The sequence below is a fragment of the Eriocheir sinensis genome, chromosome 17 (genome assembly GCF_024679095.1).
Source record: "Eriocheir sinensis breed Jianghai 21 chromosome 17, ASM2467909v1, whole genome shotgun sequence".
Classification (NCBI taxonomy): Eukaryota; Metazoa; Arthropoda; class Malacostraca; order Decapoda; family Varunidae; genus Eriocheir; species Eriocheir sinensis.
In genome coordinates this window covers 16,303,309-16,367,429 of record NC_066525.1, presented here as the reverse complement: position 1 = coordinate 16,367,429, position 64,121 = coordinate 16,303,309, and the positions used below count along the sequence as shown (strand labels likewise).

The 64,121-nt window shown below is 41.6% G+C and overlaps 4 protein-coding genes across 10 annotated transcripts; 1 reads left to right on the top strand and 3 right to left on the bottom strand.

The window, feature by feature from the left end:
• Positions 1-3,582: 3,582 nt before the first annotated feature.
• LOC127000022 (beta-1,3-galactosyltransferase 6-like) lies at positions 3,583-11,157 on the bottom strand. Of its 5 annotated transcripts, XR_007753691.1 has the most exons (4): positions 11,013-11,157; positions 7,933-8,035; positions 6,447-7,694; positions 3,583-4,962 (listed from the first exon to the last, which is right to left on the bottom strand). XR_007753691.1 is itself a non-coding variant. In XM_050863411.1 (3 exons), exon 3 carries the CDS (start codon positions 7,683-7,685, stop codon positions 6,630-6,632), a length of 1,056 nt encoding a protein of 351 aa, XP_050719368.1. In that variant the 5' UTR covers positions 7,686-7,694; positions 7,933-8,035; positions 11,013-11,157; the 3' UTR covers positions 3,583-6,629. The 5 variants fall into 5 exon arrangements, 4 of the variants coding, with proteins under 4 accessions (XP_050719368.1, XP_050719369.1, XP_050719370.1 ...); XM_050863411.1 differs by having other exon boundaries at positions 3,583-7,694; XM_050863412.1 differs by having other exon boundaries at positions 3,583-7,694; positions 7,933-8,028; positions 11,013-11,150.
• Positions 11,158-15,367: 4,210 nt separating this feature from the next.
• Positions 15,368-39,005, bottom strand: LOC127000021 (centrosomal protein of 164 kDa-like). Of its 3 annotated transcripts, none has more exons than XM_050863407.1 (18): positions 38,496-39,005; positions 33,376-33,487; positions 32,829-32,944; positions 31,851-32,659; positions 31,611-31,671; positions 28,671-28,883; positions 27,724-27,932; positions 26,544-27,281; positions 26,112-26,177; positions 24,765-24,883; positions 24,194-24,467; positions 23,622-23,722; positions 21,697-21,874; positions 20,283-21,491; positions 20,074-20,194; positions 19,535-19,678; positions 17,402-17,524; positions 15,368-16,995 (listed from the first exon to the last, which is right to left on the bottom strand). In XM_050863407.1, the coding sequence occupies exons 1-18, from the start codon at positions 38,602-38,604 to the stop codon at positions 16,739-16,741; spliced, it is 4,959 nt and encodes a 1,652-aa protein (XP_050719364.1). In that variant the 5' UTR covers positions 38,605-39,005; the 3' UTR covers positions 15,368-16,738. The 3 variants fall into 3 exon arrangements, with proteins under 3 accessions (XP_050719364.1, XP_050719367.1, XP_050719365.1); XM_050863410.1 differs by having other exon boundaries at positions 17,402-17,521; XM_050863408.1 differs by having other exon boundaries at positions 31,851-32,656.
• A 112-nt stretch (positions 39,006-39,117) lies between these two features.
• LOC127000023 (NADH dehydrogenase [ubiquinone] iron-sulfur protein 3, mitochondrial-like) lies at positions 39,118-51,083 on the top strand. The gene is made up of 7 exons (XM_050863415.1): positions 39,118-39,236; positions 42,376-42,423; positions 43,100-43,191; positions 44,563-44,718; positions 49,423-49,515; positions 50,011-50,163; positions 50,785-51,083. Exons 1-7 carry the CDS (start codon positions 39,179-39,181, stop codon positions 50,938-50,940), a joined length of 756 nt encoding a protein of 251 aa, XP_050719372.1. The 5' UTR covers positions 39,118-39,178; the 3' UTR covers positions 50,941-51,083.
• Positions 51,084-51,764: 681 nt separating this feature from the next.
• LOC127000024 (CD151 antigen-like) lies at positions 51,765-59,700 on the bottom strand. The gene is made up of 7 exons (XM_050863416.1): positions 59,581-59,700; positions 58,210-58,314; positions 57,065-57,256; positions 56,620-56,796; positions 55,984-56,097; positions 55,381-55,512; positions 51,765-55,086 (listed from the first exon to the last, which is right to left on the bottom strand). The coding sequence occupies exons 2-7, from the start codon at positions 58,285-58,287 to the stop codon at positions 55,039-55,041; spliced, it is 741 nt and encodes a 246-aa protein (XP_050719373.1). The 5' UTR covers positions 58,288-58,314; positions 59,581-59,700; the 3' UTR covers positions 51,765-55,038.
• Positions 59,701-64,121: the final 4,421 nt, after the last annotated feature.

The following is a 64,121-nucleotide window of genomic DNA, read 5'->3' as shown; positions in this document are numbered from 1 at the left end:
TCGATCTATCACGTAATCTGAGTAATCATCTTTCTACATCTTCAACGTCCCACCCTCCTTCTTAAACTTCCTCCGTGCTGGGACACAATACTTACCTTTAAGGGCACTTTAGGACAAATCACTATTCCTTCTCGTTGGGTATGTAAATGTATAGTGACGCTCGCAGGTCCTTGGCTGTCGAAAATGGTATGTAGTGGCTCTCTTAGGTAGCTTTCTTAGAGAGTATGTGGTACCCAACCCCTTCCAGCTCTCTCCCATACCCTTCTTCCTTAGGCCTCTCTCTCTCTCTCTCTCTCTCTCTCTCTCTCTCTCTCTCTCTCTCTCTCTCTCTCTCTCTCTCCACAGTGACGTCAGACAAAGTTATAGCGTTTTTCACCTCGTGTTGAGCTGATCAATTCCTGCAACATGCCGCCTCTCCTCCAATCAGAACACACACACACACACACACACACACACACACACACACACACACACACACACACACACACACACACACGTGGCCTTCTTCATGACGTCAGACAAACCTGGACGGTTTTTCGTCTCGTGTTGAGCTGATCAATTTGTGCAACTCGGCTCTCCACCAATGAGCGGGTCGCGTGCTTCTGCTCCTCAGCCAACCAGCGGCCAGGGGAGGCAACAGCGACACCAGCAGCAACAATAAACATATATACCCGAGCTCTGATGCAGGGGAGGGGCGGGACAGGGGCTTGGGAAGGGGGGGGAGGGGGGACTCGTCAGTACTCATCTTGGCCTCACTTTCACACCGGCCGCGCACCAGGTAACATCCATCGAGCTACAGTAGAGGTAGAAAGTAGAAAGTAGTAGTAGAGTAGTAGTAGTAGTAGTAGTAGTAGTAGTAGTAGTAGTCACTCTTTGTTTTTGTTATTGCTACTGCACTGTTAGCAATAGAAAGTCGCGGCCAGGAATGCACTACTCTGAACTGCAACAGGTGAACATAAATAAGTGCGTGTAAAGTAAGCAGAGAGACAATTCCTTTTTGCACGATAAATTAAAGAGCCAGGGCGAGGCGGTTCGAGCCTCAGGGCCGCCGCGTGACCTCAGGAAGGGCTTCCGATCCTAAACCCCATGCCACCTGCAACACCCAAACAGCGACCTCTTGTTAATATGGGTAAAAGCAGGCACAACAAAGATGATAAACTACTAACTGCAAATGGCAACGCTGTACTCACTGTTGATGCCTAGATGCTGAGGTTGTTGTTTCTGTTACTTCTGCTGCACCAACTGCCTGAGGGGCGGGGGCCGGGGGTGCTGCTGCTGTTGATGATGATAATGATAACGATGGTGTTGTTAATAGTAATAGTAATGATAATGATAATAATGCTGATGATGAAAACGCCAACGATAGCGAAGATGGTGAGCATGATGATGATGATGATGGTAATGATGATGATGACACGAACTTGTAAATAAAGTGAAGAAATATATTATTATTAACGAGAGAGAGAGAGAGAGAGAGAGAGAGAGAGAGAGAGAGAGACCACAAATATCTTTCATTCCTTTGATACCTCCTAAAAAATCAATAATTCTCTCAAAACAATTATCTCCACGATTCACCTTACATACCAATCCCTTATTTATGTAGCTATTCATCCTTTACTGTAACCTCGATATTCGTCCCCCTCTGCATCCTCCTTTCTTTTAACCTTTCCCCTATCAGCTCTCCCTCTCTCCTTGATTGTGGTATAGGTGACCAATAGCTTTATAGACCTCTTATAGGCCTGAGCAAATCTGGCTGGGAGGTCTGGTGGGGTATAAAAAAGGGGGGGAGCTGACAGAGGGTAATTTATAGGCCTTCCGGGGGGCTGGAGGAATGGGGGAGGTATGTGAAGAATAGGACGGACATGGGGTGGGGAAGGCAGGAGCTACTATGAGAATGGGGAGGTGGGGGGTGAGAGGGGGGGGGTATATGGGTAGGTAGGCCTATTGGCAGGTATAATTTGCATTTGAAGGGTGGTGGTGGCGAAGTGGCCTCAGAAAATCACACTATTTACCGGTAATTTGTCAGTCAATTTAAGTGCTTCGTGATAACCCAGACCTTTCTTTCCCTTTTCCATGCATACCCTTTACCCAACCCCTCCTCCTCTCTCCCATACCCTTCTCCCTTAGGCCTCTCTCTCTCTCTCTCTCTCTCTCTCTCTCTCTCTCTCTCTCTCTCTCTCTCTCTCTCTCTCTCTCTCTCTCTCTCACTTAACCCGTTCCTCACCCCCTGCCCCACAACCCCAGACCTCCCTCATGTGTGGCCACTCAGATGCTAATGGTTCGCACTGACAGATAAATGATGGCTACAATTTATTACGGGCTACACACATACACACCTGGGCGGCTAAACCTTATTTCAGGATCTGCCCAAGAGAAGAAAAAAAAGCGATGGTATTCGTCCTCAGAAAAAAATGGATAATTAGTCTAATATGGAAATGCGGGGACGAAGCGTTAGTGTGATTATGAACGTAAGAGCCCGCCGCCCACCACCCGCAGAGGTATTGGGAAGGCGGCGTGATGGAATGCGAGGTGGTGTGGGGCCTTGGTGAGGGATGCGTCTCCCGAAGGTGCGACGCGACAGAGGTTTTAGTCGATATTGTCAGACGCTTCCACCCCTCACAGCAACAATTTCCAAAGACCTAAAAGGAAATCAGTCGGGTTCTAAAGTGTTTTTTTTTTTTTAAGGACCATTTACATAGGTCTCACTGAATGCATCCTTTTGAACGCGTTTCTTACGTTTCATACAAGTAGCCAGGCGAGTAGTCTGGTAATAGGGGTTATAATTGGATATCTTCAGTAAGATGGAATTATCACTAAGTCGACCTTGCCTGAGCCCGTAACCACTGGCGTGGTTATCATCACAGTAACTAGTCTGGTTATTGTGATAATAAAAGTGCGCGGGGTGGCGGCGTGTTGTGTGGTGGGCTGCGAGTAGTTTGGCTGGCAACAAAAGTGCTCCAGAAATCCTGCGAATAGCCGCGTACGGGCGTGTTGAGCCCGTGGACCTTGCTTCGAGTCCCACCGAAACATGATTTTTTAAACCATCGCCGAGTGAAGGAAAATTACCCGCATGCTGCCCAGATCTTCAGTCAAACGACATCACCGACTTCCTACAGCCTACCGGCGCTGTAGGCAGCACCTAAAAATTGTTATATCCACAACAGTGGATATTAAATCTATTGATGTAAGGTACAATTCTATGAAAATTACCTCGATTGTACTCTAAGTATAACTGAGTGGTGTATTTTTTTTTCAGATTTGCTAGTTCCAGGTGAGAGCTGGGCAGGTCACAGAGAGGCCGAATCAGCCAGCCAGCAGTCACACTATTCTTCCCCTCAGCAAGTCAGAGATCAGGAGGGCCTCCACCTACCGCACTCTCTCGTTGGTGCTCTCATGTTACTGTGCTCACTGATTTTCCAAAGAGTTTCTTTATTTTTTGTTTGACTGACTTGCCTCACTGCTTCCCACAGTGGCTCATTATTATGTGGCAAGTCATATTAATTCAAATTACATACTATTGAAGGAGAATTGATGCTAAATAAACAACCTTAAATAGATTTGTGTTAAATAAAAGTTCTACTATATCAGTTAGGCATTTAATAGGGTAAAATGGATTTCACTAATGCAGATTTTGACATTGGTCCATGGTCAGCACGCCACAACTGCATCGGTGAAAGGTCAATTGTCTATGACACCCAAAGTCAAATCCATGTGGGTCTATAATGAGCTAATGAGTTCACAGAGCCTTTGTTCCTCATATGCAAAGTGACGAGGAAGAATAAGGAAGACATGAGGGTGATTTAGATCTTTCGATGAAGATCCGACACTGGCAGATATCATTATGGAATCGTAAAGACTGAAAAAAGCTGACAGATAAAGCTTCCATGGTACGTAATGTGGAGTTTATGTACATTCTCAACAGGACTATTTTGATGGCAACAGTAGTGATTACGAATATAGATAAACAACTTTTCAGAAAATATTTTGGGGATCAGGTAGAATGTCACACTTTGGAGCCACCTGGGATACAATATAACTTAGATCGTCAGCATTGGAAGACAAATATATATAAAAAGATGTAAGAGATCTTTAGTGATGAGTCAGCTTCCAATAATACCTCAAGTAATGCAAGATCAGTTATTTGGTGAGGGTATTCTTAGTTATCACCCTTAGGTCAATATCTCAGGTTTCAGCTTCAATGGACTGTGACCTCTTTTCTTTTAAGAAGAATAAAGAAGTAAAACTCCATAACAAAATCCCTGCCTCCATAATGATAATACTGGCTGCAGGTGATGAACTGACTATGGATGACAAGTTTACAATAAAAGGAATTAGAATGAAAAGTATCTTGTGTCTGTAAAAGTGGTATGGGATCTACAGTCCCATCAGCACCTTGGTGAATTTTCAAAGGGAAATATATTCATGGCACTGATCACAGTTATAACCTCCATATCCTACTTCATAGTTTATCCATTTTTGCTAGCTTAAGAAATCAGATACTTCAATAAATAGAAATCATAATAATTATAGCATGTTATGTATCTTAATGAAAATGCTGGGGCTATAATAAAATTGAAAGAACTGATATACACAATGCTTTCCAATGACAATCATGCTTGATATACCCTCATGAAGGGAGTCATATTACATAAAGAAAACCAGTACAAAACACTAGCAATACAAAATATATACAAAATACTACAATCAATAATTTAGGCGAAAGCTACTTTATACTTTCTATGAGAAGACAACACTATGATGAGTAATATTTGCAATGAAAACTGGGTGAATGAGATAAGGGTTTTTTTCCAACTCTCTTGGCTACTAAATATATTATAATCATACACACTTAAAAAAACTGTTGCCTATACCTGTACACCTGGAGATTAAAGTTCAAGAAGAAGTAGATAACACAAAGGCTCCATCTTGTCTTACAGGCCATGACTGGGTATCTGGGGTAACCTGGGGAGGGAAGAACTGGAGAATGTAACATTTAGCTATGCATTCTGCAGCTAACATATCTTTACCTACCTATTACAAATGTGAAGGTTTAAGTAGAAAGTGGCAACACATCAAAGCCTAACTTATGTATAGCCCTTATCATGTAAATGAAATGGATTGTAATTTGCTGATTGCACAAAAATATTGTCTTCGAAGCTATCACAACTCTTACTATAAATAATATAGCACGATGATATGTGTACTATAGTCAAGTCATTTCAAATAGTCCGTTGAGGCATTGGCTTCCACCAGTTCTTTCCTCCCCTCTGCTCTGCCACACAATTCCAACACCCATATCTTTCTCTCATATGCTAGCTATAGGTAACATATAAGAGGAAAACATAGATGTTAGAACTGTGTGGCAGAACTGAGGGGAGGAAAGGACCCGCGGAAGACAACATCTCAACGAACTCTTTGAAATAGTTTGACTATACCACTACACAGTTTATGAAGTTATTACTGTATCACTGGATACTTTTAAATCAACTTATATTCTACAGTAAAAAAGAGAACACTTTGTGAAGAAATGACAACAATAATCAAGTACATAATAAATAAATAAATAAAATCATAAAGGTTATTTCACATGGCACTTTATACAGCTAATACCCAACTTTAAGGGACAATACATGACATAAAACTCACTGATTCATTCCAAGACAATTACTAGAAAAAAGTTTGTGGACCTGTGTTATAATTTCAGATAGCCAAACTTCTCCCCACACTAAAACATGACAGCAACTTCACGAAACTAATACAGTAGTATGTCAATTGTGCAAGATAGGTACCAAAGAAACTTGTGTTTAGTCAACTTCGTGCTAAATTGAATTGTAATTGTAATTGAAATAAAGTAGTACTGGAGAAATACAATGCTAAATAAATGTATACAAAAAAAACATGGAAAGGTTTGAGAGAGAACCCTCATAGCAAGAGAAAAAGATGAGAATGATGAAGCAGATTCTCTGTAGATGAGACATTCCTGCAAATTTAGATCCTGCTATAGAAAGGATCTGTGTAGAACTGATGTGCCCCTTATTCAGGGTCTCAGGTTAAGTCAATAATCTTATAGTGATTCCAACTAAATTGACATTCATCCACTGTACCTTCTATTTTTTGTTGCTACTCAAAAGCCAAAAGGTATTGTATGAGGAAAATCATCCGGTGTGACATTAAACTAGTAGTAAACACCCTACGTAAGACATATGCATTACTTAACAAGCAAGAAAATGTTTTATGAATAGAACAAACACTAGAATACTCTTTCTACAGTTATCTTGGACAAATCTTAATAATAATCTCAATTGCTAAGACATCTTAACCCTCACTGAAATCTGAACAAACACTGGTATGATAGACTAGACTGAATCTTAAATAAGATTGGATTCCTCTACAGTTACCCAAACCATATCACAGAATTTTCCATCATGTTCCTCAGTTTTACTCACCTGAACTTTCACTACACTCCAAATATACATTTCTTCTGTCTTGTTGGTGGCACATCTGATGACACCCTCAATGAGCATTAATTTGAATTACTTGAAGGACAATGCCACACATTAAGTGGGTAAATATATTATTCTGGCACACCTTCCTCCCCTAATGCTAAAAAGCTTGATTTTGTGACTAGTTTAGGGTATTGAAGAATCATTTCTCAAGCAGCACTGTGAAGGTGGGACATTCCACTTGTAGTTGTAAGACTTGCGAACCTGGAACTGCTCACGACACAGCCTTCCTAGATTCCTTAAAGAACTGAATTTTTCTTGCATGTGTAAAGTGCTCTGCTTGTGTGACACCAGGTACTTGTTGTTACACCCCCGAGACTTGTATTCAGTGTCAAATCTTGTGTCATGAACCCTGTGCAAGTCCAGAGGGGCCAACCATGTCCCAAGGGAGATATCTTCATTCTTGTACAACTTTAAGTACTTGGAACTGGATGCCACAAAATTAACCACATCAGATGAAAGAATGTAGCCACCCCCAAGAGCATACGGTAAATATCTGTCACACAGGACCCATTCATCCTCCTTCCATGGGCCAGCCTTCTTTGGGGAGGCTCTCCCATCAAAAAAGCCCCAATATAGGCGCTGCTTGTAGGGAACACTCTTAAGCTCCTTGTGCAGTTCTGTCAGCTGGACATAAGTGTCATCATCACATTTCATAAAAAATCTGAATTTAACATTATAGTGGACATACACAAAGCTTGCCAACAGCTTCTTAGTTAGGGCCTGATATGAGTCTACTACATTCCCAAGCAGCATCAAGTCTCCATATTTCTTCTGCTCAGCCAAGACTGTTGCATTGAGGTCTTCATTGAGGCTGCTGGTTCCTATCACAAAGAAGTGGAGGGTGTCTGACTTCTCCTCACTGAGCCACGTCTGCCGTATGACCTCCCTCTGGTCCCGGTTGGCTGGGGCACTCAGCATAACAATTACAAGGAATACACTCTTCTCAGGGCCTCTGCCACTCTTGCCCCACATTCCCAGCCAGCTGTTTACATCTTCGACATCAGTTCGCTTGATTTTCTCCGTGCATTGGTGAATGTCGCACCTCATGGGGTCAATAGACATGAGGGTCATCAGGCTGCCAAGCATGAAGGCCCCTACACAGGCCAGCACTTGCACAGCACTAAGTAGAGGCCTTCGACACAGCCAGACCCCACCACTGCGTCGCATTGCCTTCCACATTCACGTTACCTGAAAGGAAGAATATGTGAGCACTAAAGGATGAAGCCACTCAATGAGTCCTTAAACATTTCATTACATATTTTACATGCTGCTGGTAATGCCTACTGCAGACTTCATAGTTTCATGGGAAGAGTACAGCACAAAACTCACTGCTTATATATATTTTTATCTTGATTCCTTTATAAGTAGGAAGATGGCAAATGAACCCCTATTTCTATATTAAATTACAGTGTATTATAAAACTTACTTTGTCAACAGCTGGCTGAATTTTGGGTGACATCATCAAATGAGAGCAAAATCTCTATATTCTCATCCACTAACAGCCTCCATCGTTGTCATCAAACTATGCACTGGAAAAAAAATATATTATCACAAAACAGCACTGAGAACATGAAAAGAGATAATCACAACAGGAGCCTGAATACACTGAGCATGAAAGAAAGACATTTAATTGTGTAAATGTGAGAATAATATGTAATGAAAGATTTTTTCAATCATACAGATACAATTCCTGATTACATTGCATATAATTAATAACTTCTTATAAAACTTGCATACACACTTAAGGATATTAGTCTTTTGCAGCTAAAATAGTAGCAGATTGCCATTAAGGGGAGCATCCGCCACTTCTTTAATTATTAGTGTATGATCCTGATTATATCCATGTGAAATGTATGCTTATGGTGAAGTAATGTACGCTTACTTTCAGATCTATAAGTCGATACATAATAGCAAGAAAAAATAAAATGTAATTTTTTAACAAAACTTAACTCATTTTCTCTCACATCTAATAACCTACATTGCTGAAAAAAATACCAAAGAAACTTAAAGCAGAATCCAAAAGATTCATCTGGGAAAAATTTTCAATTCTGCTTTAGTTAAATGATGAAAAATTTTCAATTTTGTTGGTGTATCTAACAATATTTTTTTTTACCGACAATTGTCCCTTAATTGAAAAGAAAACTCTGGATGAAAAACTTGTGGTTCAGCTCCTCTTTCCAATGATGTATTGTTTATTAAAATCGGTCAAATAGTGGTGAAGTTATTGCAAAAAAAAATGAAACTAATCCTGTTTTCTAAAAAGGAGAGTTAGTCTGTGGGGACTTAAAGAGTTCGCCCTTTAAACCTAGATGCCTTCCCGGTTGGTATTCTTTACTGAATTCTAGTTTTTTTCTTCGTTTTGAAGGACTTTGTGTCTGATGGTGTCTTTTTCTTGGAAATCCTGGTCACGAGCCGATGTGCGAAACTTATCTCTGGCTCCTACGGGATGACTGATGTATGTGTCAGCTCTGCTGCCTCTATGGCCATCGCAGATGCAAGTTTGCGTCAAGATTCCACACGCATATTCTTTTAGGCCATTTTCTATGCTAAAACATGATGATGTATGCACCTGTGTATGAATATAGCTTTTTTTTATGTCCCAACCTTTAGTGCTGGTAGTTTTTTTGAGGGGCCTGGATGGTAGTTGGCCCCAGCCCATCATGGCACAGGCAAGTGTTTTAGAGTGACGTGAGTGACAAGGGGAAGAGGGTTTGGGGGGGTATTCAGCCATAACTCTGTCATTTTTGTTTATTTCTTCATAATATTTTGCACACAAGCTAGCTGAGGCATGTACTAAGACATGTGAATTTTTTCAATTTTATAATTTTTTTAAAAATCCATGGTGGATGCTCTCCTTCAGGATAGGATCCTATTGCCACTGAAGTGGAAACCTATCGATGATTAAATTAGCTCCTCAAATTTCACTGACCAGCATTTCACAGACAATTATACAATTATAAGATTATACAAAAAGCTGGATAAGTAGTAGAATAATATTAAAGAAAACAAGTACAATGGGTAAATAGATAAATACTTAAACTTAAATCCCCAAGTTAAAGCAATAGCAATTACAAATTACAGGTAAGATTCAGTATTTCAAAATTGTAGTGAGTGCATTTTTGGGTCCATTACAATAATGGTCCGTAAAATTATGTATTTGTCAAAGGTCGTCCTTGAATATGAGTAAAGTATGCAACGTAACATCCCTCCCCCCTTCCTTCTGCCTCCACCACCAGTGGGCAGCATAAGTCAGTCATAGAAGGTTAGATATATTTTAGGGTTACCACCCATTCCTTAAAATATGGATTCGATCTGCACTGGAGAGTGAGGTGTTCTATTTTGAATCAATAAGGAAAGCTATTTGTTCTGTATTTGGCTGTGAATGCACTTTTTGGTCAATCAAAAACACAGCCCATAAAATTATGAATTTGTCAAGGGTTGTCCTAAAATACTTGTAAAATATTCAATGTAATGTCTATTTCCCTTGGCCCTTTCCTCCTGCCTCCACTACCAGTGGGCAGTGGCTGTCAGTCAGGCAGGTTGCCACCTGTTCCTTAAATTACAGATTCATTTTGTGTGTAATTATTGAGAATCGCTACGCGCCTCCAAAATACGATATTACGCCTCCATATTATACTTAAGGGACAAAATACATGTCCCTTATCTATAATATGACGGTAAAGGTAGTGAAGACATATTATACATACGCGTGCCGCTTTGTTTTGGTGGCGGCCATTGGGAAGTGAGCAGTGTTGCCAACGATCCGGTTAGCGATGGTACGCTTAGTTAGCCATTAGCCCACGCATGTGAGACCATGTCCACCATGCGTGTTTATTTATTTTTTTAGAACACGCACCTATACCCAAAGGGTTTTGTGAAGGTTTGGGCCGGGTATAGAATTAGGTATAGGTGCGTGTTCCAAAAAAAAAAAAATAACCACGCGTGGTGGACCTGGTCTCACATGCGTGGTCTAATGGCTAACTAAGCGTACCATCGCTAACCGGATCGTTGGCAACACTGCTCACTTCTCAATGGCCGCCATCAAAATAAAGCGGCGCACGTGTGTATAATATATATGCCTTTTCACTACCTTTACCACTTTTCTTTACTTTTAAGTTTTTCCGCCTTCATATTATGGTTAAGGGACATGTATTTCGTCCCTTAACTATAATACGGAGGCGTAATATCGTATTTTGGAGGCGCGTAGTGATTCTCAATAATTACCATTTTGTGTTGGAGAGCGAGGTGTCGCGTTCCTTATTTTTCTGAGCTCAAGGTGGCAATCCTAGGCACTACAAGTCCCTGCGCGCAAGCCTCCACGCATTTCCTTACAATACACAAACTGAAGCCATAAGTACCCGTAACATCCTTTAACGTGCGTGACTAGTCAAATAAGAGCTGCCGCAGTACTCCCGAACCCTTCCTTGCATAGATTAATACGGTGCCTTGGGGCGCCTAACCAGGCGAGCTGAGGATACGCGGGGCAGCCACTCATGCACATTATACCTGGGCGACATCAGCACGGAGGGCGAGGCTCGTGGCTGCTGGGTGTTATAATGGGGTGTTGAAGCGCTGTGGCGGCCTGAACACCCTCCTCGCCCCGCTGTGACAGGTGCAGATGTTTGTTTGGGTGCCTCGGCCAGCCCAGGGACCCTACTTATAACAGTGTGTCTTGGTGTTATTTACCTATTATTACCTTCATATCATCCACTGCATGGTGATATGAATATTTTACGCATGTTTCTAGTATTACTGCAAATCACAGTATGTATTGCCTGGGGGGTCGGGATTTACAACAGTAACCATCAATCAGTTATAGTCAATCCGCACATTTTGAAGGGAAATCAGGCATAACTCAAATTTCTCCCTTTAAACAAAAATATATATTCATCTGGGTGTCAGGAAAAAAATAAATACCGCGATCAAGAAAGATTTCAAGAGAACGTGGGAAAGGAGTAGCATACCTAATATTATGGAGAATGCCGAGAAGGATAAGGGGTAGCACCTGTATATCTTAGTTTTATTATTCAGGGGTTCTGGAAGGGAGCCATTGTATCTTTTTAATTTCATGGTGCTACCTACACATGTATTAATAGTTGTATAATCACACTCTGTCCTGCCTGGGGGTTGGGATGGCATGTTCCTCCCTTCTCCCTTGTTGTTTACCTGCAACAATAAACTATCAATCACTCAATCAATCAAAGGGCATTTCAGATTTAGCAACGGGACAGGAGACTCCCCGCCACGACCAAGGCCAAGGCTCGGACGGGAAAGTCGGGTATTGATCCACGTGGCGGCGCGGCTCACACTCACTCATACACACACCTACTGCTGCTGCCCGTGCTCTCTGGGGTCTTCACACTCAGGTACGGGTCATGCCGTTAATTTACCGCCTACTATGGAGGTGCTGAGAGTTGGAGGAGTGCTAGAAAGATTATATATTAGCTGCAAATATCATCTTTCCAACTCGGTCAGGCTGGAAGGGTTATGATGCAAGTGGGTGTTTTATGGAAATGAGCAAAGTGTAAAAGTGCATGAAGAACTGTATGTATATATTTTTGACATAGAGCCAGTATCATGTTAACCTGACCCAAATCATATCAGAAATATTTGACATCTGCATATGTTTTCCCATATTTCGGGTCCGTACTTGACCATATATATAGTTTCCATTGTTTCCAAGTAGAAGAAGCAATGCAGTGGCTGGGTTTGCTACGAATTATTTTTTTGTTTCAGACAGTCATGCACTTCTCCATATTTTTTTAATTCTCACTTTATAATTATACTCACGATCCTCCCTGCCCTCTTCTGTTAAAATCTTTCTTCATTCTCCTTTCTTCTCCTGTTTTGTGTGTTATAAGAGGAACTTTGGGTAGTATGTGAGGAGTAATATTAGATATGTATAACACACTGGTAAGACCTCACCTTGAAAAGTGCACAGCAGGTCTGGTACCCAACTACAAAGGCATTAATTATAATTGTATTACTTATGAAGAGTACAGTGACATGCCACAAAAAATATACTATTGTTAAGGGTGGTGTAGTTGTCTGAAGAACAGCTCAAATGACCCAACCTCCTCATGTTGGGAGAGATAACCGTGGTGGGATTTAATATAGATCTTCAAGTATACATGAGCAGGTTCAGTGAAGTCACTCCAATTATTCTTATTTATTTGAAGACCTGACATAGGGACCTGCATGTAACATTCTCTTTGGTATGGGAAGAATATGGATTCGAGACCTGCCCGGTGCCATGGGAGTGGAAAGGTGCACCATGGGCTCTTTCCGACACCCTCAGGCCTCAGCCCCGTTGTTGGGCCTCCTCCTTGAAATAATTGGGCATCTCTCTTGTACCAGCCGTCTCGGTGGTTGCGTGACATGCACCGCCTTCCTCCCTTGGGGTATATCCCCAACGAAAAAAAAAAAAAAAAAATTGAAGAGATAAAGACATAATATTCACACACTTACCTTCATTGCAGCTTGAAGGTGGTAAGCAAAGGAGCTAACTGAAAATGACGTTCTGTGGCTACAAGTTTTCACTGTGCCTGCTGCTGATCAGTGTCTGGGGCTTGATACAGCTGCTGGTGATGGGAGTGTTCTTCTACAGTGAGGTTCCAGCATTCCTCGAAGACCTGCCATTGGAGGATCACTATGACAACAGGGATAATTTTGTAACTGATGTCACTAAGGGCTTCAAGAACAATGCATTCAACTGCTTCATCGCTGCTTGCCTCTACATTGTCACCCTGGGCATCTCTGGCTGGCAGTTTTATCTCAATCAGAAAACTACATATCAGGTGTAGAGGGAAGCTTGCCTTAAATATACTGTTGATGTAAAATAATGTATGCATAACAATGGGATTTAGTGAACGGGTGGAAGTATTAACAATGTGCATGATCTGATTAATGTTATAAATGACATTGGTGAAATTATAGTTGTCCTGGCACAAAGATTTCTTTATTGAAGTATGCAGGAAACAAAATGTCACCATCTTTTCTTCCACCTGTTTGATGCAGTGTTATTGTCTGCTGTAAATATCTTAACCATTTACTTCATCACTTGCTGAGTGTTATTGTTGAGGTTGCCTTGGCAGCCCACAGCTCTCCATTATGTCAAACACCCTAGTATTCAACTGTTTTGGATGGCATGGCCTCCATGAGCTGTTTCCTGTGCTTCATGGTGTGTGTGAGTCTGTGAGTCCTGTGTCCTGTGTGTTAGGGTCAGGCTAGATGACCACTGTGGAGTGAAATGTAAAGTGTTTCAATATATTACTGGGTGGGCTGCAGATTATATCAGTAAATTGTGGTGTTGTATGCACTTTTACTTTCATTTCCAACAAATTGTTAATTCAAAATTTAAATCTGTGACAGATGTATAATGCAATGAATATAACCTTTCGAGCTTTATTTTTCACTAAAATACAAGTATATTAGAGGCTTGATTTTCAGAGGAATGTGAAAAAGTTTTATTTCTTATTCAGTCAATAAAAGCTACTGGCACTCACAGAAGGGTAACTAATATGCAAAGAAGGAACTGTGACATTAGTTTAGGACCTCATTCTGGATAAAGTAGCCACTGCCACTGACCAGATTTGACTGTCAGCAGAAATATGTTTTGGCCTGAGCAAGGCTCAAACCTCTACCAGCCAGAAAGCAACCTGGCAGGGCAGAGCCTTAGTCCACTACATCATGGAGCAGTCTTACCTAAGAGAAATAATGAGTGAACTAAGGAACCCAAGATCAATAATGTTTCATTAGAATTTAGGATTTGTTTGTTTTCTTTGAAATGTCTATCCTATGAAGTTTAGAGATTAATTTGATATGTATGTATATTATATGTTAACATAGCAGAAAAATAAATTTTTAGAAAAGTAAGTCCTATTTTTTGCTGTGTCACCCTAATCTAATTAGTAAATTAACAACAAAGTTGAAAGTTATAAATGAAAGTTGGTTGGGTAGTCTTTCATGACTTTTCCAGGAAAATTGAAATTTAGATAATATTGAGAATGTATCATAATTATACTTGTAAATTCTACTTTTTAAAAACATATACATAGGCTACATGGACTGAGCAGTAATTATTAGATGCCAATATTTTGTTGCATATATTGTTCTTTTTACCAATTCTAGTGGTGAACTGCAACTAAACAGGGAAAGTCTATGAGTAGGTTTGAATATAAAGAAAAAAGATTAAGCATTTTCAGTGATCATGCTCAAATTGAACAAATAATGTCCAAGGGGAAGCTCTAGAAAGAGTTAATGAATATGCACACTTAGGATCTGAAAATAAGTAGTAAATGGTTGGACTGGAGAGCTTTTGGAAAGCAAACTAGTAATTGAGAAGCTTTCTACCATTATGCTGAACGTGAAGGGTTGTTGATCAGTGCATTCTTCCTGTCATGGCATGTGGATCAGAGACATTTACACTGACTATGGAAAGGAAATTAAGTGTCAAAAAAGAAATGTAAAGATTAATACTAGGAATCACTATAATAGAGAAGAAAACAGCAAACAGATAAGGGAACAAGCAAGGGTGGAAACGTCATGAAGGCAATTGAAATCAAGAAATAGCTTTGATCAGAACATATACTAGTATATGTAGGAGAGAGGATAACAGATGGACAAAAAGTGAGACCGCGAAATAAATAATGTTGAAAAAACAGAGGAAGGCCATTCACCAGATGGTTTAGTGAAATTAATTCCCCTGGGGTCCTAAACCCCTGGAAACCTAGTATGGAGGTGCTAAGCTTGGACTTGAAGGACTAAAGCATGAACTTGGGGTTCCATGCATAGTTCTGAGTCAAATCAATTGGCTTCAGTGTTTCATTGACAACAAGGAGGGAATCAATGATACAACAACACACGCTTTGGGGACGGATTTATTCAGGATTTATATGCCAGTGGATGAGTGACCTGGTGGAAAGGGGTGAAGGTAGGCTTGAAGGGCTTGATTGAAAATATGTTAGAAAAAAAAGTTCTCAAAATGCAGACACAGCTATTACTATGTGTCCCAAGCCATGCTCATGCATATGGAATAGACTTGGGGGAATGGAATAGACTCAGGGGGAGTGGAATAGACTCAGGGGGGAATGGAATACTCATGTTGGAATGGAATAGACTCAGCAATCACATAGTGAGTGCAGGGACGATAGCTTGTTTTAAGAGTAGACTTGATAGCTAAATGGATGAGGATGACAGGTGGTAGCGGGGGGCGAATCTGGAGCTGCCTTGTGTCGGCTATTCAGCCTCTTGCTGCATCCCTATGTTCTAATGTTCTTATGTCACCTGAGGTCTCTGGTTATCATCATCCCAGATAAATATTAATATATATGGCATTACATACCTCTAGTGGACAACATATTTTTCATAAAAATAATCCTATATACACTGGGGTGCTCTGTAATATCTGCAGTACCTTATAAGCCACAAGGTATGGTACATAAATGGTGTGTGTCTGAATGTAATGGCACTTGTTCATAATGTAACCATCTTGCAGATTTGATGAAGGAACCTATGCATTAGTCCTTGAGAGTTATGACTAGAATATTATTGAGTATGGGCTAGATTTAGGCTCTTTACATCATTTTTTTAATAATAAACTGTAGGACAAAATATTGCTGTACATAATTATATATATTTACTGTTTAGAGAGTCTACCAGTACTTAAATGAAAAGTGACTTTTCAAAGGTATCATTATGAAATATATAAAAACACAATTCCCCATGACAATATGTAACATGTTAACCTTCATAATCTATTATCATTGACTCTATCATTTTGTACTTAGGTAAATATCTTAATAGAGTCTACAGTGTGAAATATTATGAGGACCTTACAGGAGATATATTTCGGTACTATATTGCTGCCTACTTGTGGTGCAGCAGTTAAATTTGCAAATTAAAAATTTTGCATGAAATTAAGTCCCTAACAAGTAGAATTCAAAATATTTTGGAAGACTAGGGCCTATGAAGTAATAATAAATAGTTGTACTGAACACCATTCATGCAGACACAAAAAAGGCATTGAACAAGACAATCACAATAATACTAAAGACCAGAGTAAGACATATATCTCTATGAATCTACATCTCCTACAGAAGGTAATGGTAACCTAAACAATAGTCATCTATGCCCTGACACATGAACTCTTTACTCATCACTGACCATAAGGTAGAGACAGAAATTTACACTTCTACCATCTGCAGTATACCATATGACCTGGAAGTTTTGTGTTACTTGTCAAAAAAGCTTACAGAGGTTGCCTGAGCTTCCTGTAACCATGCACGCAGATCATCTATCTTCTCACGGACATTTCTACTATTTTCATGAGATTTCTGTCCATCCCTGTCAGCCACAAGGAAACTGTTCCTCTCTTTCTTCTCTGGGATGTTGGCATTACTGGGAGCTGTACTTTTACTGGCTAGAAGTGTAGACTGGCCTATGACTTGAGCTGGCCATCCCACTTTGCCCCCGAGTGGTACAGAAAGCTCTGTGGAGAGAGAGAGAGAAAAAAAAAAAATATATATATATATATATATATATATATATATATATATATATATATATATATATATATATATATATATATATATATATTGAAAACATGAAAAGGACTAGAATATCTTATAACTAAAGCCTACACTTGCTTATTGCATAGGATGTCAACATTAGGTTAAACAGGTATTTACCATTTTGTAGTATTATGGGCCTGAGCTCAAGCTCAGCCAGTCCTGTCTCCCAATCTATATTCTATATAGATCATCTGTTTCCCTCTTCATACAGTCACCATTTAGTGTTCTCATAAAACACTTTGCATTTATAATGCATTCAGCAAACACAGTCCTATTTATCATACTAATATGATAACTCTTATGATTTTCACCCCTTCAGCTCACCTCCAAAGTAGCTGGTCCATCTCTGTTGTAGGTAACGGTTCACATTGGCAATTCTATCAACAGTCTCAGGTCCAAGATCAGGCACAGAGCCAGTGGTGAGGTGGTGTAAGTGGAGGGGCCCTTCTGGGGACATAAGGATTTTAGAGTAACCCTTAGAATTTAAACTCCTGGGGACACAGTGTGGTATCTTGAGAGACAGACTGTGCCTACTTTAGCTTAAGATATTACTTTAAGGGGTCCAGCCGGGCAAAAAACGAAGAAAAATTGGTCAAAAATGAGAAATTGAGAAAAAAAAAATTCCTCAGCTGTGTATGCCCTTTGAGAATCTAATGACGAAGTTTTTCATAAAAATTCGCTTTTTTTTTTTGTGGGTGTATAATGCATCAAAGCGACATGTTCGGGGGCTCACTCAGAACGCAAATGAAAGCTTCCATTCAAAGACCTGGAAGAGATGTCAAAAAGTCAAGTTTGCTAGAGCATCAAGAGTCCAATTTGTTTCCCAAATCACCATCTTTCACCATAATTTTGGATACAACAAAGTAAATTTCTTGCAACATCAACTACTCACTCAAAATTCAAGAAAAAGATACTAAAAGAAAAAGCATGAGGAAGAAGAAGAGATCCAAGAACATCAAAGAGAAGAAGAAAGAGGTGACATATGCTCCACGAGCATTCTGAAACAAACCTGGCAACAGTGAGTAGCTTGGCAGCTATGACACCCTCCTGTGTGAGCTAATAACCCTGCCACAAGCTAAGTTTGGGGGGGGGGGGGAGACCAGGAGCCTTACAGACATAATATTTTATGCCTGGACATCAAAATAAATGACTGAACATGAAGATATATATATATATATATATATATATATATATATATATATATATATATATATATATATATATATATATATATATATATATATATCTATATATATATATAATTACAAATAAATGAAGGGATAAATGCCATGATATCACTTCACTACGTTTGAATGTTACGCATTCAAAAATTTACCTGGACGTATCTCAAAATGTAAGTTATGTACCTTGGCACTGCAAATTCTCCATCATTTACAACCAATTTCAATGAAACTAACACCAAAACTATGCCTAGACTTGTAAGATTCAAACTATAGTGAGTTTTTTTTCATATATGATGTGACTGAATTATGGTGTATTTATGTCTGAATTTTTAGGGGGAAATTATGACCATGAAAGTCTGAAAATTTATATTCCACAAACTAATGGTAATTGATACAATATTTCACTGTACTTTCATTGGCCTAAACATAGTTCTTGTACAATAATAATTGTTCCTATGTAGAACAATTATTATAGTAGAAATAGTCTTTTAAAAAAAACTTCAAATTTTCCAGAAATAGTCATTGTTAAAAAATGGAAAGATGATAGACTGCTTTTTGGGGGCTAACTCTTATGTGTAGGGTGTCCTTTACGTCTGGAATATAAATCATGACAATAACCATTTGAATAGAGAAAAAAAAGGTAAAAAATGGCCGGACCCCTTAAGGAAGTAAGTAAAGAAGTAAAGAAAGTAGCAAACAAAAAAGTGAGTGAACAGTACTTTAAGAATATCAAGCTATTGTACAGGGGTTTAGAAATAGCACTACATCATTAGATTATGATTCTGTTTGATAATGTGCAGGGCACCAGCTAGGGTTGGTGCTTAACATGCATTAAGTTATAAAGTTATGGAGTGTGATAATTTCTATAAGAAGATTGGGTTATTCTTTATTTTGTTCACTACATTTAATATATGAACGATTTTTCCAGCTTATCTCAAAGATACTACATGGAAATGAATGCAGTGAGTACCCCCTTTGGTATTATAAAATTTAAAGGAAGCAAGCAGGTAATCAGACAAATGGTGACCAAGTTATAGGTTGAAAATCCTGCTTGTAACAACTCTGGATTAAGTAGTCTTAGTTGTTGCACCAGCTTTGCTACAGGGTGTGAGGATATCCATTCATAAAATGGAAAGGTTAAAAAGGAACAAGACAGCAGTGTAGACATGAACAGTTACATAGAAGAAAACATTACTAGAGGTATAGGCAGATTCATGAAAAAATGCATTATAGAATTAGCTGTCTGAAGGCAAGCCTGAACTATGCATCTTACCTGAGGAATGAGATCTGTAGGGATTTGTGATGATGTTGAAGTCAACCTCTAGGCTGCCTGTGGGACGAGGGCCACTGTATCTCTCCCTTGAGGAATGCTTTTGAGGATAACTGTGAACCTTCATATTAGCAGAGCCAATTTGTTCTACCCATGGAGAAAAATATGTTCATGAGTTAATCTCAGTTTCATGACAGAAATGAAAAATGAAATGCATTAAATTAGAATAATCAAGCCACCCATCTCTCCCTTCATCCATTTTCAACATCCTGTAGGAAACCAAAAGACCACATGCATTTGATCACATAATGAAAACTATAAAAATAATTAAGATGATAGACTTCAGCTTATCAAATTAGTTCATCAACATCAGTCACCTTATAAGTAATACTTTGAAAATGGCAAATACATAATAATCATTAGCTAATAATTATCATCGATATATGAATTTATCATTATATTAACAAGACTGGGAGCTCTGCAAATATGTAAGTGATTGGAAAACTAAAACAAAAAAAGTTTAGAAGGGTGAGTCAGCCTACCCAGCATTCTGTCCAGGCCAAAGTCAGAGGCTGGTGAGGGCACATCACGGGTCGGCTCATCACTTTCTGTGTCTGAAGACAGGGAGCCTCCAGGGGCCAGAGGAGGCTTTACCAGTCCAACCTGCCCGGGAGATTCAAATGAATAAAACTGGTGACTACGAGGAACATGCATACTGAGCAATTACACACTCACTGACATCATGTCATACCTTTGGTTTCAATCTGCTATAATCTACATTCTGTTGTAGGATTTCCCTCTGCACATCTTCTGCCGCTATATCTCTTCTTTCTTGTTGATTTTTGAGATCGCAAGATCTGAGGTGCTTTATTGCTCTGTTCAATTCTTTTCTGCCGTGGGCCAGCAGTTCATCATCTACCCAAGCCTTCTTTGGGGTGCTGGAAAATGGAGTCATGACTTGGTGCCTTAAGTGGTCATTCTGTAGCCCATGTGCATTCCTGTGACTAGCAATTCTATTGTACTTTTCCAAGACTTCTGTTGCAAATTTAATCTCCTCATCCTCACTGGCTTCACTTGTGGTGCTGTGGTAGTGGTGAGTTTTGTGCAACATGGCATGGAAGGGGCTGGATGAGGTAGTACTCAGGCTGGGGTCTGTTGAGGGCTGTCCACTGTCACAGGCACTGGCATTGCTTTCCATGCTGCACCTATCGCTGGAGAGTGACACAGTGTTCTGGGTGGCTGGTGTGGGCCTGGAGGATTTCTTTGCTTTTTGAGATTTTATGCGACTTACTAAAGTGGAGTACTTTGTTTTCATCTTATTGTATTTAGTTTCATGAATACACATACTCTTGCTGCAGTGTGAGTGAGAGTCTGCCAAATGATGACTTTTCAACTCTTTGACTTTGTTCTCCTGTTCTTTCAGTTCATCAAGATCATCTTCTAAATTCTTACGTCTGTCTTGTAGCTCCTTCAATATATCATCATACTTCTTTTCTTCACCTTGCAGTCGTTCCTTTCCTCTTGTAACACCCTCAGATGATGATGAACCATCTTCTTGTATATTGTTTTTTGTCTTCCCTTTGTACTTTTCATTATTACTTTCACTCCTTTCTTCATTTCTTTCAAGAGACCTTCTCACACTGGCTTCTCTGTCTTCTGCAGGCTCTTCTGTCTGTTCTTTTTCCTCCTCTACCTCTCTTTCTTCTTCCTCCTGTCCTAAGCTGTCCATTTTTTGTTCATATTCAATTCTAAACTCAGTTAGTTTGCTTTCCAGTTCTGTCTTTTGCCTAATCAGTTCAGCCTTAAATTCAGACTTGAGCTTGGCCACATCATGCTTGTGCTCAGCCTCCAGGTCCTGCAGCTGTCTGGCATGGCACTCTTCCAGCTCTGCCAACTCTTGCTCCTGGTCCTCTCTCAGTGCAGTCAAACTATTTGAATGATTCTTCTTTTCCATAGTTTCCTGACAGGCAAAGAAAATGTGTATATGAATATATGATGAGCAAATGTTAAAGTATTTTAATTTGAGGTACTTGTGAGGCGTATTAAAATTTGGGTTGTGGAAACAGATTAGCAAGTCCAGCACCACACATGCATAACATATAAGTGCCACTATCAATGTAAAGCATATGTAACAAAACAGCAGATCATTTACCACTCAGACTCACTTTTTCTTTAGCTAGACTTGCTGCCTTCTCCAGCTCCTCATCAAGCTTTTCTTCCAGAGTGGCCAGTTGCCTAGAGTGTTCTCGCCTGATCTGTGCCTGTCTCTGCCGCAGCACCTCCTCCATGCTCAGCTCCAGCTCTGATACTGCTGCTGGCACTGCTGCTGAGTCACTTGTGCTCCTGGAAATAAAGTAGTCCCTATGAAACAAAAGTGTTCTGCATCAGCTGTATTGTTTTTCAAGTTGAATTTATGGCGAAGTTTTATAACTACTAATTAATGTCACCCAATAGTCCATGAAAGGCTCAGTAAAAAAATGGTTTAACCCTGATTCATTTACTCATTCTGCCATCCTTTCTGCTTAACAAACCTCACTCCTGATGTCAGCTCTTGATACTCCCATTTCCTTAAAAGACTTGAAAATAGCTTTTCATTATAGCTAGTAATTTTTCAAGCTGTTCCTACCTGCTTCTGTGGCTTAGTTTAATGGCACAGATTATTTTATCATCCTTATTCAGTCCTTCAATGCAACTAATAAAGTCAGCCTCTGTTTGCTCATCTCCTGACTTCTACATTCTATGCCTCTCATTCATTCCCTCCCTCATTCTTTACCCTATTAATATTGCCCACCCCAAAACATTCCTTAATGCTGTCATTTCAATTGCTGTCACCTTTGATTCTTCTTGCCTCACACAAAGAAGATTGATTATATTAAAAAGCCAAACAACGGGTTTTGGCTATTTATCCTAGATGTGAAAGATTTACCTACATTATGATATAAGTAGTTATGTACATTCATGCTTAATCAGATGACTATGAATTGACAAGCACATATGTACAAAGCATTAAGGAGAGGGTATATAAATCTGCATCTTAAAAGCGAATTAAACTTTCTATGCTAAAACCTTAGGAATAAAATCAACTTTTCAAAATGTGTAAGCAACTGCTTTAACACTTATCATAGATAAGAAAGAAGACTGACCCATTTCTAATTTGACACTCACTGAAACAAACAGATATCAATTTTTTTTTAGTGTGCAATTGCAACACATCAGAAAACTTGCTACTATATAAGTTAATAAGTTTATATTTTAACACTTTCACTGAAACATATTTATAACCTTTGAAGAAGTGCATATGTACTACAGGTGAGGTGTATGAGTTTGAGGGCTGCTGTGTGTGCGTGCTATTCTGTGTGACAGGTGAGTGGGAGGCAAATTCAGGTACTTGCCAGACATTCACCTGTTTCTGATGAGGCACTAACTGTTTGTACCCATTGAACAAGACCTCTTAGTGTTCACTGGAGCACATGTTTTCAGCAGAAATTAAGTAAGCTTATTAGAAGGGACATATGCTTTGGTTACTGCAACCAACAAGTATAATAGCTGAACAAAATGCACTTTGCACATCAGTATATATTAATATCCCTTAACAACCACTTCCAGCATGAATGTGACACTGTATAAGTAACTGTCATCTTGACCAATGCCTATTCCAGATAGAGATGTAAGGTGAACATGAAGTTAAAATATTTATTTAATCACATGAACTAACACTACTTTTATATTGTAAACACAAGAAATTTGACACAAAAGTAACAAACAGAAAATTATTTTTCATAACCATAGTGAATTCTAAATCAATACATTCATATCTATACATAGGAACTCATATGTATTACTTCTGCCCTCTGCTTATCCTTCACTTCTCTCTCTCTTTTATCACAGTAATACTAACATTAGTATGTATGTTTTTTTTTTTGTTTTTGTTTTCTCAATACACAACAGTAAAAAAAACTTGATGGGTAAGAGAACCTCTTAACAACTATAGTTAAAATATATAAAATATGAATAAAAGAAGAGCAACTGAAAACTTAATTACCACAACCTTGATGTTTAAAACATTACACTAAAAACAAAGAGAACATACCGTGTGGCAGAGGCCGTCTGAGCAGCATCAAGCTCCTTCTGTTTTTCAGCCTTCTGCTGGGCATAGAGTTCTTTTAGGTCCTTTTCCAAGTCCTTCATCTCCTGTAACACATCATACCCATTGGAAATAATTAAAGAAGAATAGTGTATTACCATATTAACAACTAAACTAAAATGGCTATCACAGGAGTAATGAACTGTGAATGCTAAAGAAGTGACTAAAAACCATAGTTCCTGCAATACAGAAGCAGAGGTTAGGGACTGGACCTTCCTCAGCTAGCTTTCCCTAGACAGTCAGAATGGCCAAGTGGCCTCTTTTAACTTTCAATCCCACCTCTAAAAAAAATGGGCCTTTAGATGTTGATGATGATGAATGCTGGTAATAACGGTTGCCTTAGATGCTTGTCAAAAACTGTGAGTGAGAAAAGTTTAAGCTACTTATTTAACATTACAGTTAAATCTTGAATAACTACCTACTGATTTAAGGACATGAGCAGACCACAAAAGGCTAGATGGCCTACACAAGGCAGCTCCTGGACATGAGTTTTAAAAGCCAGGAAGTGGAAGTTTTACCTCCTCATGTTCCTTTAACAGCTCCTCCTTCTTCTTTTGCATTTCTCTTACAAACTCCACCTTCATCTGTTCCAGCTCTTCCTCATTATTCTTTCCCATGTCTTCAAGAAGCTTTTTCTTTCTTTCAGCGTGCTCCTTTTCAAGGCGGGCTTTTGCTTCAATTAGGTTCTTCTTGTTATCCTCCTCAGCCTTTTGCAGAATTTGATTTTGTGAGGCTTCCAGCTTCTTTTTCTCTTGTTCCTTAAGTTTGTTGAGAGCTGCATTGTGTTCAGATCTGAGTAAACACATGTACAGTTAAAAGAAACACTAAGTTAAAAACATGGTTCAATAAAAGTTGATTAATTAAAATAACAGTGGACCCATGTCTACTCTGATTAAAGATTTTTTATTATTAACATTATTGAATGGCATCGCAAATCAAAATTGTATTCTATATTCTAAATTCTAAAAGATTTTCAAAAAAATTCCATCCATCATTTCTAAATGTTGATTTTGAAGACTTTTAAATACATAGTGTGCAAAGAAAACAAATGAAACTACTATGATTTTCTTTCACAAGTAAAACACATACCTTAGTTTTTCTTCTAAGTCATGGTATTCTTTGTTTAACCGCTCCTTCAAGGACTTCAACTGAGCTTCATGACTGCGCTGCAGCTCTCTCACCTCCGCCTCCCTCTGTCTGGTCAGGGCCTGGAGGGAGCATTAAGATACACATTTAACTGGTATTATAGTGTACCTCACAGAGGAGTGATACATACATATTGAAAAAATTCTGCAGATGCATCTTCACACAGGAAACTGTTAAAATTATATGAATTATATAATATGTAACAAAATAAGACAAAAAACAGAACACAACTATAGATTTCATAACAGTTAGTATCCTCTGCAGTTAGTATGAAACTGCCTTTGCTTTCATCTTATAATTTTTTATCAAAATCTACGGTTAACATAAAAACCTACAAGAACTGCAAATTATGGCAATGTATAATGATCCTCTCAAGAGAAGAGGAAACTCATTCTGAAATACCACACAAGGTGAAAAGGATATCACATCTCAGTGCAGGAGTCTGCAATCATGAGAAAATAAAGAAAAGTGAGCAGTAATCCAGAGGAGGAAAACAATGTTGATATTACAAAGGATTAAAACCAGAATGCATAGGTCTGTGAATCAGTCATACACCAAGGAAACATGGATGCACAACTGGGCATGATAAACAATTCAGGCATCAGAGGTGATCTGTTTGAAGAGTGCATGTGGTATGCTTCAAAATAAAACAAGTATGCACACACCCGGTATCTATGCATGATGTGGCATCTCAGAAAGCAAACTGTGAATTGCATACCAGATAAATGAGACAAACATAATGACTTTATGTGCTTTCCACTTGTAGTAGGGATGAGTAGGAAGAATTAGCTATGAAAATAACTGACGGAGTGAAAATAAGGAATAAACCATCTGAAAGGTGGTTTGGACATGTACAAAAAGATGGGATACACTCAAACAGAATTTGCTGAATTGGGTCCACTCCCTAAAGAAGACCATGTGCAAAGTGGGAAGGAAGAATGAAGGCAGTATAAACAAAACAAGTTAGAAGAAAGACAAAAGTCCAAGAAGGAAAATGTGTGCATGGCAAGGCATAGCTCATTACTTTGCTGCTATGGTGCCCCTCTTGGCAGGGATTCCTGGAGGGAGCAAGTTGAAATATATATGAAAAGACAACAACCACTGTGTTTAGAACCATCATAACATGCGAATTTAAATTTTTATTGTAATAAACATTTCAAACCAGTTATGTGATTTTTTTTCTAGCTGCAGAATTTTTCCTTGTATTTTCTATCTGCATTTTTACTGAGGACCAATGAGCTGTGACTAATGACAGATTGTCACAATACATGTACAGACAAATTCACACACCTGACTTTCCTGGTTCATATGAATCTTGGCATGGGGGTCACTGCCATCATTGGCTGAGCTGTCATCCTGAAATAAAATAAATATCCAACTGAGAATAAAGGCATCCAAGTTATAATGAATATCAAAATTTCTACATATCTTCTACTTGATATGCCTTGCTTTTATCAATTAATCTGAAGTGGCACCAAAGAAGCAGTTGAGCATTATCAATCACAGGATATAAAAAAAATATCATTATTAAGTAAAGCTAAAAAAGCTCTCTTAAATTTTTTATTTATTTAGATAGAAAAGGTTACTGATGAAACAGTTATTTATCTGTCCTTGTGCTTTCCAGCTGCTTTCCCAGACAAAAAAGATCCTAAATTCCTATAATGACACAATTTACAAACAGAATGGCAAGACACATGCAAATCAAAACAACTACTGCATTACCTCAGTCTGTTCTTCTTCCATAGTCATGAGTTCAGTCAGATTAACGGTGACATTCTTGACACCACCACCACCTTCAGCACCACTCTTCTCCTCTGTCTTTCCACTCAGCTTGGCCACAACACGGTCAAGAGGGTTCACTTTCCTACTCTTTGGAGCACCCTCTAACTCTAGTTTCCTGTCCTCCTGCTGCTTATGATCAGGTGTCTTGGAATCTTGACTCTTTACTCCTGGGAGCTGAGAATTTTGAGTAGCAGGGGGAGTGTGTTGTGGACCTTTGTTTTCTGAAGAAATTCCAGAGTTTGATTTCTTCTGTTGGCTTTGTGCTGTCTGACCACTACTGCCTGATTTATGTGTGTCCCCAGTCCCTTTGGATGCCTGTGTGTCAACTGCCTTTGGTCTGTTTTGAACTACCTCAACAGGCTGAGTCTGCTGTGGCTGTTGCTTTGCTGGGGGCTTCAAAGGTTTTGTTTCAGGCTGTTTTTGAGTTTCTTTTTCACCAACATTCTTTTTCTCCTCTCTGAAGTTTCGAAGGGGATCCTGAGTCTTTTCTACTGGCTTAGGCTTTTCTGAGTGCTCAGCAGCCCAAGGGTCAGGTCCATGGGGCAGAGCAGGCTGTCGCTTCAGTGGCAGTGGAGCAGGTTTGGATGCCATCAGATGTGAGGCATCCTGTAGCATCAGTCCAGCTGCACCGCCTTCCTTATCCAAGACTCTTCCTTGTAGAAAATTCTCTTCCTCCTCCTGTCAGATATACAAGTGATCAAAATCAATGTCTGTTAGTAAAGCTGGAATAATATTACCATACATATTTCCTGGAACATTTAACATCTAGTGAATACATATAATGTTTTGCCTTTCTTCCTTAAGTTTCTCTTCCATTGGCAACTAATATTGAATGTGATCACTACTAGGGATGCTGCAGGAGAACCCATGTGTTATTTTTGGAATATTTCATAAAAAATATAACTTTAGTAAATGAGGTTACTTGAAATAGAAAACATACAGGTTCTATCTTTGTCTCTGTTTCCGTTGCTGAGTAGTAGAAGAGCCTAATATGTGCATAAACCAATTCTCAGTCAAAATGGTGTAGAGGAAACTTTTACATAGGTCTGGTGAGGAAACTACAGGTCCTATTCACTGTCGGAATGAGTCATTGCTTTCAGGTTACCAAACTAACACTCACAGGATCCTCAGCTTCACTATCATACTCCTCCTCCTCATCATATTCTTCCTCTTCCTCCTCTTCCTCCTCCTCCTCCACCTCTTCACCCAGCTCTTCATCATACTCCTCTTCTGATGTATGGAACTCCAGGTCATCTGTCATGAAGTCGAAGCGAATGTTCTTGGTTTCCTTGGGCTGCAGCAGCTGCATGCGGTCCATCCCTGTGCCGCCTCCATAATAAGAAACAGTTAAAAAAACTTCAGGGAAACATGAGGAAAAGGGGTCACAGCAAATTTTTCAGATATATAAGTAGTTGGGATAAACTTGAAACATAGAAAATGGAAGCTATTACATACATACATATTTTCTAATTTATTATGTATTAGACTATACTGTAACTTCCATGTGGTAGAGTAAACATTAGCCTACAGATGATTTGTTATTGAAACTAAATATTGAGTTACCTTACTGAATAGAAAATTAAACATAATTCATTATTCATAAGCTGTAAAGAAATGTCTTCCACATATTTCAATAACTTTCAATAAACAAAAAGCTGGAAATTAAAGTAAAATCTTGCATGATATTGCCAGAAGTTAAATAGAAAATTGATACCTTTTTAGATAACAAGCACTCCTCAGCTGGAATAGTTCAGCAAGATGCAAAACTAAATGAAGGTTCCCTGTTCGTAATTTTAAATGAGAACAAGCTTCCTACACACATTTACTGGTGTTGTACCTTGATCTACACAGCCCCTCCACTCACCACTAAAGCCCATGACTGACTAAGGTCTTGACAAACATCTCACATGAACCAACCAGTCATCAATAAATCAATACACTTACAGGACAAGCAAGGAAAAGGCACGTGAGCATCAATACTGAAATATTGATGCTGACAACACTGATATTGAAATGCTCTTTAAAAATCAAGCCCTTGGTTTTGTGCAATTACAATGTGTCATCTACCTTGGAGCTGTCCCCTGGCTGATGTGCCCCTTGCCAAGACAGGGCCTTTGAGGATAGACTTGGGGGGTGAGCCAAGGCCCCGGTCAGTGCCATCGCCTTGCCCCCGAGTCTCCCCTCCTTTTCTCTGTCCTGGTTGCTGCTCCTCATGCCGCCCACTGCTCCTCCCCTGTTGCTCTTGGGTGCCTGGTCTCCTCAAAGGCAAGGGTGCCTGCCCTGATAAAAAAAATATTTTGCCTGTAAGGTTAAGGGGTGCGCCTATGGGTCTCCTCCTGCACATATGGTACGTCCAATAGCTTTGAAATTCTAGTATGTTGTTTGTTGATGTAAAGAAATGATATTCTGCGAATTTCATCAAAATCGGGTGAAGTTTAGGAGAGACTCAAATAAAGCGTGTTTTTCATTTTTTTGTTTCACAGGCTTTATTTTTCAGTTAATCGCTTTGAAAAAAATAACATAGAAACTTTGTTTATCTATCTACATTTTGTTGGAAGTGAATTTTTTATTTTTTTGTTTTGTCTTCGAAGAAAAAAATTACAATTTTTTTGTCACTTATTTTCTCCACTCTGTGTCCCGTTTTCTTTTGACATTTTTGAAAATCCATTTCCAACAAAAAATCGCCCTTTAGTTGTAGTTTAAAATGATACCTAACAAAAGTCATTCAGACGTTTTACCGATTTTGTGAAATTATTTGAAGGTTAAAAAGATACTTTTCGAGATATCGGCTCCTAAAGATTTTTTTTACATTTCTCTCTGTCTTGCCATTTGTATTTATCTGATTGGTATGAAATTTTCTCATATGACTGTATATACCTTGTTGACTTACCTCAGAATGATAAGGCATTTGGTCCCCCTTTCTAAGAAAGTATTACTCACTCGCAGGTGAGGGTGTCAGAAGGCGCCACCTTCCTCATTGTGGCCAGATAGCGCGAGTGCCGCGGGAGTGCCTTGCTTCTACGCTACTCTCTTGCTTGTTTTCTGAGGTTTGGCCGCTCCATTAGCCCTCTTGATGTTGGTGACTTTTTCTCGTTGCCTTGCGCTTGTACATCATTTGTCAGGACGTTTTTTTGGCTGGAGAGGAGAGAAAAGTACGACATACTTTTCCCGTCTGTCTCTCGCTTGGCACTGGCGCGGTGGCACCTCTCTTCCTCCCTTGCCTCTCCGCGCGAAGAAGAGAGGATGACAGATGACAAAATTTACGAAGAAATAAAATATTCTAATGCAATTTTTACGTATATACGAATGATACCGCATATGTTGACAAGAGCGTCTTACGACGCGCATGTCCGACTATTACTCTAAAGCCCCCCCAAGGGGGAGGGGTTTTAATTTTACGAAAACAAACCTCACCACATGGTAATTTAGGGTTTCCCGGCCACGCTGAGCGAAAAACATGTACTCCTCCAATTTTAAATATATTCGTCAAAAAATACCCCATGGGCGCGCTCCTTAAACGACAAGATTGAAGAACATATACCCTGAAAATAAAGGAATATAACTTGATCCTTCGAGAAATATCCAATTTGTTCAGTCTTCTCAACAATTTACCACATCCACATCATCAACCAAGTTTCAATACATTAATCAAAATTCATGGGTTTCATAGATTTATAGAAAACATTAGACTCAATTAAAATTTTAGTAGTCAAGCAGGTGTTTGAGAGGCAGGGCATATGAATCCTACTTGAAGGTGCTGAAATATAGATAGATAGATAGTTAGATAGATAGATGAATACAGATAGATGGATACAGATATACAGATTGAGATACAAATATTGATAGATAGATACATACATACACAGAAAAGTACTATCTATCTATCTAACTAGAGAGAGAGAGAGAGAGAGAGAGAGAGAGAGAGAGAGAGAGAGAGAGAGAGAGAGAGAGAGAGAGAGAGAGAGAGTGTGTGTGTGTGTGTGTGTGTGTGTGTATTTACCTAGTTGCCTAGTTGTATTTACCCAACTTTTCCTTAAAGGTTTGCACACTCCTTGCCGATACATCCTCACTTAGTCTATTCCAAACCTCTATATTTCTTTGCGGGAAGCTATATTTCTTTATGTCTCTCAAGCATCTTCCCTTCCTCAATTTTTTACTATGTCCTCTTGTGTTCCTGGTGGTAATTCCTTCTTTTAGTAGTAACTCCTTGTTATCTACTTCTTCCATTTTGCTCAATATAGATTTGTATTAGCCCTTTCTCTTTTTTGTTCTAGTGTTGGTAAGTCCATTTCCTTTAGTCTTTCCTCGTATGTCAATCCCTCCAGCTCAGGAACCATTTTTGGTGGCATCATTTTTTTTTCTTTCTAGTTTCTTTAGGTGTGTGTGTGTGTGTGTGTGTGTGTGTGTGTGTATGGTGAGGGAACACCTGCATATAACAAGTCACAGGTGTTGAAGGGTGCTGGATAGGGAGTGCCTTGGGAAACTCTCTCTCTCTCTCTCTCTCTCTCTCTCTCTCTCTCTCTCTCTCTCTCTCTCTCTCTCTCTCTCTCTCTCTCTCTCTCTCTCTCTCTGTGTGTGTGTGTGTGTGTGTGTGTGTGTGTGTGTGTGTGTCTGTCTGCTTAGATTTATTTATCTATCTATATATGTCTACCTATCAATCAATCAATCAATCAAGAGAGAGAGAGAGAGAGAGAGAGAGAGAGAGAGAGAGAGAGAGAGAGAGAGAGAGAGAGAGAGAGAGAGAGAGAGATTGAGTTTCCCAAGACACTCGCTTTTCAGCACCCTTCTACACCTGCGAGTTGTAAAGTATATGTACAGGTGTTCCTCGCCACTCGCCTCACACTTGGGGAAAGCGTTGAAAGTTGTTGCTATGCCTTCCTCTTCCTACCAGCCTCTCTCTCTCTCTCTCTCTCTCTCTCTCTCTCTCTCTCTCTCTCTCTCTCTCCTTATCTATTCATCTACATATGATTTCCTTATAATAAACGACACACACACACACACACTTACCCTCCCTGCTGGCTGGCGAGGCGGGATGCTGGCCGCTGGACCCAATAGGCTTCAGAGGGGCCTGTGCAGAGAAATTACGAAATGATGAGGATCTGTTGCCATTTTTACTAATTCATGAAAGGAGACTAGAATCTTTAATGGAGAACTCCCACCACATGAATGTTCTTGCTGTCACATTATCTTATTAACACAACAACAACAAAAATATCAAAGTTACTCAAAACACTGAGTGGCACTCACCAGATGGGTCGGGCCGCCCCTGCTGGCCGCGGCGATGGGTGCCAGAGGGGTAAGTTGCCCACCGATGGGAGGCACTCTGGCGCCTCCCATGGGAGGAGCACCCAAGGGAGGTCTGCCGAGGGGAGGAGGCCCAGCTAGGGATGATGGCGTTCCCAGCGGCGCTCGCCCAAGACCCCGAGGAGGATCATCTCTTCCTGGGAACATAACGGGGTCCCTGGAGTGGCTGAAGGCTGTGGAGGGGCGCTGCGGGCCACTCACACTCTGCCCCTGTTCTTGATGCTCGGTCCGCTGCTTCGAGTCCTCCTCCTCTGCATTCAAGTCCGTATCCCCTGGCGGAGTCACTTCACCGTTTACGCACTTTTTGCCGCACGTTTCATCGACACTACTGACAATGCGACGTTCAGTCTCATGGCTCGGTTCACTCACATCCCCACAAATATCCTTTTCCGTCTTACCGCTAGCGTGAACATTGCTTTCAGGCCTGTCTAAAGGCTCAGACGGGGCACTGTTCTTATCCCTGATATTAACATCGTCTTTAACGCCTTCACTATTGTTTCGGGGATCTTGTCTGACCTCCTCAAAATCACTACCAGCGGAGGCAGTGCGATTGGAAGTCTTCGGTGGCTTTACCGCAGACTTGTCGGCGGCCTTGAGGCACTGGCTGGTGAGCGTGAAGGCATCGGTGGTGTGGTCGGACAGAAGGTTGGTCTCGCTGTCCACGTGGCCTGGCTTGTCGTCGCTCAGGTGGATTTTCAGGTATTCAGAGATCTGGAGTTCCTCTGCGTCAAAGTCTTCTGCTGAAGAATCTACTGATTAAACAGAAGTAAAGAAAATGTTAAGCTCTGAATATCTTAATTATCTCATTTGTAATGCAAAACACCTATATCAGTTTGCAAACGCAGCTTCTGTATTATCCTCCTTTTTCTGTATCCTTCCCAAATCCCAAATGTCAAATACAAAGTCAATCAACTCCATCACCTGCACACGGGTCTTTCCCCGCGACGAGGGCCTGCACGATTGTGTCGATCGGGTGGCTCCAGCGACTCTCCCCTGTCAGACGGTTGAAGAAGTACAGGCCCTGTTGGGGGTCCTCCCTGCCGGACGAAGAGACGAAAGTTGATCATTATGAGCTCCTTAAAAATGTCTTAAAATGGGAAATGTCAAAATGTTACTCTGTTCTTACAAGAAATAGTAAAGGAAGGGACTGTTTAAGTCACAAAAGAGGGTCCTCCTTGCCAGGCGATGTGACAATGAGTTTGGTTATCGAAGAGCAACAAAAATGCGTTACCACATAAACTATTAGGAAAAAGGAAAAAAAAAAAACAGCCTCTGGCCCTGGAAGGTTATAAGAATCTTCCTTAAAAGCATATTTATGCAAAAAGACAAGCAAACAAATTCACAAATATCCAAAGCACATCAATAATCATGTAGGCAAAACACAGGCACAAAATAATATGTAAAATAGGCATTCAGAGAGAGAGAGAGAGAGAGAGAGAGAGAGAGAGAGAGAGAGAGAGAGTCTTACACAGGTGTCCAGTGTGAGGGAAGCGGGTGGAGCAGTGCCGCTCGAGCCAAGGACACCAGTTGGGGCTCCTCCGCAGTGTCGATGCCAAGCTTCTCGCAGTATTCGGCCACTTCTGCAACACAGACACATGCACCAAACGTTGCTGGGCTGCGGGTCACGAACTCACGACACTTGCCAACCACTCAGTCAATAAGCCCATTAATTACTAGGTTACCTAACTGACTCCACTTCTATATCTTTAATGTCCTGATTGTTAGATAGTTGTGTAGATGTCTATTATATGCCGATGATAGCCAATGGGAATACATATAAACACTCATTTCCAAAATTATCCTCCATTCCCTATCTTTTGCTGCCACGTTTGCCGGCTGTTTATAATCCGATATGAATGAACTTGTTATTCGTATAGAGAACCTCATCTTGCTTCGTTGTTGTGCCGAATCATGGGAGCGCACACGGTTCTGCCTCTCAAATGACTCCGAAGTGGCCACCAGAACGCAACAACAGCATCCAACATTCGTCTCTTGAAGTCACACAAGCCAGAGAACCTTCAACACTAGTTTGTTGTTTCCCACGTGGCAACTCTGTGAAACGTCCGTCTTTGTTTCAATCCTAGACATGTGAGCAAGGCATTGCATGTGAGTATAGTTCAGCTGTTTATTGTCTCACTATCGAGTGATCACAAGGTAACTGCGATGGCGGTGTGGGACCTAAACCGACAAAAACAAGGAAACAGAGACATTATAGTTAGGGAAATAGACGATAGGGAAGTTTAGCTGAGAGGTGACAGTGGCGTAGAAGGCGTGGATACAACGAATCGAAGGGAACAAGTATATAGCGTGCGTGGTTTCGAGAGCATGGGGAGTTAAAGGGCAGCTACGAGTCACCACGTGCGCGGCTATTGTGGCTAAATATCAAGCTTAAGGTCACGTGTACTTTATGCATGACTCCTCCTCCCTCCCCTCTGCTGCTGTCTGCTACCGTGATATAAATGCGGCGGCTACACCAAGACCTCTCTGTCCCCACGCCCTTTCTCCCCGCCCATCGTGAAGAGGAGAGCGCTGTCATGTGCCCCATCCACCCTCGCCGTACCCTAATGACGTTCTTCTTTCACCGGTCTAAACCCAACTTATTCTGGTTCATTGTTTTGTTAAAGGCAAGGGTAACTGCACTAGCACAGTACTTTGTTCTAGGTGTCTTGATACTCTCCTAGAAAAAGTTAAGACGAAGGAAGGAGAAAATACAAGAGGGTACACTCACCTAGTAAACTTCCACGTCAATCTCCGGCTGATATATTTTTGTAATGATTTCAGTAGAGCGGTGAAGGCCACATGAATATAGACTATTGACTGGTGTGTGTGTGTGTGTGTGTGATGCGGGTGCATTGTGGGTGTGCGAGAGAGAGAGAGAGAGAGAGAGAGAGAGAGAGAGAGAGAGAGAGAGAGAGAGAGAGAGAGAGAGAGAGAGAGAGGAGGAAGAGGAGGAGGAGGAAGAGGAGGAGGAGGGGGGGGGGGCTTACCTACTGATCAGTGAGGTACAAACACAATTATTAAGGTAACATGCGGGCACCGGGACCTTCATTCCTTATTGCATAACCACATATATTATGTATTACTGGGCGCAGACTCCTAACGTGTCCTTATCATGCGGAGAAAGGGAAAAGGGATGACAATGAAAACTGTAACTCCCCGAAATGTGATAATGCAGGAGTGATGTAGAAACGGATATGAGTGGGAAGGAGATGATCTTGTGGTGAAGGAGGAGGAGGAGGAGGAATACAGGCAGGAGGGTGAAGAAAACTGAGTGAAGATGGTATACGAGAAGGGGGAGCAGTAGAAGGAAGAAGGAAGAGAAACAAATATCAAGCGACAGTGCATTCAACATTACTTGCACCATATCCATGCAGACGTAACTCCATTAAGCTTGAACATTTATCGTAGTACCAAAAAGATCTGTATGTCTGTATTTAATCTTCTCCTTGCCTCTTCCTGCTCCCCTGTACCCTGGATACCGCAAACAACAATAATCATTACTCGCACCCCCATTGTATAGAGGACTCACCCCAAGAACATACATGATCCGGGTAAGAAATACGCATTACTCTATTTCGTGGCAAGCTCCTCCGACGCAGTGTGTATGCAGCTGCTTAGCGACCCGACCCATGTATGATTTTATGGGTCCGAACAGGCTACACACGCTTCAAAGACATGCAACGTGTTCATATGTCTTTCGTGCAGTAGTACATTGAATTAGCTGGCTATTGTCATATGCCTGCAAGAAAGCAATACTACGTCAAGGTGTGTGTCGTATCATTGCAGAACGGTGGTGAGCTTTGTATCGTCAGCTCTTTGTTATTAGTTTAACGTTTTCACTGCACTGCCATAGAGGTTTGCATGTATATCTGGGGTTGTTTCTGTTTACTTCTGACGCAGTGACGATGAATCAAGTGACTGGCTGGCAGCGATATGTGATTTTTATTTATTTATTAGTTTATTTATCAAGGTAGCAATGACAAATGGCTCGGTAGATTAAGAAGAAGACGAAGAAGAAGAAGGAGGAGGAGGAGGAGGAGGAGTTGGGGGAGGAGGAGGAAGAGGAGGAGGAAAAAATATATATAAAGTAGAAGCTAATAAATGCGATTGTGATAAAGGTCATAAAAAAATATGAACAGAAGAATAAAATATAATGTAGACGTGGCGAAGAAATACGATGATGATATTGTTATGAAAACGATGAGATGAACGAACCCAAGATGATGACGTTGATGAAAACAAAGACCTGGCATGAAATAGAATCGTTAAGGAAGTGTGAACATAGAAACTGTCTCTTCCTAGTCCCTATCATGTCTGACAATGCATGGTACGTGGGATGAGACGTGGGGCTTCATCACAAAGACTGAACCACGTTGAGCGCAGGTGTGCAAGTTACCTGTTTCTCCGCCCCCCCCCCCCTCTCTCTCTCTCTCTCTCTCTCTCTCTCTCTCTCTCTCACGCACAAAGGAAAGAAGAGGTACCAAGCCTTATACCTACAGGAGGAAGGAGGGAAGGGAGGGAGGCATGGTGACGTGATGCCCCCTTATACTCCTAATCAGCAGCACGTGTCAGGCAGCATCCTATCATCCTCCTCGTTAAGCCATTACTGGGATCCATTATTACCCTTAGATCCTAATGTGCCCCTGCGTCCACCTTCTGATAATGGAGTATTTCTTTATTATGAATTTTTCTCCTTTTATTTTGTGTTTTTGTCATATGTTTTGATGAGGGATGATGTGTAGTTTAAATGGAACAGGGCCCCGTTATGCAGTCTCAATCAATTCTACGTATTATACTATGCTCAAATCAACTTCTTAGACTTAAACCAACCAAGTCCATGCACGTCTCCCTAGCAACCACCAATCAAATCTAACCTTTCACAGAATCCACCAGTCACGTGTCACTTGAGCTAAACAAAAGGCATGGTTTGGTTGTGAACATACCAATGATATGAACTTATTGGAGGAGGAGGATAAGGGGTCTATTTCCGATTTTAATTTGAAAGACTAAAAAACTTAACCATTATGACCGCATTACATCATAACCATTCCATCCCACATATATTTTACTTCATATCTTTTTCTATAGCCTTCAAAATCATGTAGTCAGTCAGTCATGCTGTTTAGCTCACCACTCATTACTCTTTTATATTGAGTGTTGCCCTTGTGATACGATACACGAAGAATCTAATGCAATGGAGAAAAAAGGTAGGTAACGGACATGCAGGTAGTACGTATGTAAGGACAGTACTTGAACCAAACCAGTGTGTGTCATGGATCGTGTCGTGTGTGTCCCCTCTTCCCTTCATTTCCTCCTTGATTGACTGATAGGAGGGGTGGGACTTTCTCTCATCAGAGGTAATCCTACAGCCACGTGCGGCCCCTCTACTTCCGAACATGCGAAACACATCCATACCATCCCTTGCTGCTCTCCAATCCTTCTTCCTAGCAGAGTTGGTGGGGGTGAGAGGGACTTAGTGGCCCAGTATGACCCTGATGCTGCCCTTTATACGAACTGTGGCTACTGTTACACGGATGGGCTTTCTGTATAGCAAGGAAACTTCATAGGCCAACCTTTTTCCATCTGTGCCCCTTCTCAACTTATTCCATCTTCAAGCACCTTTTTGATCAGTTATAATCGATATATCATTTGAAAGCTCAAACAAGAAAATAATAATTATTGTAAATATATTAAATTTCATCATCCAGTATTGTAATAAAAAGCTAACAAACTACAACACAGCATCCTTTTAAACACGTATTACTTTCATCTCACTGTTAATGTAACGGTTATGCAATGCAATCGCTACTATGGCCTCAGATACAATCAAGATCAATGTTGAATTTAAGACCTCGTGTTATCTCTCTCACTGACTTGATATTTGCACCAACTGGCAATTTAATGGCACAAAAGGCATAGTGAAAGACAAATCTCTCCATTGCCACCAGCTGAAATCTTTAACATCTCACAGCTTTGAGAAAATAAGCCAAACCAGACACCAATGGTTGTTTATATAGTACAGCGACTTGCCTGATGGGCGAGCCTCTCATAACTCACTCTGCGAGGGGGGTATCTTTTTGGCCGACTGGTTAAGGAGTGGCTCTCCCGTCTCGCTGGTCGCGGGTTCGATCCCCCGGCGCCTGCAAAACCTTTCCTAGTCTGGATTAATTTCTCATGTGTTTCGTTACACGCTGTGGTCGTGTGGGAGTGTAGTAAAGGGAAAATTCTGGCGTTTCATTTACAAGCCTTCCTGCGGTCAGATTCCGTGTGAATGCGCAGTAAACCTCAAAACGACTATTATGAGACAGGGAGCATTTTCCTTGGCACACCAATTTCAGTCCACCAGGGTGTCTACCGTACTACTAGTAAGGTAGGCTAGCAGTTATATAATAATAATAACACCAGTTGTTAGATGAAATAGTTGACAAACGTATCGAAATCATCTGTGGTGTCAGTGAATAAAAGGAACTGGTTAGCATGAGTCCAATGCAATACAGAGCCATGCACCACACGACCGTAGGGACAACCTTCCAGACACTTAACATGCTGTAACTTGTAATAAAGACTGCCTGCCAGGTATGGCCTCACCTTCCTCGGTAACGCTATAGTCGTGGGCGAACACCTCCTTCAAAAGTTTCTGCCGTCGGTGGCTCCCGCTGAGTACGTCGCCGGCTGCCTCCCCGCCGGGGCGGCTCATGGTGCCATCCACGCCACGCTGCCGCCTCCCGCCATGCCCTCGTCACTCCTACACCAAGTCCCTTCCCTCACTGACACTTTTCTGAGTTCTGACACACACTCAGCCTCCCCAGGCGCCCCATGCTGGTTGCCAGGGCGACGGGGAAGCGGCCACCAACAACACAGCGGCCAGCAGCGGGGGGGGGACCCAGCCCACACGTCACGTTTCCTCCGGTGCACACTGACCTGGCAGCAACTTCTTCTTTTGAGCTGTATCGCTTTGTATCGCTTCGTAGGTCCTCCTTCTCCTCTGCTTCATCACACACACTGCTTGTCAATGGCACTGTATTATTAATTTTTCCTCTCTACAATACACTATTGCACCATAATGTTCACCTCTAACCTCCTATCCCTGCTGTTGCTATAAATTATAGATGGCACCTACGCACAGAAATCAAGCATCGTATACCTACATCTAAAATAAAGATAGGCCGTTATTCAAAAAAGCGGAACAGCTCAAAAGAAGAAGAAGAAGAGGAGCTCAGGCTGGGCTCCTCTTCTTCTTCTTCCGACTGCCCCAGCTGACTCCCGTAAACATGGCGGCCACGGCTTGTCGGGGACTGCTGAGCCTCGCCAGGAATGCCTCCAAGTCAGGTTAGTTCAGCCTCAGGGGGATTAGGAGGGCTCGTCAGTACACGCCCACGAACCTGTCGCGTCCAGCAGTTGTGAGTGTGCCGTGGCTGGAGTGTCCTCAAGGGCGCAGCGGCTGGCCGGGGACGGGTGGCTGGCTGGGGCTCACGGTGCGGGGCGCGGCGTGCCTGCTGCAGGGGGGGCAGGCCGTGGCTGGGGCTTGCCGCGTCCTTCTGGTTGGGTCTTCTCGGTAGTGCAGGGTTAGGTAAGACCACAGCAGGAACACAGCCCCCCCCGGCCTTAGGGTCCGTGCGTCCCGGCTGCTCTGCCCTAGTTTAAACTTTTTGATGAAGGGTGGTGTCATCTATCTGTTACCTTATTCATAGTAGACACAATGGTGGGTTAAGATTGGGTACTTCTTCATACCAGTTATGTAACGGCAGGCCGGGTTAAAAGAGGCCACGACGGGTAAAGTGTTTCTAGCCACAGGTCAAGTTAGAGGTCACCTCAGACTCTATTTGGCATTAGTTAGGCCACACTTAGATTATGCTGTCCAGTTTTGGTGCCCACACTACAGAATGTACATCAACTTGCTAGAATCAGTTCAGAGGAGGATGACCAAGATGATTCAGGGGCTGAGGAACCTCCCATATCAAAATAGGCTGAAACATCTAAACTTACATTCACTAGAAAGACTAAGAGTGCGGGGAGATCTGATAGAAGTATTCAAATGGGTCAAGGGTTACAACAAAGGCAATATAAGTAAAGTACTGAGAATTAGCCAACAGGATATAACTCGCAGTAATGGATTTAAATTCGAAAAGTACAGATTTAGGAGAGATATAGGCAAGCATTGGTTTAGTAATAGGGTGGTGGGGGAATGGAATAGACTCGGAAATCACATAGTTAGTGCAGTGACAATAGCTTGTTTTAAGAGTAGACTGGATAGCTACATGGACGAGGATGACAGGTGGCAGTGAGGTGTGGGTGCAGTAAGGTGACGGGGTACTGGATGCGTGCCTAGTACTGCCGGTTTAACGAGGATCAAGCCTCTACCTGTAACCCCTGTAACTACACCTCACCCACCGTGAGTAGTGGGGGGATTCTGGAGCTGCCCTGTGTAGGCCACCCGGCCTCTTGCAGTTTCCCTATGTTCTTATGTCTTGGTTGGGAGTCAACATTATCGGCACTCCTATGGAATGTTGGTCCTGCCTAGCTCGCAGGCCAAAGCTGCCAGTTATGTATTTTCTGCTGCAGTGTTACCATGCTGGGCGAGCAAGCCATCCTGCCAGGGCTCCCCAGCTTCATTCACACTTTCTATTACACTCTAAATCATGCTTGAAATGAAATATGAAACTATATTACAGAGTTTTTTGATTTCTTTTGTTTGCACTAAGGCAGTATACGTACACAACCCACGAAGAACAAGAAGAATAAGTTGCAAGGGAAAAGCAGCAGGGCTCTTCTCCTCACTGCCAGGTGTATGACAACAGAACGAGGAGAGAAGGGGCTTGCAGAGTGCGGAGTGCACAGCAGCGTCAGACTCCCAAGGCGACTCAGTACTGTTCACACATGCTCCTAGTTGTCTCTACTTTTCTTGGTTTTTATACTTGGTAATATAGTTTCATATCACATTTCAAACATGATTTAGAGTGTAATAGAAAGTGTGAATGAAGCTGGGGAGCCCTGGCAGGATGGCTCGCTCGCCCAATGTGGTAACACTGCAGCAAAAATTGCATAACTGGCAGCTTTGGCCCGCGAGCCAGGCAGGACCAACATTCCGTAGGAGTGCCACATTATTTATGACAGAGTAATCTTTGACTGTGCTCCAGGTTAAGATTCGTTTTAGCAACGTGCCAATATTTCATTACCTACCTTATGAAACATCACTAGCTCTTCATATATCTTTTCTACAAATATTCAACAATCATGGAAACGCTTTCAAAATCCAATTCAAGGACCATTTTTTTATTGTAGAAAATAGGGGATAATATTCACAAAAGCGTAACCTCCTCTGGCGGTGGCTGCAGTGGCGGTCCAGCTGGTGTTGTGGGAAATACCTCCTCGCAGATATTGGTCGCATATGTGTGTGTGTGGGGGGGGGGGCAAAGCCCCCCCGTTAGCTGTCAGGTCGTAAAGTTCGGTTGGAGTAGTTTAAATATGCTCCCCTCCCCCCCACCCCTAAACCCCCTGATTTCCCATGGGTCCCCCAAGTTGAACCTCTCTGCGAGCTATTTTGCAGCTGCGGCGGTGGGCCCACAAAAGGCATTGAAAAGTTAATCTTTTAGTCATTTCCGGAGAAAAATACCATCTCCATGATAAACAACATTATATTTTCCAGAAATAAGCAGTCAGCATTTCGAAACTAATTACGTCACTAAAACGAATCTTTACCGTGCTCCACACCAGCCAAGGAGAGGGAGGAGGTGGGAATTATTAAACAGATGTGAGCAGTCTATTTCAGAGACACAGACTTAATTTCTGGGTAAAGTATTATGCTTTTCATGTGGATGTAGTTTTATTCACCAGAAAACAGCTATAGAAGCACTTGAGTGAATTTGTTGCAGGAGCTATTTAAAATCTAGCAAAAGCCCATCTTAACCTAACCGATGTTAACCTCTTGGCTCGCAAATAGAAACCTATCGCAGCATAATAGTAACCTATTGTTGGTTAGGATAGTAACCTATTGCCATTATGGTTGGTAACCTATTCCTTCTAAAATACAAACCATAAGCCCAATTGACTTGTATTTCCATAGCTGTTTAACAGCCATAACTATGTTCATGTGAAAAAGCAACAAATTTTACCTAGAAATGAAGAATGTCTAGAAAATAGAGTATTCAGGTAGCTACTTAGTACTTGTAAACTTGATTCACCTTCTTCCATGTTCAGGAAGTGGCTTGTGCTTCTAACCTTTTAGATAAACCAAAGCCCACAGTTATATACCTCCTTTTCTATGTTGTATGTGTAATTTCAAATACCTACACAGTTAAATATTCAGGGCATGACAGTCATTAAATGCAATGGAACTGCAGCCTAGCAGGTAATGAAATACAATTTATTATTAAAATATATAACTGTAATTTTTTACAAGTTCTCAGAAAGAAGGTATTATTATTATTATTTTACCTTGTATGTATAATGATTAGATTTATTGTTGCAGTGGTGCCAAGAGTGTTCGGGGCAAGACTGTGCAGCACTGAACTCCACCGTAAGTATGATTTCCTTCACCTCTGTCTGTTTGAATTTGCCAACTGTTATGTTTATTAATACAAGAATAGTGATCATTTGAATGACACTATTAAACTCATCTCTTACAACATGTCTAGCACTTCACATTCAATGAAGGTTTGGCCAACACCAGTATCATCATCATCATTGTCATCGTTACTTCCATAACCTTAGTTCTTTCAGGATTGTAGGTCTAATGGCCTTGATTTATAAGGAAAAAATTTAGCCCAGAGAAAAAACGATTTGGCTACCAATAAAGAGAAATACCACACTTCACCAACCATTTGCATACTGATCTTCCCGAATATTCACACCATAACATGTCCAGTATCACATCATCACCTCTATTATAACATAGTTGTTCACAGGTTGTCATAAATGGACTGTCAAATTGTAGTTTTCAAGTTAGAAATGAGGAAAGTTTTTATTTTTTTATTTTTTATCTTGCATTACAATTTTTCCTCTGACCCATTTGTCTTTTTTTTATCTTTTTGTCGTATCTTTGTATATCTATCTACTGCATCTGTTGTTCAGTGGTTAGCATGTATATATAGGAATCCATGGGTCTGGGTTTGTAGCACTGATATGATAGTTAATTACCGTAATACTCTTCGGTAATTTTGAAGTGTAAAGTAACTTCTGTTGTTATATTCCAGCCACCATACGACCTGTTAACACTGTTCAAAGGCAGACCCTCTCTGAATTTGGCCAGTATGTTGCAGAGTGTATGCCAAAGTATGTCCAGAAGGTAAACACTAAGATCTCTTATTTAGTTTAGTTATATATTGTTTAGTATAGGCCAACTGGCCTCTTGCAGACTCCTTATGTTCTTATATATACAGTACTGTCTCCAGGATTGCGAGTTTCAAGTTTGCGATTTACCGAGTTTGCAATAGGGACCCCAAAAATTAGATTTTTATTGAAAACTGAAATTGCGATATGACCCGAAAGGAAAAGGAAAAGACTGCTGAAACCGGGTGTTTTCACACCTTGTTGTGGTCCTTGATTCCCATTCTCGCTCTTACCCACCCCTTGGGCCTTTCCATTGTCTGTGGGAAGCATGGTGAGTGGGATCCGGGCAGCCAGGCGCATGTGTGCGAGCGGCTCCGGCTGAGCGCCAGGCCCAAGCAGCTGGTGGGCAGCTGATGATGGTGATGATGAACGTCGGCGGCGCGGCCCCCGCATTGGCGGCGCCCAGACGGCACCTTCATTGGGGCCCGTGCGTGTGTGGCTGGGCCCAGGCTCCTCAATCTGCCAATTCCCACTTTCCACATGTTGTGCGGGACCTCTTCCTTTTCAAAAAGAAGAGATGGAAGAAAGGAAAGGGGTCATGCACAACATGTGGAAAACAAGAACTGGCAAATTGAGAAGCCCAAACCCACAACAAACATGGCCACACACACACAGGCCCCGACAAAAACACCGTTCGGGCGGTGCCGATGCGGGGGCCGCGCCACTGACACTCATCATCACCATCACCATCATTGGCCGTCCACCAGCTGCTCGGGCCCGGTGCGTGGCCGGGGCCATCCGCATACATGCGCTTGGCCACCCGGATGGGTGGCCAAGATGTCGACGGTTTTCAATTTTCCCTGTAAGAATAATGGTTCAAAGTTTGCGATTTCAACGTTTGCGACCCGCAACGTCGACCTAGTTATCGCAAACTTGGAGACAGTACTGTATAGTTTTTGATTTTTAAGAATTTTCATGGATCAAGGTAACTGGGAATCTAACCATCTATTTACATTTATTCCTATGGTAAAATAAAGTTTGTCATTCAAGAATTCCTTGGAGCTCAACAGTGTTGAATAACAAGGGTTTCCTATACTTTCTAAATCCAGTTTTATATCAAAACCTCAAATGCAATGTGTGCACTGCTGAATGTTATCCATAGTGTATAATAACTTGTTGACTGGCTAACAACTCATTTATCAGTGCCAGGTCTAGGGATGTCGTGGTGGTCAGAAAGCTTTGTTTCTGACTGTTTGGAGTATGTATTATGTTAATAGCTACAACTTTGATGTTACTGTTAGAATTCAAGACTTTCATCAGGTTGTAAAGGCTTGCATCTCTTAACAGTATCAGACCAGATATTACAAGCATTGAATCTTTCTTATAGGTGCAGATTACAGCAGGCAATGAGCTAGAGGTGTTGATTGCCCCTGAGGGAGTGGTGCCGATCATCACTTTCCTCAAGGACCACACTAATGCACAGTTTACCTGCCTGGTTGACCTGTGTGGTGTGGACTTCCCCACCAGGGCGTACCGTTTTGAGGTGAGTCATATGTTATTCATGAAGGCATTGATATTTAGGAGTGTCTGTCATTTCATTTCCTTATCCTACCCACAACTTTCTGGGAAAATCTTTCTTTTGCACAGTTTTCCATTTGTTCTTGTGCCCCATTTTGTAGAGGGCATACCAGTCTTGTTTACTTAACCCTTCAAGCGTGGGGTTATTTTCCGTGCCTGTCCTCCCACGCGGGCATATTCAGTCAAACACATACCTCACTTCAACTTCTTCTATCTTTACTCCTACTCAACTCATGTGACTGAATGAAGTATCATTGTAAAGTACATGCCCTTAGCTGTCCTTTGACTCTAATTTGAAGGTTATATGTCCTTTGGTAGAACGAGTACAGAATATTGAAGTAGGAGCACTGAAAACTATTTTATAGACAGTTTTCCATCCCTAGTGGTCTTCCCTTCTATGATTTAATAATAAAAAGCATAACTTTTATACAGTTTATGTGAAACACACCCCAAAAAAACTTAACTTCCGTATTATTTTAGAAATCAACTGTTAGCTTTACTTGCTATTGTTAGCGGTAAGCTAGCATCCACGTTAGAATGCTGCAGTTACACTGTGTAACAAAAGGAAAGATGAAAAACAGAAAAGAATTTTATTTTTATTTTCCAGAGAACACATAATGTAACTTTCACATGTCGCTACAGATTGCCTGTTGTGTCACTCGCTGCACTGTAAACACTGTCTCAGGCGTCACGAGCCTACAGCCACCACACCAAATGCACACTATTAGGAAACTCATGATAACATTTTTTTATACAGCAGAGGAGTCAGTTCAAGGGCATAAAAAAGGTAATAAATGTGAAAAAAAGCCCGCTACTCACTGCTCCTACAAAGAGTTAAAGGAGTGGCCGAAAGATAGGTCATTTTCAGGAGGAGAGGTGTCCTGATACCCTCCTCTTGAAAGAGTTGAAGTCATAGGCAAGAGGAAATACAGATGAAGGAAGATTGTTCCAGAGTTTACCAGCGTGAGGGATGAAAGAGTGAAGATGCTGGTTAACTCTTGCGTAAGGGATTTGGACAGTAAAGGGATGAGCTTGAGTAGAAAGTCGTGTGTTGCGAGGCCGCGGGAGGGGGGGAGGCATGCAGTTAGCAAGTTCAGAAGAGCAGTCACCATGAAAATATCGATAGAAGACAGAAAGAGAGGCAACATGGCGGCGAAATTTAAGAGGTAAAAGACTATCAGTAAGAGGAGGAGAGCTGATGAGACGAAGAGCCTTAGACTCCACTCTGTCCAAGAGAGCTGTGTAAGTGGAGCCCCCCCCACACGTGAGATGCATACTCCATACGAGGGCGGACAAGGCCCCTGTAAATGGATAGCAACTGTGTGGGGGAGAAGAACTGGCGGAGATGGTACAGAACACCCAGCCTCGAGGAAGCTGATTTAGTAAGAGAAGAGAGATGAAGTTTCCAGTTGAGAGTTAAGGATAGACCGAGGATGTTTAGTGTTGAAGAAGGTGACAGCTGAGTTTTGTCAAAGAATAGGGGAAAGTTATTTGGAAGATTGTGTCGAGTGGATAGGTGGAGAAATTGTTTTTTTATGGCGTTGAAGGACACCAGGTTCTTCTTGCCCCAGTCGGAAATAATAGTAAGGTCTGAGGCTAAGCGTTTTGCCGACTCCATCCTGGAATCATATAGTTTCTGTTGAGTGGGTCTTCTATTAAAAGAAGTTGAGTAATGCAGAGTAGAGTCATCGGCGTAAGAATGGATAGGACAGTTCGTTTTGGAAAGAAGATCATCAGTGAACAACAGAAAGAGAGTGGGAGATAGGACAGAACCCTGCAGAACACCACTATTAATAGGTTTAGGGGAAGAACAGTGACCCTCTACCCCAGCAGAAATAGAACGGTCAGAGAGGAAGCTTGAGAGAAAGGTACAGAGAGAAGGATAGAAACCGTAGGAGAGTAGTTTGGAAAGCAAAGATTTGTGCCAGACCCTATCAAAGGCTTTTGATATGTCCAGTGCAATAGCAAAGGTTTCACCTTTGCTATTGCCTTCACAGATAACAGTTTCATTTACATCTAGATTTTTAGCATCACTATCGCAAATGTATAAAAATACCATGATCGTGCATGTTAGCATCACACCCGCAAAAAAAATGGAAAAAAAATCCTTACACGAAGCTAAACACGTAGCTTCACTCTTGCATATTTTCTTACACTTTGTACATTTCTACAATTTTTATGATGGTCACTACACTATCAGTATTTTTTGAAAGTATGGTACTCCTGGAAGCAAGGCACAATGCATAAAGGCACGTTGCACTCATGACACTTGTAGCGGGACTGGTATTTTACCTCACTGGGCTTCTGTGTGGAGTGGGTACACGCGTAGCAACGTCCCACGCCCACTTTCCTGGAACCAGTGGGAGGGAGGGACTCTATGTAGTACCTATCTATGTAGTCATGAGTCTCAAGTCTGTCAGGAAGTGCATCCGAGTGTCGTCTTGGAGCCTGTGCAGTCACCTGTCCGAACCTCTCAAGCATCTGAGTGATGACAGTCCAGCTGAACTGTCTCAGAGAAGGCTGAAGTTGCTCACCGACCTGCGTCTTGTACAATATGTATGCATTGAGCACACACATGTCAATGATGTGGAGAAAAGACTTTTTGTACCATTTACAGCCCTTTCTAAGACAGTCTATGAATCCAGTCATCATGTTGGACTTGTCCACCAACCGCATTTTGATATTGTAGTCAATGACTGCATCAGGCTTCATTTTCTCCTCACCCGTCTTGAAGTTGACTTTCCCAGAATCCTGCAAGTGCCCCATGTGCTTGGTAGTAAGCATGTTGACGGGCTTTTTATCATGCCATCTAATTGCTAACATATTCCCAGACTTTTTGAGCTGCACTTCTCCCTGATGAGACTCAGGAAACACAAGCCAGTGTTTCCTGTTTTGTTTGACGGTGCCGACAGTGCCCACTCCATGCTCAGAGTTTGAGATGTGTAGTAGTTGTCCGTATACTGAATATGATTATCACCAAAGTATCTTTCCAGTAGTACCTTTACAACTGAACCTGTGAAGCCGAGTGGGTCAGTCATCTTGATGTCAGCATCGCTTGCCGTATATATGACACCCCGTTTCGCAGTCGCACAACACAATTTTTTTTATCCCAAAACAGTGTCGCTTGCTAGGAATGTATTGTTTGAAGGAAAGACGCCCCCTGAATAAAACCAGGGACTCCTCACTTACCACTTTTTGCATTGATTTGAAAAAGCCAAGGAACTTCCCCTTGTTGATGTTCATTATCTCTCTGATTTTCTAAAGGGGGTCTGTGTCAGAAGGGTACATATTATCAGCAAAGTGGAGATAACCGTAGATGGCCCTGAATCGGTCCCTAGGCATATATTTTCCAAAGATTGGAGTGAAAATGGTGTCATCGTGAGCCCAGTAGTCCTTTAGGTTATGCTTTCACACTTGAGGCATGAGCAACATCAACGCCAGGAAAACATACATTTCATGTACAGAAAGCGAGGTCCATATAATCATTTTTGCAGAACCCACTGAGTCAAATGTGCACTGTTCTTGATAACAATTGGTTTCCTCACACATTCGCTGAACTACTCTTTCATCCAAGAAGGCCAAAAAGTAGTCCACGTAATCTTGTTATGCATCCACTGGGAAGGCAGGTTGAATCCCAGCATTCGCCATGTCGAATGCTGGACTGTCTGGTGTAAATCCACTGCCATCATTCCACACAAATGCACCGCATTGTGGAGGGTTGGGCAGTGGTAGGGTGAGTAGCGGTGGGGAGGGTAGTGGTGGTGGCGAAGCCTATTGCCTTCTTCACACGCTTCCTCCCTTGTCCACTTGCTACTTCCTTTTGCTTCTGAGGACGTGCTGGGGGATTGTTTCTTCGTGATGCAAGATGTGGAGGCTGGGGCAGTGGTGGTAATAGACGCATCCGTGGTGGTGGTCGCAGTAACGAGGTCCGTGGTGGTGGCTGATTCGACATATATTACCTGCATAGTCCGTCAACGCCAACTCCAGCTATACGGGCACGTGGCACGTTTTCTGGAAGCTGATCCTACTCATCGGGTTGTCTCTGTAAGAGACAATCCTGAGTGGAGGAGGCCAAGGGGACGCCCACGGAGTTCATGGCTTGAGCAAGTCGATAGATCCTGCTTGGAGGTACTCGGGTTGGGAAGGGGGCCTGCATGGAGACTCGCCCAGAGGGACCCTCGGGCTTGGCGTTGTAGGGTGGGCGAGGCAACACCCCCCCCCGGCGTATGCCCCCATTGCTTGATTGATATCTGCATTTATTCAACAAAAGTCATTGCTGACTAATGAAGGGTCTGGATAATGTCAAAGGAAATTTTATGATTTCTAGATGCAGGTTGAATTCTTGTTGGTAGTTTTGCACTCTCCTTGCTGCCACCCTCCAAGACTATGTTGTCTCATTTCTCTAACAACACACCCGCCAGTCCAAGGACAATGCTCCCTCGTTTCCCTGTGGATAATGTTGAGCTGCAGATAATGCAGATGTGGATAGCTGAGGGTTTATTGTATTTTCACTTGTTTTGTTTTTTCATGCTTGCTTGCTTTATGAATAGCAGTTGGTACTGTAGAACTTTTGTACAAACTAATTATTTGGAAGGGAGATACATTCATTCTACTTTTAGAATAATTGCCTTGCACTACTTTTGTAAAGTATCTCATCCATATATTTCAGGTTGTTTACAACCTCCTGTCACTGCGCTACAACAGCAGGATCAGGGTGAAGACATACGCAGATGAACTGACTCCTGTGGACAGCATTTTTGATGTGAGTCAGGTTTACTACCTAAATATAAGGAGGAAAACCATTTTGCTTAACTTGTCTACTATAGTCCATTCCAGATACTGACAAAAATTGCTCACCATTTGGTAGTAGCACACTGACTCACTGTTCACTTGGACTATATTATAATGTGCCATCAGCTTGTTTTTGGTCATGTGAGATAAATATTTTCACATTTATCCTAAATTTCAAATACTCAATTATTTTTCATCAATATTGATTAATAATTACCAGTAAATGAATAAGGAAACTGCACATCACTTTTTCATGATAGAAATATTGGAGGTAAAGGAACAAAGCTGTGACCTTGTGATAAGCACCATTTTGACAGACATGCTGTGTTCAAGTTTACCACTCAATATATTGGCATTTTTGCATTTTGAGCTCAGTTTTGCAATCACGACTCATAACTCAGTCCACCTACTCCTCTGTATTAGTAGATAATAAACTTCTTACCTCTTCCATTATGTTTCTTCAAAGGTTCACAAATCTGCAAATTGGTATGAGCGTGAGGTGTGGGACATGTTTGGAGTGTTCTTTGCAAACCACCCAGACCTGCGCAGGATCCTCACTGATTATGGCTTTGAGGGGCATCCATTCAGGAAGGACTTCCCCTTGTCTGGCTATGTGGAGGTATGTTTGTGGTACCAACATCCAAGAATCCTTGATGATTCGCCATTGCAAATATCTCAAGCCATTCAGTAAGGATAGTTACCTTTTTACTTTCACTAGATCAAAAATACCAGTATGTCAGAATCATCCATTAGTTCTTGTCCATCTCTTTCAAGTCATGAAATGGTATTTATTGTGATAATTAAAGAAAAATCCATTCTCCGTAAGTGTGATACATACAGTAAGTTCTCTAGTTTGGCATCTTTTAGTTTTGCTGTTTCAAAACTGACATAAATTTTGTGTCCTTCCCTCAAATAGTTATCTAACCCCCACTTTCTGTAAACTGAAATTCTACTTCAACCCTGAAAAATAATGAAAGAACAACAAAAACTTCTATCTCCGACACCCTTTGTGGTCCTCCCAGAGCTCCACACTTCAGTGACCCCACTCCACAATTCACTCCCTTTGTTGTTACATCCACAGCAAACCTTTCATACATATTCTCATTACTGTCTCCATCCTTTCCTACCTAATAACTGTTTCAATTACCTCTTCAATGAAGTCTTAGTCTTTAAGGACATCAGTTATGTAGTTCCTGACTTCTGTCACTTCAGTTATGTTTCACTACCCATACCTTTCCAGTGTCGGTATGATGATGAAGTAAAACGGGTTGTGGTGGAACCAATAGAGCTTGCCCAAGAATTCCGTAAGTTTGACCTCTCCGCCCCGTGGGAGCAGTTTCCTAACTTCCGGGAACATGATGCTGCAGAGGAAGTGCCCATCAAGGAGGAGAAGTGAGCCAAGAGATGCACAGCCATAATTTATTGAAAGCTACCCAGAAAGTCATCTTGGCACCAAAAGTAAGCCGTTCAAAACCTTTCTTTGTTTATAGGTACTCAGTTATGTACATAATGATGTAAGTAATAAAACTTTTAAAAGATTTAATTCATATTATTCATTTTTTTTTTCTTATGGGAATACAGTTTGTGACAGTATTCCTGGTATAAAATTAAGACATCTTGGTGATGATATGGGAAGCTGCTCATTGTAAGCACAGGTTTGGTTAAATACACATGACCTCACTAACCTACATAACCTGCCAGAATTTTATATACATTTTTTGAGGCAAGGGTGAGAGCCTGGAGAAAGTTCATGTTATGAGATGTTAAGATGATAGCAGAGGACAAGAGGAGGAGGGTATTCAAATTATATCATTGGTTACAGTATCTTGAACATTCCTTTCCTCCCTATGTATGATTAGTGTAATGGTTAGTGCTCCTAGCTATGAAACTGCAGGCCTGGGTTTGAATCCCAACCTGGGCAGTTGGTATGCAGTTCACCCAGCTCTTTGTCCTCCTATATGGGCTAATCTCAAAATGGGTACCTGGGGAACCTTGGGAAGATAAGCTGTGGTAACTTGGATGTCTCACTGGCCCTGTGTCCTGGTGTAATGGGTCCTTACCCACCACAGGCTCAAAGGTCAGTGCAGTTATGGGGTATGCCCCAAACTTTGCTTTTACTGTAAGTTTATTAGCAATATAAACTTTATTACTCCATTGTACTTACCTCTCTTTCAGAAGGCTGGTCTTAAGTCATTCCAATTACGGATAAGATAGTACAAATATTTTACATAACATTTATTTTTGCACCACAAGAAACAAGAAGAGTGGCATTCTGTAGTAGTCATTTCTTAAATCTAGAATATAGATTTTTTACAAATAACTACAGTTTCATATTTGTAATTACCCAACTAAGTCTTTGGACATGGTAATAGATTTACAATGTAAATACAGGACTTTGTGTTTATATAGATTCACAACAGACAATTTCCTTAAATGAGAACAAACTCAAAAGAAAACTGCTTCATTAGCAAGACATTTTTAGAGCATTGCAAAGGTTTGTCAAAATGGAAAATGTTGGCAACTTTTTATCTAACTTGAAAATTCACAGACTCTATAGCTACTAGATGTACTAATGTTTGTAGATTGAGGTTGATTCTAATATTTAATAATTTCAGTGATCTGTGTGTACAGTATAAAACTACTGTACAAACCCCAGAAGTTTGATTTAGGACATTTGTAGGCCAGTGTTGGGTTGAGTTTCAAGCTTCAAGGAGGTAGTGGTGGTGGTGGCAAGACCGACAAAAGTGGCTTGTACTAGGGCAGCTGTATAGGCCTTGATGCCAGTAAGTAAGCTACTACACTGAAGCTATCAAGGAAATCCACATTTTCAGGAAGAGTATAAAGATGTGAAATATAATCATTATAGCAATAGATTCTTGAGAATATCTCTTCAGCAGTCTATCTAGTTCTGTGTAAGAAAGAACCATGGCCAAATTTAGGGTAGGATAGAGTGGGGCTGCAGCCTGGGGTCCTACACTGCTCTTTACATACAATGACAACAACTTTCTTTAGAACTCCAGCTCAAGCATAACTTAGTCCAACACCTATTTTTCTTCTCTTTCCCTATTCGTCAGCCTAATATGCACCATTTAGATGTATAGTAGTCACTCGTATATCTGAACTAAAATGGAGTTAGTTTCAAAATTTGTATAGTTTGAGTTCAGATAAGAGTGATTGCTATATTACTATTAGGCCTATTTGGGTATTACCACCATAGGGGACATACACTAGTTTCAAATTGTAGCTCTAAAAGTTCTGAGATACCTTAGGTATCTCACTTTTGGGCAGTGCCTGACAAGCAAACACCACTACCTAATCCCATTCCAATACACACATTTGGATGGTGGGTGGCAAGCAGGAGCAGATGTCATAAGCAGGGAAACCATGGGCAAACCATCAAAATGCCTCTGCTTGCCAATCCAGACTATTGAGGAGTGCCTGGTGGGCTTTGCCCTATAAGTACACAGTCTGCCGGGCACTGCCCAATACTGTGGAGCCTGCCAGGAACTGCTCCACCTGATAACACTGCTTGAGAATCGAGAAAATACGCTCTACGTGTGTTGCCCATTGGGCACCGTTTGATAGTGTGGGTGGGGCCAAACAGGGCAGCTGGTAAATAGTACAAACACAATGAGCTGTTGCCCTGATAGGGTCCCTTGTACTTTAGAGGGCCCTGCAACTTCTAAATCTGGCCCTGGGAAGGGCACTTTCTATAAAACTGCCATTTTATAATTTTTTGTTGGTTCAGTGTTAGGAGCAACCATATAGATAATTTATGTCCCAACCATTTCACCCCACAGTGAAAGGTGACATTTGTGAGGGTGCATCATCTGTTTGGGGATTGAGGACCTTGAGTTTAAACTAATTTCCTTAATAGACTTATTGAAATTTGTTATTATAACAATGTTGTGGCCAGTATAGTGAGGAGCATAATCACTTGCTAACCATATCAATAGAAGCAGTACCACTTGGATCCTAAAGCTATATATTGTCTGTCTTCACACAAATTCGTCTCAGCCTCATTGATATCATATTGAATTCAATACTTCTGTGTTGGAAAAATCTCAACTCTTAGCTTTCATTTGTTTCTCTAGCCACAACTTCAGGCCATGGATGAATGATAGAGAGCAGCTTAAAAAATGCTACTTATTTGAAATTGCATCAAAGGAAATCAAAAGCAGCTTTGAAAATGATAACCAAATATCTCCAAATGACAACAATCACTTTTCAGACAATTCAGGGCATATGTGCCATTAAGCAATATAATTACACAGCAAGCACATGTTATATAATGAACTTCTCTCAACAAGCCATGGGAATCCAGCAGAGGTCAGGCTAAGGCAATCACATTCAAGCTACTTCACAGCCTTGTCTGATGTGCCCTGCTGTCAAGAGGACCCTAAAGATACTGATATGATCACAAAATTCACTGAGAATCAAAAAACAAAACCACTGCGCACATTTGGCAACAAACTGAAATGAATGAATGCAAAGTCTTTAAAATAATTAATGATTAGCTCACTTTTGTGGATGAAAGGAATGGGATGTTTAAGAACTGCTTTTACTGAAGAGAAAGTCTGAAAGAAAGGAGGTATCTAATGTGTTTAGAAATTCAAGTAGGAGCCAATCACAAAACTTTAAACAAAAGTTGGATGTATAAATGCAACAGTAGACAGCCACAGCCAGACTATAACCTTGTTAGAATTTTGGCTTTCAAAGACATGCTTCATTAACGTTCACAAACAGAAATTTACCATCACAATAATGACTGTAGATATGCCAAATGTGTCATGGTCTTGCTATGGAAATGCATATATGCAATCCATTGAAATAAAAGAATAAAAAAATAAGTTTATAAAACTCACACAGCAACATTCAACCTTAAGCACTAAAAACTCCACACAAATCACAAGACCAATCAAACACACATGAAAAGTGACTAAAAGGGTTAACCATATCAAGAAAATATGGACCTTCACCGAAGTGACACACCAATACCTAACACAGGCACCATATCAAAAGTTACATGATCTGGTCTAGTGAGTGCCTGTTCTACCGATATGAAATGCCATTCATGTTATAATTCTGTATTAGTTTTTCAAGGGGGTTAGAAATGAGCATGATCCATTAACCTGGGGGTGGGAGGAATAGATACTTTACAATAAATAAAGAAAATGTAAATTACCGAGCCAGGAAGTGAGCAACAGTAACTCACTCACAGATTCTGTCTTGTCTTGCTGAAGTGTGAAGTTCATGGCATTGAGGAACTCCACAAAGGCACTTGTAACTCATAACCTGGGTAAATGATGATTACCTTACACAGGACAGACATATTAGAATATTGGTTATAAATATAAATTCAGGTTGGTCAGTAGGCCAATGCAGTGTATTGTGATTTACCTTACAGGGCACTCACTTGGCTTCCAAAACCAACCATTATAGGAAAAATATTCCGTTGTGCACTGCTGCAGTTGCACCACAGAGTTGAGAGATTCTAGTTGATCAACTTGAAGAGGACAAGGGACAGGATAAGACCAAGGACCTGGAAGAAATAAATTAAATGTATTACTTTGTTTGGATTTTGGACATTTGTAATTAACAATTGCTGCTGTGATACTGTATACTGTGTACATCAAGAGATGTGGTAAAAAAGTCCGCATCTATCTCCGATGCCCTTTGAATGAATGGCCTTGGCAGGTATTCTCAAGTTTGTCCAGTCATACACTCCTTTTTTGCAACATTCAATCCCTTTTCTCAGTTCCTTTATGTATATGTGTAAAGGTTTACTAGACATTTCATTTGTCACTTTCCCCACCTTCCACATCACTTCACCTACCATGATCAAGGCCACTGCGATGGCCACTCCTCCAATGATGACTGCATGCTGCTCAACGAACTCCACAGACTTCTCGAGGCAACCTTCCGTGTAAGAGTTGCTTTCATTTGGTGCCCTCTGACAGTTCTGCAGCTGCAACCATTATAGATATTTATTAGTGATACCGTCTTTACAATGATTGAAAATAATAGTCTTACTGACTGAATATCATACACAAAAGGTAACTGTATCAGGACTTATGTCTAACAACTTCGCAGCTACACAGTATTACAGCCAGGGGGAGGTTAAGTAGTTGTGGTTGCTGTCTACAACAATTTCATATTACTTATCCTACATAATTCATAATCCACCTCTGAACACTATAATGATATAGATTCATAAAATGTTTTTATCATCAATGGTACAACTCGGACTAGTAGTACTAACATGAAATTAAATGTTTTAATTTCTTAAATAATAAAGCAACTGATTGGCCTGAAATGAATTATATACACTGAAAAATACAGACATTTCAATCTATGCTAGAATAAATGAATAAATTTCGTAACAAAACACATGGTCACTTCTTCAATACTACTACAGATTTTTCTCCAATGTACATACATTTCCTGAGGAGTCTTTCTGGCAACAAGATTGAGGAATTCTGTCGCCTGTGGTGGAGAACACTTTGCTGTACTTCAGCCACTCTTCCTGCTCCTCGATGGCACAGCATTTCATCTGTGAATGTGACAAAAGCAAATCAGATATACAATAAAAGGTGGAAGAATGGGATGATGACCCATGGAGAGCCTGCTCTACAGGAAACAGGCATTCTGAAATAAGCTTGACAGTCGAAGAACACAATCTATATTTGCATTGGTATGATAAATCTATATTAACCATGATGATACAATGAACAAAGAAACTACAATTCATTGTACTGTTGACTAAAGGTGTGGCCACTCCCTGCAATCATATGGTTCAGAAGCTTAATACTTAAAAACATCCAAAGGTGCATAATGCTGGATGGACAGAAAAATTTTGGGTCTTCCTTCCTTTCCCCTCTTTCTTTTCCTCCCTTACTTCCCCTCTCCATTACCTTCCTCTATGTTTTCCTTCATTCTTCAGTTGCCTCTTTCAGCCTCTCCCTTCATTCCTTTCGCTTCTCTATAGTTTATTTCCTCATCAAATTACATTATCTTTCTCCCTTTCCACACTTTGGAGAACCCTCCCTTTTCCCCTCCCTCGCGACGCACTCACCGCCTGCTGCGTCTCGTCCCAGGCCTTGGTGATTTGGTCGTTGCCCTCGGTGCCGTAGTCTCGCATAGTGCCCATCATGGTGTGGGTGATGGACGTTTTGGCCTTGTCTTTGAACACGTAGCCCAGGATGCCGCCGATCAGCAGGATGATGAACAGCAGCAGCACGATAATAAAGTACTGCAAAGAAAACAAAATATGAAGCACTGCAAGAAAAAAAAAAGTTTAATTTGTCATACCTTTCTCTTTCCTCCCTCTCTTATTTTAACAGCTGGGTGGGTTGAGGTCAGACCGCCTAGTCCAGGATTCGAACCTGGGTCTCTGGATTCGTAGCTAGGCGTGCTAACCACTACACCACAGTGGAGTTATAATGCGTTAAAATAGATATATACACATTTGGAGAGAGAGAGAGAACCCTCCAAAAACACAAGGTAAGCCATGCACTCACCGTCAGCAGCATGCATTTGACTTCCTTGAGAGCACCGAAACATCCGAGGAAGGAGATGAAGAAGATGATGCAGCCGGTGGCGATGAGGATGTAGGCGGCCGTCATGTACATCTCGTTACCCAGCAGCCTCTCCAGGTAGGGCCGGTCCACCACGGTCCAGATGCCCAACACAAGAATGACTATGCTGGATACCTAGGGAAAACAAGTGTGTGTTAGCTTGACTGGTGATGGAAGAATATACAGCGGTATTGATAATGGGTCGGGAGGGGGGGGGGGTGCTGCTTCAGGGATTTCACAATGCTAACCTATAGAATACAAGAACAAAATTAAGTAAAAGAGTGGAAAATAATGCTATTAATAAGTTTGTTTGCTGCAGCAAATGTACAAGATGCTAACCTTGTCTGCACAAACAAGGGAAGATCAACCAGGACCAGTTACAGATATGTCAGGTGAACAAATAGGCTTGTACAAGGTAATCAGTGGTGTTCGCCCTGAGCAAGAAGATTATCGATTTGAGATACAAGGTTACACAGAAGTGCCTAAATTACGACCTGGAAGTTCAAGATGAAGCATTCATTATACGTTGTGTATTTCCAAGTGAATACAATATTAACTCATGAAGTTATTTGCTGCGGAAGTATAATGATGCTGTCCTGGTATATAAATCATGATCAGACAAGCTAGTTAAACATCTTGAGAACGCGAAGATAAGTGGAACAACGGGGTTAATGGTAGAATTAAGGCACATAACTATTTAGAGGTCATGTCCTAACCTTGAAATAATTTATATAGCTTTCTATAAGACCCAAAAAATACTATAATTTCTAACATGTCACAGTTAATATCACCCCATAAACCAACCCCGGTAAAGCATCTGGGGGCTACAGGGGCAGGCAGGAGCACAGAGCAGCTAGGATGTGCTTTACTTCTAACTTGATCTTTAAATATTGTTCACTCCTTCCCTGTTGTAGTGGTAACATTCAATATCTTAACAAAACTTTGCCGTTTTATATCTACGATTTGCTCCTTAGTGGTAATATAATAATGCACTACAGTACAGCCCCATATATCATTCTGCGTGGTGCGTAGCTGTTCAAGGGCCACAACCATTGATTCAACATGACTCCAGGAAATTTGATACTCACCCAGATGAGGAAGTTGACGGCGAACATGAGGAAGCGGACACACTTGCCGCCGCTCGTCATCTCCACGCCGCGCCCCATGCTGTCTGCCCACGCTGTGCCTCACACCTGCCGCCAAGGACGCTCATTAGCAACACAGCCCTAGTTTATATGCCAGTTATAGGCCCCAGCGATGTTAATGACGCCCAACTCCTACATTACGCCCTCATGTTACTCCCACGATCATCATTGTAACGAGAAAATAATTGTCATTTATTTATTATTACGGACAATTTGAGTAAGAATCCTGAAAAAAATAATTTGTAGCTACTTATGATTTGAGAATATTCTGGTTCGTGATCCAATATGCTCTTGCAATTTCATGTTGATAAAAAAAAAGACGAAGACGATGACTATGCTAGGAAAAATACAACCCAAAAACCATCTTTCTAGAGTAAAAAGAAAAAAAGAAAAAAAAAGGAGTGACATTGACCACCCGCTCGCGTGTCGCATAATTCACTAGACACCACAAAATATCCATGAGAGAGAGAGAGAGAGAGAGAGAGAGAGAGAGAGAGAGAGAGAGAGAGAGAGAGAGAGAAAACATCACATACGACAAATTACATTACAACACATTCTCTCTCAGGTGCTGCTCCCTCCCTCCCTCCCTCCCCCTTTCTGTTCACACGCTCGGCTCACGTGCATAACTGACTTGACATTACTTTCCAACTGCCAAATGGTCAAGGTCGAACGATGGAACTATTTTACGTGAAGATGATTACTATTTCTCTGAGTGGCGCACAGGAGATTCGAACACTGGACCATCATAGCGAGTCACGGCCTATTACCGCACCACCAATTAGCCTTGGGACTGTCGTGAACACAACCACCACTCATGTAGGGCGTTGCCGGCTGTCTGTGGCTCAGCTGGACTGTCACTCTCGGCTGTTCTTTACGCTCTCACAAACGAGGAAAACGAACAGCTGCCTAGGAGTGTGTTTATTCACGAAATACAAGTATATAACCCACCTGAGCGAAGTCGTAAGTATGTGACATGAAAGAAAAATACTAGTCGAAGCTTCACTCAGGTTCGTAATCAAATTTTCTTTCCACAAACACCTCGGGCCATATATTCACTGTCGACAACGTCCTCAGCTAACTGAGGGAGAGTTTTCTTATCTTCTCTAACGTTGTACATTGAACTGGAAGCGTTCACTCAGTCCTGAATGTCAGTTTAAGCATCGTGTTCCATTCATTCAGGTAAGCTCTCGATAGTTGAAAATTGCTGAGTTGCACATGACACACCTCTGAGAACAATGCAACAATGATCGGAAAAAAAGCAAGTCGCCGTTTCCTAGAGAGCGGGCACACTACACAGCACACTGGGTAACTCACTACACGATAAAGCGAGTGGGTAAACGAGCTGGTCTGCGGCCCGCCACTACTCTCCTCCGCGTGCGTCTCGGTACTGAGTGAGGCTCGAGGCTGCTCGGGACTGGAAAGGCAGCGGTGACCTCCACCACTACCCAGACACACGGAACTACGTCACGGTGACGTCACCGCTGCGTCAGTCCCCACCTCATATAGGAAAACAACAAATTTACGTAACATTCGTCCTTCGTGATCATGCCTCCATGACTTGAGATTTTCCTCGTTTCCTTATTGTCTGGGCCTCTGGGATGGCGTGGGTGACTGTCAAGGAATCTTTGTCGTGTCCACTGGGGCTTCAGGTTGAATCCTTATTCTCTTGACCCGCGCGGCCTTCAAGGCGAGGGGATCAGCACGTGTGCATTCCGGCGCACGAGGAACACAAGGGCAAGAGGGTTATGGATAGTCGGGGATATGCATGCCACCATCTTCCAGTGCTGTAGGGCGAGTGATGTAATTCAACCATTCTCTGTCTTGTGCCCTTCAACCTGTACATTGGGTGACGCCGGTGAGCAGAGGACACACAATGACGCCATATACGTCTAGGGGGCCTGGGGGGGGGGCGCATCACCAAGGCCCCCTGTGGCGTCGCCCAGTCACCTTGGTTACTGTAATAATATTGCCTATTATCTAACCTTATACGGGATGATTATTTATTTAGATCTTCGTGTTTATTTCGCTCCGCTAGCACAAAATAATCATTCACCGTTTTCTTGCTCCACATAGCAGTGACCCATAAACAAGGGAACATCGTGTGACCTAAAATCCTAAATAACTGAAGTGGTGGGAATATTGCGCTACACTTTTTTTTGTAACCTAATTCATTGATATCTGAAAAAAAAGAAAAAAAAAAAAAAAAAACCCACTTCCGGTGTCACTCAGTCGAAAACAACATCACCCTTGCACTGCACCACTAATATAAGGACATCACAAAATCTCAAATTCTTTTTCTGATATCCGGCGGAGGGTAGAGTGTCCCTTCACCCTAAGGCCTAAGTGTCCCCTAACTCCTCGTGTCCCGGTGAACCGAAAAAAGTCGAGTGGGTGTCTGGCTGGGGAGTCACTCAATAATTATGACACGGCTGGCCTCATTTCGTCGCCCAGCCCGGCAGAAACACTTAAGCTGTCGTGCATGAAGTGAGGCCTCGAGCGGCGACGGTGTTCACAGCAGAGAAAGTGCAGAGAACAATGTCCTACAGAGTCAAGTTATTGTCTTTAGGCGTGTAGGAACATAATCCACAAGGACTCCCCCTGTGCTATACTCAAATTCAAAATAAACACATCCATTCTCAACAGATACATCGATGAGGTGTGTGTCCCTGGTATTTACTGAGCCAGCGTAAAGTGCAAACTACTGACCACTGGGTTGTAACACCATAAATCTTTGGCGTCGACGTGGCCATGTTATCAAATGAGTCGTATGTTTCGGAGCCACGGTGATGCAGAGGGGAGGTGCGACAAGCTGCCCTTCGCCTTTCCTCACCCATAGCAGGCTGGCCACAGACGGAAAGGTAGTCTGGAGGAAACGAATGGGAATATGAGGGCTAACCATGGCGGATTTACGAAAAAAGGCGAAAAGGCGAAAAAAATAGAGCTCTGAAAAAAAAGACACATGCAAATCTATTTATTATTTCGTGAAGATATGAAAAGTGACGTAGGGAGCGACGCTTCAACACATTGGAGGAAATTAAGGTTAAATGAAGACCAATAGTCACTAGAGATTGGCTGGAGTAAATACAACAAAAGGTAATTGTGTGACGTTTTCAGGTTCAGAATAAGGATCAAAATTCAGTGCAGAAACGACGAATACAGCCCAAGTAGCCAAGTAGATATTTAAGACAAAAAATTACAAAATGAATAGCTGAGAGAGAGAGAGAGAGAGAGAGAATGAAAATGAAAATGCACCATTCTACTTTTAGCGGAAAATAGAAGCATTCGAGGAATACAGACAAGGCAAGTCGGGGATGTGAGGTGAGGACACACAGCCCCGGCGCCCCACAGCAGGCAGCGGCGTGCTTCCCGTGGACCAAGGTAAGAGAAACAGGATAACTCAGCACGATTGCCGACATATCAGGCTGAGATGGCAAAACAGTAAATATGTGATCGCTGTCGCGTGGCCAGGCTACGACTACGTCCTTTCTTGCCCATGGGGGAGCAATCGATGGTCAAAAGTCTCAGTTTTCTGGAGCACTGCCTTGGAAGGGGGGCCAAGGGGCAGGGCGACGGCCAGGCTCAGCGGCGGACCCTACATATCTGAACGCCAGAGGTGTGGCCTGCCTGGGTGAACAGCAACCCAGCGTGGCTAATCACTTCCCGCGAGCAGTGACAGTGCGTGTGGGGGCCTTCAGCCAACACGTCAGACATACCAGTTAAGTCAGCCACCCAGTCATGTCAACCAACTCAAGTTCAGACCAGCCATGCCTACTTTAGCAGGCCAGTTATTGTAGCCAGCCATGCAACTAGCCTGCCAGCTTGCTTGCCCGTTCGCCAAATCAGTCCAACACCCAGCCACCCATTCAGCAAACTATTTTTATCACTAGCCAAGCCCAGATCAGCCATGCACACAGCTGGGTGGAGAACGAAGGGGAGACAGCATTCAAACCCTCCATCGCACAACGGCAGAGATATAACAATAGGCACACGGGAAAGGTGGAGCGAAAACAAAGACGTGTTCATGTAAGGAGGAGGAAAGGGGCAACAGTAACATACAAGGAAGACTGAAAGGATGAGGGGGAAACATTTACCATGGCAATACTATACTCCTTTTCCTCCTCCTGATCCTACTCCTACATTAAAAAAAATCCATATGTAGGAGAGGCCGGAGGTTGTGGAAGAGGAGCAGGAGTAAGAGGAGGAGGAGGAGGAGGAGGGGGTCAGGTGGCGGAGAAAAAAGTGAAAGCATAAAAGTACACCGGTTCTTCCACAGGTGCGCCTGCCCGCTCCGCAGATTTCAGGGCAATTCCCCGACCACGCTGGCCAGAGGTAATGCCTGGTAACAAAAAAAATAATAACTAGGAAAATTCTTTGACGTGGGGAAACTCAAGTCACTCTACCGCGGCCGAGAGAGAGAGAGGGAGAGAGAGGGAGGGAAGGGTTAATAAGACAGGGGAGAAGAGAAAGAGAAGGCGGGAAATGTGGGGATAAGGGGAAGAAGGAAAAAAAGGAGGCAAGAGAAGTAGGAAGAGAAGGCAAGGAGTGAGGCAATGTGGGGAATAACGAAGAGGAATAAGGGGAAGAAGTAAGGAAAAGAGGAAAGTTAAGAGATGAGGCTACAGGGAGGAAAGAATAAGCAAGGGAGAAAAGTAAGAAAGAAGAAAGAGGTTTAGAGATGAGGGACAGTGAGGAAAGAAGGATTAAGGGAGAGAAAAAAGGAATGAGAAAAGAAATTAAGATGGAGGGATAGGAGGGAAAGATGAAACAATGGAAAATAAAGGAGAAAAGGCAGGGAACAGGAGGGAGTATAGGAGAAAAGTAGGGAAAAGGAAGCACGAAGTAAATAAATGAGGGAAAAGGGAGGAAAGAGGGAACAAGTGAAAAAAAAGTAGGAAAGGAGGCAAAGTCAAGGAGTAAAGAAGAAAAATACGAAGGCGCAAGAATCTAGTGAACAGGAAGGAAAAACAAAAGAGTAAGAAGTAGCAAAATGGGAGAGGTGAAGACATGAGTGTGACAGGGAGAGGAAAAGGTTAACAAGATAAGAAAAAAAAAACAAGATAGTAGGGGAGAAGAGTGAAGGGATGAGTGGACAGAAAAGTGGAGAGAGGAGACGAGAGGTGATGCAAGGAGGGAAATTGTTGAGAAAGAGGGAATAAGAGGAACGGTTGGAAGAGGCGATGAGAGATAAGAGGAACAGGATGGAAGGGCGAGAGAGGGGGTGAAGTAAAGGTATGACTGTAGGAAGAAACGTAACTTCGAGGGAATAACCGAACGGAAGGGAGAGGGAGGGAGAACGAGGAAGAAGAAGGAGGAAGAGGAGGCGGAGAGGGAAGATAAGGAGGGAGAACCTAACTAAAAACAAATGCAAAAACAAAAACAAAAAAAACAAAAAACATGCACCGGGAGATGAATATAACCACAAAGCAAGTTTTGCGGGAAGTACGAAAGGTCAAGTAATTCCCCCTCCCCTTACACACACACACACACACTATAGAGAACACAAAAAAAAGACGATACCTGCTTAAAGAAGGAAGGTCTTTCAAGGATGGGAGGAGGAGGAGGAGGAGGAGGAGGAGATGGTGATGATGAGGCACGTGTGCGGGAGGGATGAAGTGTGAGAAATAGAAGGAAGAAGAGGAGGAGGAGGAGGAGGGATGGAAAGAAGGAAGACTTGGGAGACGAGAGCAAGATACACACTGACTACCACACTATGTTTCTCCTCTTCCTCCTCCTCCTCCTTCTCCTTTTAATTCTCCTCTTGCTGGATTACAAGGAAAGTGAAATGAATGACTATACAAAAAGAAGACAGGATAATAATAACTAGACGTATAGCACTCGGAGAGTGCACACCTCCG

What these genes read in the sequence shown, in the direction of transcription:
- LOC127000022 (XM_050863411.1), bottom strand. Translation starts at nt 7,685, where the DNA reads ATGTGGAAGGCAATGCGACGCAGTGGTGGGGTCTGGCTGTGTCGAAGG.
- LOC127000021 (XM_050863407.1), bottom strand. Translation starts at nt 38,604, where the DNA reads ATGAGCCGCCCCGGCGGGGAGGCAGCCGGCGACGTACTCAGCGGGAGC. An exon ending in TGTTAAAGGAACATGAGGAG is followed by an intron (nt 23,723 to 24,193) that starts GTAAAACTTCCA and finishes GATGTGTTACAG; the next exon opens with GAGATGAAGGACTTGGAAAA. An exon ending in CTACAGATCTCATTCCTCAG is followed by an intron (nt 17,525 to 19,534) that starts GTAAGATGCATA and finishes TTATGTCCCCAG; the next exon opens with AAGGGCCCCTCCACTTACAC.
- LOC127000023 (XM_050863415.1), top strand. Translation starts at nt 39,179, where the DNA reads ATGGCGGCCACGGCTTGTCGGGGACTGCTGAGCCTCGCCAGGAATGCC. An exon ending in CAGGAATGCCTCCAAGTCAG is followed by an intron (nt 39,237 to 42,375) that starts GTTAGTTCAGCC and finishes TTATTGTTGCAG; the next exon opens with TGGTGCCAAGAGTGTTCGGG. An exon ending in CCAGGGCGTACCGTTTTGAG is followed by an intron (nt 44,719 to 49,422) that starts GTGAGTCATATG and finishes CATATATTTCAG; the next exon opens with GTTGTTTACAACCTCCTGTC.
- LOC127000024 (XM_050863416.1), bottom strand. Translation starts at nt 58,287, where the DNA reads ATGGGGCGCGGCGTGGAGATGACGAGCGGCGGCAAGTGTGTCCGCTTC. An exon ending in TCAAATGCATGCTGCTGACG is followed by an intron (nt 56,797 to 57,064) that starts GTGAGTGCATGG and finishes TTTTCTTTGCAG; the next exon opens with TACTTTATTATCGTGCTGCT. An exon ending in TCGCAGTGGCCTTGATCATG is followed by an intron (nt 55,087 to 55,380) that starts GTAGGTGAAGTG and finishes TATTTCTTCCAG; the next exon opens with GTCCTTGGTCTTATCCTGTC.